The sequence below is a fragment of the Catharus ustulatus genome, chromosome 1, assembly GCF_009819885.2.
Source record: "Catharus ustulatus isolate bCatUst1 chromosome 1, bCatUst1.pri.v2, whole genome shotgun sequence".
Classification (NCBI taxonomy): domain Eukaryota; kingdom Metazoa; phylum Chordata; class Aves; order Passeriformes; family Turdidae; genus Catharus; species Catharus ustulatus.
In genome coordinates, this window is record NC_046221.1 from 26,289,130 (window position 1) to 26,361,218 (window position 72,089).

General features: G+C 40.1%; 1 protein-coding gene across 1 annotated transcript; it reads left to right on the top strand.

The window, feature by feature from the left end:
- The first annotated feature begins 20,212 nt into the window (after positions 1 to 20,212).
- SDHAF3 (succinate dehydrogenase complex assembly factor 3) lies at positions 20,213 to 48,532 on the top strand. Its single transcript, XM_033076637.1, has 2 exons — positions 20,213 to 20,389; positions 48,155 to 48,532. The coding sequence occupies exons 1-2, from the start codon at positions 20,228 to 20,230 to the stop codon at positions 48,356 to 48,358; spliced, it is 366 nt and encodes a 121-aa protein (XP_032932528.1). The 5' UTR covers positions 20,213 to 20,227; the 3' UTR covers positions 48,359 to 48,532.
- The last annotated feature ends 23,557 nt before the right edge of the window (positions 48,533 to 72,089 follow it).

A 72,089-nucleotide genomic window follows, 5' to 3' on the forward strand; every position in this document is an offset into this window, starting at 1 on the left:
TTCCCAGAGAAGCTGTGGCTGCCCCATCCATGGAAGTGTTCAAGGCCAGGCTGGAGGCAGCTTTGAGCAACCTGGTCTAGTGAAAGGTGTCCCTGCCCATGGCAGGGGGATTGGAAATAAATAATCTTTAAGGTACTTCCAACCCAAACCATTCTACTATTCTATGATTTTGGGATTCTAAATGTTCTTCTCAGCGGCTGAAACTTCAGGCAATCTCCTTTGTCTTGTTTGAAGGTTGTGCCCATGAACTTTGGGCATAATCTGGTCGGTAACTTTCATTAACCTGGTCTTTGCAGCTTGCCTTATTTTAGCCACATAAAATCCAGGTTTCAAGTCTAGGCCAGTACCTTCAGCTTCCATTGCTGACATGAAGAAGGGTTAGATGTGTCTCAAGGCAGGATCACACTCTCCACATTATGGGACAGCTGTGTGGATGGAACCCTGCACTTCTACCAAGAATATGGTCACACTCAAGTGTTTAGGATACAGGTGGATGCTAATGTAAGCTAATATAACCTGTCAGGAGCACTTTTCACTTAACCATAATACAGTCTGAATATTTAGCACTGTAAGGGTATATAATCCAGGACAACCACTAAGAACCAGCAAATAAAGGTGGCTTTGTTCTGTGTGCACATAGTCCATGAGTTTAATGTTTGACTCTTCAAACTCTTAGTTAAACTCATCCTCTGGCATGAGTGTCTCTCCAGGCACTGTGGACAGGTATTCAATCACAGTGGCAAGTGTGCACATCTCCAGATTCTGTGAAGAATCTGAAATCGGAGTACTCCAAACAGAAATTATACAACTCCTCTTAATGAAGATAAGTAAACCTCAGACACCATGGTCTAAGAAAATGTCATGGCAAATTCATTATCATCAGCAAATCACGTCAGAAGGGCTTTGGTGCCAGGCTGTTCCCACCGGTGCCAGGGGAGATTAACCAGGGCCTTCTCCTGAAGCCAAGCCAGGTCAGCACCCAGCTTCTGCAAATTCTCAGCTTATCATCATGGGCTCTAGTTTAGTCACTGGACAAGGCATGGGTAAGAGCCATCAGATGAAATTTTGTGTCTGTGCTGCAGCAAATGAAGCTGGCTGCTTGCCCTTGCAGCATGTTATTTCACCCTTTACTACATCCTCCACAGCACCTGGCTTGAAATAGGACTTTGAGAGGTGTTTAGAAATAATTTTGGTTATGAGAGAGCTTAGCAAAGTCTGTGTCACAAACTTAGTAAGGCAAATGCAAGCTATTCCTTAAACTTGGGAAGCATGTGTTTAACTCGGTCAGTTCACATCCCTGATGGGCTGGCTTTATCCAGCATCTCAGAACCCATCCTGTTGCTCACTCACTTCCCCCACCAGAAAAAACAGGAAGAGCAAAAAGAGCAAGAGAAGTCCCAAGGTGATATAAAGGCAGTTTCATTGGTGAAGAAAAAAAGGAAAAAACAGCAAGCAAAGCAAAGGCAACCACCCACCACATCCCATGGGCAGACCAGCGCCCAGACAGTTGTTGAACTTGACCAACTTGGAAACCGCCTCTGCATCCCTCCTTCTTCTTCTGCCTCAGGTTTAGCATGATGTTACAGGCTAAGGAGGTGAACAGCTGCAAAACAATGATCCTTCCTCAAAGTATGTGTGAATTTCTAGGCATTTGTAACCATTAAAAGTGGAAAAACAGATAGAGAGATAGATTTGTCCTACCTGTGATGCCTAGAGAATCTTTATTTTTAGGATGGTATTTGAGTTTTGTTTTTCTTTTTCTTTCAAGAGAAAAATGACTGCTTACTTACACAAACAATGCAATGAGCCTTTCTATTCCCTTTCAGAAGAAACCTGGAGTTGCAATTAGTTAAAAACCACTTTCTGCAACACAAAGCACTGTTCTGCTCACTGAGATATTTATAGAGGAAATTAACACAACTTCTTCACAAATCTGCTAGATTAAAAAGTGATGTGGCTGGCAAACATGATTTCCCTTTTTAGCTTCTTAAGCATTTCTGTCATAACAAACATTGTCCCCCAGTTGTGGCACCCTTTCCTCTCACAAAATTTTGAGTGGTGCTGGAACATGCTCTGATATGATTCCCTTTCATTTCTGACACCGTTATGTCATTTTATGGATTTGCACTGACAGCATTTCATTTTGACATCATTGTAGCATATAAACTGACTTTCCACACTGAGCACACCAAGAGGCTTTTGTGATGATGCTGTACTAAGAACAGTTAGAATAAATAGGTGATTAACATGATTACAAATAACCTCACTAAAGATTAATTATTATGCATGAACATGAACAGGTTTTCTTGCCTAAATTTTCAGCTGTTGCAAAATTTCATATTTTCTATCTTTTACAAATGGTCAGGAGATTCAAGTTCTAGTTAAAGCCACCCTGCAACTGGAGGATGCAGAGCCTGGTGGGGTCACAGACTGCTGTTATGGGTAGAAAAAGTGGGCACAGCACTCACCGGGAGCCAGTTCATCATCTTTGGTTCCTTGGAAGTCAGATGCCTGAGCTGGGCAGCAAGATGCTCAGGTGTCTCAATTCCAACCACAGACAGGAGGAGGAACCCAAGGGTGTCTGATCTGTCAGTGTTAGACCAGCCTCTTAAGGTGTGATGGGATTCTGTTGGCACCATGATGGCACCAGCTGTAGAGGGAGGCTGGAGAAGTTAAAGGTGTCTCTGCCCATGGCAGGACAGTTGGAACTAAGCAATCTTTAAGGTCCCTTCCAACCAAAACCATCCTATGTTTCTGTCATTCTGTGAATTAGCATCACTGCTTTAATTAAAAAAAAAAAAAAACTTAGGACAGTCTAGTTCTATCCAAAGATATATATAAAAAAAGGGAAACTGGAGAAAAATTCCATGACAGAAAACAAAACAAAACAAAACAAAACAACAAAAAAAGGAAGTACCCCTAACCTCCAACACATCTCTTCTTATGTCTCTCAGTGGTGCGTCTTAGATATTCATGGCTGCACAAGCCAGGGTGTGCAAAGGAGTCCCAAATCTAATCCAGATTCCTTTCTGTGATTAGAGGGACTCCATGGTGGCAGAGGTGCTCTTGAAGTGGCATCCATTGTAGGCTGGCAGTGCAGCCACCCCAGGATCAGGCATCTCCCTGGGTGCTGTGGCTGGCGCCCCTGGTTCCCTGAGTTGAGAAACACCTCTCATCCAGGTAGGAGAAACACCTCTCATCCAGGTAGCAGAAACACCTCTCATCCAGGTAGCTGGGCTTGCAAGATGCAGACTGAGATGTAGATTGAAATGCAGATTGAGCTCTGGGTGGGAACCCCAGACAAAAGGACTGCCAACCTTTGGGATAACAAAGGCCACTAAGATGGGTGACAGCCCCCTGTGAGGTGAGTGAACACTGAGAGACACTTCAGCAGCCAGGAACTGCTGACCTTTTGGATAACAAAGGAGATGAAGACAGGTGAAGACTCGTTTGTTGAGGGTCCTCCTCAGACATGCCAGCTCTGGCAGTTTCTGTGTTACTGTGCTGTGAATAAATGGAACTAGACATCTGAGACTCTGCTATGGGAAAACTAGATAAGGAAACCTGGTCTGGCTGTGTGAGTGGGGTGTGGAGTGAGTCAAAGGGGGCTCCTGTTGGCACACTGGAGCTGCCTTCTCTGAAGGACCTTCAGTCCCAGCAGTCCCACTCTCTGGGCTTGGGAGTGTAACTGGCAGAGGTCTCAGAATGAATGGTCAGACTGGGAGTTTCCTTAACACCTGAACCCTGCACCTGAGTGTTCCCAGACTTGGATTTGCTCTAAGCAAGAAAAGATATGCAAACTCATGCACAATTACACTGGAAGTTATAGAATATTTAAATACTAGCAGAACCAAATACAGCAAAACTTAGATTTATCAAAATGTACCATATTCAGAAAGTCTTCAGTCATCTCCCTTCTGGAAGTGTGTTCTAACATAGGCTCTAATTACATCATCAATGACTATTTTTTAAAAAATAAATTGGAACATTTGTGTTGGCAAGAGTATCCAAGGCATGCTTACAAAGTGAGATAGGTCATATTTTTACTGTCATTTTAAAATTAGTGATCTTCTTAACTTGTGCATTTGGTTCAAGTAGAATCAGTCATTTCTTCATGGTCTTTTGCGGAGTGGGAATTTTCTAGTTTCTGTAGTATGTAAATGCCTTAACAACCTTGGTAATATTTGTCCTAAGGTGAAATGAGAAAATGAATAGCATAAAAAGAATGAATACATAAAAAGAATGTTTTAGATGGAAAAGTGAGACAGAGGACATTTGCTGGAGTCCAGATTAAAGCCAGCAATTTGGGCTCCCACATCCATCTCGCCACTGTCTCCACCTCTGTGAGGATATCCTCGGGCAGATAGAAAAACAGAGATCTATTTTACTCTCCTTTATGTTTTATCCTTTACATTTTTATTCTCCTTTACACTTTCACACTGCAATGACATAGTCAGTTGCATGGGAAAAAATGTGTACTTGAAAGAAGAAAAATTTATGGTGTTTTTAGTCAGCTAAATCCTCAGATAAATGTTCCAGCAAGGCCTGGCTGCATGGGATAGGGAACAGGACTGAGAGGAATCAGACAAGGAAGTAGTGAGCTGGGAATACAACTATTTAAGACAGTGCTGCATATTTTTTATTTGATATTTATGGATCAGCTGATGTAGATCAAAAAAATTACCAGGGGGCAGTTCTAAATGATTTTATTCGAATGAGAAATCCCAGGTAAATGTGAAAGTCTGGAGGCACAGCACTGGGAGCTCAGCAGTCTGACACTGCTCTCAGTAGAGTAGTACAAAGTTTCCTTCATGCTTTGGAAAGTGAGTAGCCATAGCATGTATGACATGAATGTGGAGTAGTGTGTAGGAAATGGGTATGCCACCTGTAGCCTGACCCATGAATTATTAAGCTGATGTTTTGTCACAAGTTTTCAGTTTTTTTTTTGCAAGAGGCTACTTTGGAATATTAATAAAGGCTAATTCTGTACCATGGGTAGCTGTAATTGCAGGTGAATTTATCTGTAAGACAGCAGGTGAGGCTGCTGTGATCCTTAAATATGTTTGGTCACTGCACAGCCCAGAGGGACACTGCTATGGTACCTGTGGACTCCTATCTGTTCATCCAAGTGCAAGAGTTTGGTGGTCTAGACAGTCCAAGGGGTCCTCATTTACAAGAACTCTGTATGTACATCATACATCTCATATCCAAACTTGGAAACAGCCACAGTTCCCATCCATAAATGTGGGTGACCCACAGAATCATAGAATAAACTGGGTTGTAAAAGACATTTGAGATCATCAAGTCCAACCCATGACCAACACCACCTCATCAGCTAAACCATGGCACTAAGTGCATGTTCAGTCTTTTTATAAACATGTCCAGGCATGGTGACTCCACCACCTCCCTCAGCACGATTCCTGTGCCCAATCACTCTTTTCAGTGAAGACTTTTTTCCTGATGTCTAACCTAAACTTTCCCCTGTGCAGCTTAAGACTGTGTCTTCTCCTTCTGTCACTAGTTGTCTGGGAGAAGAGACCGACCTCCACCTGACTACAGCCACCTTTCAGAAAGTTGTAAAGAGTGATAAGGTCACCCCTGAGCCTCCTTTTTTCCAGCTCCCTCAGCTGTTCTTCACAGGATTTGGGTTCCAAGCCCCTCACCAGCCTCGTTGCCTCCTCTGGACGTGCTCCAGCATCTCAATGTCCTTCCTAAACTGAGGGGCCCAGAACTGGACACAGCACACAAGATGTGGCCTCACCAGTGCTGAGTGCAGGGGAAGAATGACCTCCCTGCTCCTGCTGGCCACACTATTACTGATACAGGCCAGAATGCCATTGGCCTTCTTAGCCATCAGGGCACATTGCTGGCTCATGTTCAGTCAGCTACTGACCAGCACCCCCAGGTCCCTTTCTGCCTGGGCACTGTCCATCCACACTGTCCACCATTGGAAGTATTAAAGGTCAAGTTGGATGGGGCTTTGAGCAAGATGTCCCTGCCTATGGCAGGATGTGATGATCTTTAAAGGACCCTGTCAACCCAAACCAGCCACCTACTTGTGCAGAAGTGTCCCAGTCCAGGAAGAATTTTAGGTGTTTCCATGAGCAAGCAAGAAGATGAGCCTCTCTAAGGGAGGAACAGAGTTTGTCTTGTGCCATCTTAGGTTATTCTTGAGCCAGTGAAGCCTGAGCAGAGACTTGTGAAATGAAGTTTGTCTTTCAAATCCAAGCCTATGCCTTTCAGCTGCTGCCTCGCCCCAAGACAGATGTGCTGCGCCAGCCTGCAGAAAACCAGATTCATGGCTTCATCCATAGCTCATTGCCAACAAGCAAAAGATTTCCGTTGACTTCACTCAGTTTCACACTGGCCCCTGGGACTCAAAACACACTGCAAAACACCAGCTCTCTGCTGAATCTGTCAAGGGTCTCCTGTGTTGTTAGAGCCAGCTGGTTGCTGCCAGCAGGGAATTTGGCCCTCCATGCCATTTCCAACATGGATGTTGCAAGACGACATGTTAAATGATTTCTCTTGAGTTTTTACTGATAAAAAATATGTCAGACTTTTTGGAAAACCCTACCTTTTGTACTACTGCCAAGTGTTTCCTTCTCTATTGCTACCAAGTTTTGACTTCAAATGGAAATTTCTAATTTCATCACAAATTATATCATGAAAATTTGGAACCTGTGAACATGGTCCAGAATAAAATAGATGAAAAATAACAGACAACAGCCTCTTTTCATTACACTCTGAAGGTCTAAAAAGTTCTGAAGTATAAATTCTCAATCCTGTCTGAGTATTGAAGAACAGATGACCTCACAGCAGAATGAACTGGTTGCCTAAAGAAGCTGGCTAATCCATGAGACTTTATTTCTATCTTCTTCTGTTGGCATCTTTTGTAATAGTTTATTAACAATGATTTGTGTCCTATTGAGTAAGCTGTGTTTGTATAACACCATTGGCACTACATTAGCTGAAGCCAAGGGTATTCTGGCTAGTTAGTCACAGCTATCAAATACTTGGAACTTAATTTTCACTCTTTTCTGGCTAAGCATTTTGAACAAATATTTTGCTGCAGGGTAGAGAAAATCCTAAATACTCAACAGTATTGTTTGCAGGACCAGACAGGCATTTGCAGCCAGATGAATATGTTTGATGTGCATTTGTGGTGGAAACACAATGACATCTACTGGCCGATGAAGACGGCTGTCAGTGTCTGCTGGTGCAAAACAGCCCAGAGCTGACTCTGCAAGGAAAGGGGATGACATGCTTCTGAAAGGCAGGATGACAAATCAGAACAACACCCACAGATATCTCAAGAAATACAATAGACATTGAAAAACAGAAAATATAAGGGATTTTATTATTTACCACTTGTTTATTGCTAGTTGAAAAACAAACAAACAAACAACACAAGTCCTCTGATGGTGCAAAGTTTCTCTGTTGTCCTCAGTAGTGACTGTCAGCATTTAAAAAGTTAAAGCAAATTACACTGGGTGTAGCCAGCTAAAATTCACAAACAAGATCCAGAATGCACAAATGCCTACTCTCTTCTAAAAAAAAGGGATACATGTAAGCAGGACTTTCTGATATCCAAAAATGATACAGGCATGGCACTGATATCAGTGCATTTTTTTCTCTTAACATGATGCAATCTCTGTGAGTCTCGTGCAGAGACTATACCTAATCAACCCCAAAAGCAGTAGGGTATTTCTATTGTAAATAATGTTATTACAAATAAATAAAGGAGGCAATCAAAACTTGTCTGTTTCTGAAACTGTGAATCCTAACAATAGCAATGAGAATAAATTTCCTACCAGCTCACACTTCTTATGTTCAAAATGTGTATGATTTTGAAATCCCTTGTCTTCCATCAACTCTGCTCCTATAATTTTTAGTTGTGTTGCCTCAACAGGATGATGTAGTTCAGCAGAACCAGCACCTCTGAAAATCATGATGCTTGCTTTCTAAAGTGGATAGGCTGTGCAATTTACTCAGTGAGTGGCACTAGATTGGAAATATCATACAGCATCCAGAAGAGGAAGTGTGTGGAAAAGAAGGCTTTGGCTTCCATTCATGGAAACAAATGGATCCAGAACCAAGGAATACAGCATAGACTAGATGCTGTCCATGGTTGTACAGGCTTGTAAGTGCTGACAAGAAAAGTGGGGCTGCCCAAAATTAGCGAATATTGTGCATGGAAGTAAGAGCAGCAAATATGAGCAATGCATTAAATGCAGTCACCATAATCCATGGAGATTTTAGTACCATTTCACATTGGATTTAGCAGGAGTCAAGAATGTGCTTGAACTGGAGCAGCATCTTGTATAACGTAAGTGAGCGCTCCAAAGCTCTGTACAATTTTGCATGTCACTCCTCACTTAGATTTCATCCCTTACAGAGGAGATGAGGGAATGTGAGCAAAGGGATTTGACCCTAATGTCACAACCCTACTGCTCAACAATGGGCCTTTCACAGTGCTGTTGCAAGGAAGAAAAGAAAAGGGGAGAAGGGAGATGGCATAGCACAAACAAGCAAAAAATGATAAGGCATTACTTGTTCAGTCTGTGATTATTAAGATCTAAAAATGGTCCTCTTCATCACAATAAAAGAGAAATCTGTGATAAAAGTGGTCTAACCATCAAAATATTGTAGGAAATTCTTACCAGGCCACATACAGCAAATGATTCCTTCTGTACATGGCATAGCAATGGGACAACAGTGGGCTGGATTTCCCTCCTCAAATAATTTCAGAGTGCCAGAATTGGCATTTGATTCCTGACTGGCAGCATTCAGGATGCAGGACAAAACAGGAATGTGTGTATCTGTGAAGCTGCTTGTTTCCATATGTCATCCTGGATTTCGGTTCTGAAAGGCTACATTCTATTGAGACAAAAAAAAAAAGTAAAGAACAAGGAAATGTCTTCCCTATTTTTCTGTTATGTGTAACTTTTATAAACAGAGCTCTTATGTGATGTGAATTGCCATGTTAAACATAGTGACACCTAACAGTGAGTAAAAAATAAATCAGATGCAGATTTCAGGTGCACCACGAGTCCATGGGTGTATTCCATAATAATTCTGGGTAATAATCACTCTGTGGAGTCCCCCTAGTTATTGTCTTCCCTAGTTTGATTTTTATTTTCATTTCCAATGAACGTACTTACATAGAAATATTTAAAAAGATTAGCTTAGATAACAAAGGGTGAGCTTTGGGGCTTTTTTTTTCTTCCTTCCAAACCCCAATAATCTGCTGATTGTCTTGACAAGCCAAAAAGATGTCCACTAGAAACCTTCACTCCCCCTCCAAAAAGCATTGCACTGCCTGGGTTGTTTAAAGAGGTACTGTGATGTCAAACTGGGACCTAAAGATAGCAACTTTAAAAACAATTCTTTTAACAAATCAAAGACTTGTGGAGAATTTTCTGTTTATAATTTCCAGTGATACAGGAGGTTTTCTTGAATCCTTATTACAAATAAACATCTTCCACTCATCCAATCATCCCAGACAATGCAACCTTATACTCGTGCATGGGAGTTAGGGAGTAAAAATTATGAGAAATTAGTTACTTAAACTTGAAATGAATAAATTAATTTTGTTTAATTTGGAAGAGTGAGAAAATACAGAAGGGTAGTTAAACATTTGAAAAATATTTATTAAATCTCAGAAAGTAAAGGTGGGAGGGTTAAGCACCCTGGTTAAAAACACAGAGTTGGAAGAACATTTGTCCTCAGATATGCCAGATCACTGCTATTTCCAGTTAAACAAAGTTAGGAGGAACCTTTTACATGATTTTCTGCATTCCTGTCTTCAATACAGAGATCTGTTTGCATATGTGGATGCATAAATATGTACCTACTCTGTATACATGTGTAGAGATGAACCAGAGAACTTTGCATGCACAGAACTGCAGTCTCCATCTGGATACACTTCAGGAATGAACTGCATTATTCATTTTGTCTGCTCACTTTGAGACATTCTGGAAGATCCTGCTTTTTGGGAGTACAGAGCCTATGCCATCCTTAGGACACTTAATCCAGACTCTAGACATGAAGAACACTGTCTCCAGCCTTAGAGCCTCATCTGTCAAGCCTAAAGACAAAACTCCTCTAGGACATGCAAAACTGGACACAGGAACACCCCGGGTGAGGGGTGAAGCAAAGAGAGGCAGGTGAGGACGCTGATGTTGAAGCTAATCGCATTTTGCCTTGATCCCTTAGTGGTCCTGGGTAAATCTCTTCATTTTCTTCAATAAGGAGACACCCGGTGAGGAAGTGATGGTTACTAGACAGTGAATAAACCAACCGTGGAATGGCTAAACAATATTACCATGCTAATAATTCTTAGCAGTGTTTAGTCCTCATCTCTTTTAAAATACATTTTTTCATCCTGTAGCAACACTCAACTGCCTTTCTCTGGTCCTGCAGTACGGCATAATGCTGAGATGGATAGAATAAAAACCTTCCATTTTGCTAAATGACCAAATACAAAGTCTTGTCTTTGACCACTTCCCATCCTTCTCCACCCTGAAAAGACCAGAAAATGGAACAGTATGTACTGTCCTTAAGCTTGTGAGCATCTCCTGGTAGTCGGTGTTCATATGACTTTTGAATGTTTCAGCATATCTTTAGTTCTCTTTGATTCTTCTGAGGTTATATGGGTGGTTGCTGGCAGAATTACACAAATACAGTCTTCACAGCTCAGCAATCCTTGGATCCAGATTTGGAGCTCAATGTGGGTGGCATAGGAGTAAATGCCAATAAGAAGGCTAGGACAGTGTTGTTACTTTCTAAACTAAATGACTCAGTACAGAGCCTTTGCAAGCAGCAATTAAAAAACCAGAAGAATGTTTTGTAACTACTAAAGAGTAAGAGGGAAACCTCATTTTTTTGTAATGATGTTTTATTTTCACTCTTTAATGAATGTTTTAATCTTGCCTTAAGATATATTTCTGTTACTGAATGTCAACTAGAGACAATCAGTATCTTTCAAGTCTTTTGCTGCTAGGGCATTTCCCCCTTTGCTGTGGGAACACCTTTCAGTTCATTTTAGGGTTAAGGCTTCAGATCTCAATAGCTGCACGTTCCTGTTGTTGAAAGAGCCTCTACAGGACATAGAGAAAGCATTTACTAAAATCCTCACAGAATTTAGATTGATTTGTATGGGTATATGTCTGATGATGATGACAATGATGTATTGTCCAAAAAGTTTTAAATAAAAACTGATGACAATGATGTATTGTCCAAAAAGTTTTAAATAAAAACTGACACATGGATACAATGTGGAATAATACAAAGTTGTCCTGACCTCGGAGACAATACTGGCTATTGGTTGAAGTGCTGAATTGAGACACAGGAAAGCCTTGAGTTGTTGTACCATCTCTGACACTGTCTTTCTGAAGGCTAGGTCGGCATGATGACTCAGTTTCTCAAGTCTCCTGTATATTGAATGGCGATGTGGTACTGTCAGACAATCTCAGTGTACCTGGAGGCACATTTTAATAGGCAAGTGTGAAGAGCAATCAGTGAGTGTCAAGTACACACAGAGAGGACACAGTCTATATTGTGGGAAACACTGGGAAGAGTGACCACAGAGGAGAAAAAAAAGGCACCATATTAAAAGCCTTAAAAATCTGATTACAAAGAAAGCCAGGAAAAATGGTTTGGTATGTTATTTCAGAATGCTACAGTAACAAAGCGGTTTAGAGTGCACTTGTATGTGTGTGTGTGTGTATTTGTGTCCATGGACACATGTATGTGAGTTTGGAGTGGCATGTGGGTGTAAGTATATGTATATACATTTCTATAAAAACAGGTATATGCACATATAGCAGATACTACTTGTGTGGCATATCTGTGGCATATCTATTTCTTTGCTTGTACAGCAGCACACGCATCAAACAGACAATACTTGAGAAGGAACTGAAAGTATTTACTGACAGCAAGAGAAATTATTCATGGTCTAGTATCAGAAAAGTAATTTTTTATTTTGTTTTACTTTTTCTAAACCATCAGTAGTGCTAAATATTTCTCAACTGGCTGTTTACCCAATTTCAATAGTCAGTTTTTAGTTGGTGGAGAATTAAGCTTAGGATCAGTCTGCAATATACACATACTTAATGGGTTTCATCCCCTCAGATTTCTCTGACTTGTTTACAAAAAAATAAAAATCAAGAATCAAAAATTGCTAAGCAGTTCCACAGGGAGGGAGGAATTACTCCAAATTTATACTGTGAAATGTTCCAGTTATTGTCACGACTAAGTTTTCAAGACAATCATCATATCCCAGTGGATTTCAAGGCATATAAAATGCAGCTCTCCTGGGAAGGTTGTAAAGTAGGGGTATTATCTGAAGACCTGTTAGACCAACTGACTTCAGACCTGCATGGATAATGATGCCTCTGGCTCTGGTGAGGTGTAACAATTTTCAAAACATGTTGGAGATGCCTGTGGATTTCAGAGCACTTTGAAATCCAGGTCTTAAATGAGAAGTTTTGCTCCCAGGGCATAACTTTGAAAGCAGAGTGCAGGAAGACAGTAAATGAGTCCCAGCAAAGCCCTCTGGAAGCTGTGAAGAGTACAGTTTTGATATATGAAGCTGAATAACCAAAGGGGTACAAGTCTTGTCCTTTTGAAGATTTCCTGAAGCACTGATGCCCTCAAGCACATCTTTTGATATCACAAACTGATATTTGAAATAGACACTGTGCCCTAGATGTGGATGGGATTCCCCAATTTTTTAAGATGACACAGCAATCATTTGAATTTTAGAGCTCACACAAGAATTATCTGTCCTACAGAAGGTTGTTTTTCACCATAAACTCAAGGAGTATATAGCTGCACTATTAAACAGTTTGCTTTCAAGGTTCATTGTCAGGGATTTCTAAACGTACGTAATCTTTTTACCCTAATAATGAATATAAAAAAATTATAACCTATATATGGGGGAAAACAAAATTGGAGAATAAACAATTCTAGGACACTTTGTAATTGCCATATGCCATCAGTGAAAAGTCTCCAACTTTTTTCCTTTCAAGACATTGTGACCATGCTACTGCCTACTGGTGAAATTTTTCCCCCTACATAATGCCTGTGCTTTCTGTAGCACCCGCAGCTGCTACTGCTCCATAGCATATAAGAACAAGTTATCTTTCAACATCTCAGTTTAAAAGCAGATCTCAAAGAAGTAAAAAACCAAATGCTACTTCCACAAAGAAACAAGCAGTTTGTGATCACTAATTTACTTGTTTTTCAGTCTAAAAATTATTCCTGTGGCACCTTGCAAATAACTTTTGTTTTGGTTTAGGAGAAGTGAAAAGCCATAATCCACAAAGCAACAGCAATAAACTCATTATTAAAAACCATATCTCATAGAGGTGATAATTTCAATACTAAGAAATGCTCCATGTCTTTTGATCACCACTGATCCTGCCTTCAGGTGGTACGGGGAGGGGGTGGAGGGAGGAACTGATTAACAGTGATAGCGATGTTGGATAAAAAGGGTTTAAGGAACCTTGAGTATTTATTTAAAAGCTTTTTTTCATGTGGTATCCTGTAGTTCTACCCTGAATCCCAACCATTAACACAAGATGTTGTATCAAGAAACCACATAGGAAAATCCTGACTATCAAGAAAGGTAATTACAAATATTACCAGATCCAGTGAATAATAAACCTTGGATGAATAGCCATCCAGATACACCCCCAGTCTGCAGTGTGGTGCTGAGTTTCAGGGCAGGGAACACAACAAAAGAACACAAACAGTTTCAGAGCTACACAGTTTCATGTTGGATTTGTTTTCCTGATTGATTACAACATCAGAAACTGAATAGAGACAAGAGATGCCTATCCAAGGCTGCACATCAAAGGTGATGCCAAGTGTTTTAACGTGAGGCCAGTTAAGTATTCCAGAACTTGGCCTGCATGTTAAATTGTCCTGGACAGACTGGATGCATCCAGAGGGTTTTTAAAGCACTAGAGACCTGAGATGGAGCATGTGCTTTGCTGATAGCAGATTGTTTATACCAAAATAATGAATTATGTTGGATTGTGCATGCTTCATTTTAAACAACAGACAATGATCTGGATCTGTGAAACAAAAACAACGTTATGGCAAAGCCTTGAACCTGAAAACCTTTTACCTGACATGGTAAAAGGAGAAATCCAAACACTCTTAAAGTCTGTCAAAATTTATGTTTGGCTTTAAATTTTGTGGGTTTGCCCTGCTTTCTGCTCTGAAGTGTGCAGCACTGCCTGGACACTTGCAACTGCACCTCCCGTGGTCAGTGCAGTCAATGGCTGCATTTCTCTCTCAGTGGGGATGTATGGGCTCCCAGACCACTAAAAGCCACAGGGCTCATGTTTTATTTGTGACATGTAGTCTGCTATCTATATATCTTAAAAAAGCAAGAAGGGATTTTCAATTGATCTGTGATTACTTGGTGGAGGGAGGGAGGAAGAGAAAGCACAGTCTTCTTCCCAGTCCCCCTTGGCTCAGTACTAATGCCAAAACTGAAGCAGCCACACAGAGAGCAGAGGAAACTTAAAAAACTTAATTAGGGAAGAAAGCAAACAAAATAATACTATGGTGTGTTTACTTAGAACTGCAATGCTGCCAGAGAAACCTCATAGCTTGCATTTGTAAGATATGCTTTTCATATAAAACACATTTAATGAAAACAGGAGACGGGACAACAAGCTTTCTTCTAACTTCATTTAAACATGTTTATGCTGCACTTTAAATTCCTCTTGGGTTAATGTGATGCTGGGCTAAAAAAGTTTGGAAGTGATGTAGCCTAGCTAGCTTTATTCCCCGAGTTTAGGCTTCAGGGTCTGACAAGCATACAATCTGGAGCTCCAGGACCCACGGACACCACTGTTAAGGGGCTCGTTTATTCTGTGCTTTTGCAGTCACACATATGTGATCTTTTCTGCAGCTTTTCAAAATATTAATTTAAAAAATTTGATCATCTACTCACTTGTTCTGTTTCCCTCCCCTGTTAAAAGCATCAACATAAACATTTATCTGCTCTTTTTGTTATTCTGGAAGGAATTTGAATGGATTTGTGGAAGCATTTTTGCACGGCCTTAAGTTTTATGATGACTTACTAAGTAGAACAGGCAAAGCCTTACCTATGAATGGTGCACACTACATACTGTATTTGAAATTACAAAATCTGTGCTTTCAAACTGTAGTTATTTCAACATCAACATTCTGCTCTTAATTCACTTACTTTGTGAATTAAAAGCAGAATATTGCATCTCTTACAGAATTTGAATGCAGTTAAACAGAACAGCACATGTGGCAGATTAACCAAGTGAACTTGTACTGTATTTACCAAAAAGATTGTCCACAAAAGAAAAAGACACACAGCAATTCCAAATAACTGACAATTTCATATTCTCTTCGAATTTTTGAAAATAGAAGAAATGTTTTGTAATATAGGCAACCTTTTGGGTGCTTTCTTTGAATGTTGAAAACAATAATAGCTTAAGGATGAAAAAAACAATAATAGCTTAAGGATGAAAAAGATTTCCAGTTCACAGTCAGACTTGGCACCATCTATAAAAGAAGGTGCAGGATTTTCCCCCTAAAACCATCTTGCCTGCCATTACATTGAATTTTGATGGTCTTTAATCATTCTACCCAAAATTTTAATTTTGGATCAGTTCACTGAGTTGAACTCTTTTAGAAAATTTCCACTGAATACTAGATGCTTCTGAAATGAGATTAAAGAAAACCCTCACAAGGTTAATCACAATCTTCTCTTTTTCTTTCACAACATTTCCCTGAGACATGTTGCTGCATGTGTGCTTTGAAATCCAGTGCTGGACTAGGGAGAGGAGATGAAGGTGGGGAGATGGTGAGCAGGAGAGTCCATGTGCAAGCTGGCACTCCTCTGGGCTGATGCTGCCTACACTTGGCTTGCTGCAAAGCTCTGCTCGCACATATTCAAGCAGAAACTTGATAGAGTTTGGTAGCTAAATTCTTTGAATATTTTAACACACTTGGCATCTTTCATGTCTGCAAGAGGCAAGCAGAGCTTCCTCAGGAACTGTCAAAAATTTGTTTTGGATGATACAGACATCATGTGCTTCAGATGAAAGTACAAGAAATCCTACAATGAATGAGCAGCTCAAGCATAAGCTGAACCAAAGTAGAACTTCCTTTTAAAGTCCAAAAGCTACCAGCGTGCCAAGCATGTAATTGACTATAGTCCAAAAACAGCTGACTGCCTCTCCCTTCCAAAATAGTCATGTGCTATTTTTATTTCATCAGAAATACGTTCTATTTGTTTTCATCCTACTATCAGATGCATGTGTGAGTACCTGAAGCCATCCTGATGAGTTGCACCAAATTACATTTATTATGGCATCGTTTTTCCTTACTGAAATGGAGTTTTTGGAAGAAAATCATCTGTCCTGCTCTCACTGTCATGCTCGGCTGACCAGCCTGGAGCATCCCAAGCACAGGTTGTGTGAAGAACACTGGGCCAGACATGCACAGGCAGTTGTCTCTGCAGCCGACAGCAAACACAACTGGTATCTTTATCAGCTGTACTTCCCCAAGTCCTGGGGAAAGATCTGGTCCGTTTTTAACTGCATCCAACTTTTGGGTGGGTTTTGAAGCAGACAGTCCTGTGTTAGCACTGATCTTGCTTCTGTTGAATCAAGGACAAAACTCTACTCCACTTGGACAGAGGTAAAAGCATCCTCAGAATCTCTAAGTACCCATGGTTTTTTAAGTAATTTATTAAAGTATTAATTTTCTGTTTCTGTTTCCTACAGAGCAGGGATAATTCCATGTGTTTTTTTTGTTTATGAGGCACATTGGAAGATGCCACAGAAATGTTTAGTAGACAACTTGTGCTGTCAAAATCGATCTTTGGCTTGGTTTTTGAATGTGCCTTGGTCTGGAATAGCATGCAAAAATAACTGCCTTGAATCTAATGAAATAATTAGAGAGTTTATTAAAAACATCATAATTCTGAAGTGAGAGATGCAATTTTATTGTGATCTGCACAATGCAAAAAAAAAATCCCCAAGAAATTAAACTATACTTTAACATTTACCCACAGTTTAGAGAAGAAAATTCAGATTACTCTGTGGGGTATATTTTAAATATGACAATATGATTTAGTTTTATCAAGACTACCAACAGTTCTGGAAAGAAATATCACATCATTGCATTCTATATTTAATCATTTATTTTGATTCACAAAAAGAACTTCTCTCAGGATGCTCTTGATAATTTAAAAAATTACAGTAATTATATCAGTTCAATAAATACTTCAGCTTCATGTTCTTTAGTCAACCTATTACTGATAAAAGGAAAAAATAAACATGGAAGCGTTCCTACAGTCTTTCTACAGAATTTCTTTGGAATTAGGACTGTAGCAAACAACATGGCCACTCTGGAAAATGCACAGGGTCAAAAGTTCAGAAGGATGGCTAAGAAACCACTTTACATCCATGCTTTACCACAGATTTATTGTATATCCTTGGGGAAAGGCTAAGATGCTACTCACACAGTTACAAGCCATGCAAACAGAGATTTAATATATTGGCTCAGCCACCCCACCTGCCCTTGTGCTGACCTATTGCAGAGCTGACACTGCCTCCCCAGATCCAAAGGCACTGTGATGGAATATGGCACAAAGACACACTGGTATCTTTGTGGGATCCACACCAATTCTAGCACAACAAACGCTGAGCTAATGCTCTAAAGACCAGTCAGATACAGAATAATCCATTATGGGTTGTCTAAATCACATGTACCACAGTACATCCTTCTATGGACACTTGAAAGGAAGTAGTGATTAATTGCCTCCACCTGCCCAAAAATGAGTGAGACAAACCACTCTCCCGAGGTACCTCTTTCTTTGGTGCAACCTAAGAAGTGCTCACAGGCTGTGGAGCACCAGGAGCAGCAGGACAGATGCCTCAGTGCCCTGCACAGAAGCAGTGCTGCCTGGAAGCCGAGGCAGGCACCAACAAGAGGCAAGCAAAGGAGTCACACTCGTGTGTTAACTAAAATTGTGTCTGGATTCAAAGTGTGGCACAGATATTTTGAGTACTGATGACTTAGAAGTCATTATATGGAAATAATACCTCAAATATCATATCATTTCTTAATGATACGTGACGGTGAGTCCTCTTCTGCCCATACACAAAGAATATGGCACCCAATTGCCTCTGCTGCCTGATAGTGCAGAGACCTTTGAGGACTTAGGCATATGAAAATTGTTAATAGACAAAGACTGAAAATGTAGACTGATATATCAGCAGTTTGATGAGCTTACAACTCTATCTTCTGCTCCATGGAGAATTCACCGGTAAATCCTCACTCCTCTAGCAGTACCTAGAGAAGGTGCAAGGACGAGGTTCAAGAGCTGCAGCTTAAGCAGTCTGGAGGTGCAGAGATATTGCAGGAACAGGATGGGCAAAAATGGCTTTTGATCTCCGTGGACAGAAAGACAAGATGTAAGAAATGCTGAAGGTCACAGATCTGCCTGAGTTGGTATTTGAGCCTGGTGAGTGTCTGAGTGGCAAAGCGAGTGCCCAGCAGAGGGCTTAAGCAGGCCATAGAAGGAAGAGGACTCCTAAAAATCACACAGGGTGGATGCAGCAAGGAGAAAGCTCTCAATGTGCAACACGAGTACCATGGTCAAGATACATTAAAATATTTAAATAAACTCTCTAAATGAATGTACCCTGAGATGATTCAGAGGAATTGCATCACTGTAAGTAAATGATCCAGCAAATCAGTTTTCCAACCTCAACCCTTTTAAAGTGCGAACATATTGAAGGACACATGGTAGACAAAATGCATTAAATCCAGAAACCCCACCTCAAAGAAATGTCTGCAGAAAATGCAGTTTGAAAATATAGCAAGACCAATCAATTTGAGAATCAGGTCACCTCTGCCAGGGCCCGAATGCTCTCTCCAGCAGCATCACCAGAATGAAAAGGACAGGAGACTGTCCTTGAGAATAATGAACCCACAAGCATTTACTTTTATTTCAGTAACTCTGTGTTACTGGGAACTTCAGTTTTCCATCAATGAAGTGCTTAGGACAATAAATGAAAATAAAGAAATAGCAGTCAGTAAAATAGCCTGTACTTTGCTCTTTACTCTGTTGTTCTCATATAATGACTTGGGCTTTTGATGAGGCACTACATTTCAATGTAATTTCCTAGTATTTTAGTAAAGCTTAATGCTCTCCAGTCATATGGAAATGTTTCCTTTCCGTTTTGGATAATGAGTAGTTTGGCTGGCTGGAAGGAGTTTAACACTAACCCATGAGGTAGGACTTTCGCCACTGCTGCCACTGCCTGACTCTGCTTTTTCCGTAATACCTATGAGTGTTGACATCTGAAGGATTTTCCACATGGGCAAGCTGGATGTGATGTTAAGCTGCTGAAAAAGCATTATGGAGAGCTAGGGAGTTGGACTTTGAGCTGTAAGTGGGAGAATGCAGAAGCTTGTTAGTGACAAGGCAGCAACCGACAGAAGGAGAGGACACAGTCTCGAGCTGCGCCCGGGGAGATACGGGTTGGATATTAGCAAAAAGTTTTTCAGGGGAAAAGTGATAAAACACTGGAACGGTCTGCCCAGGGAGGTGGTGGAGTCACCATCCCTGGATGTGTTTAAGAGAAGACTGGATGTGGCACTTGGTGCCATGGTCTAGTTGAGGTGTTAGGGCATGGGTTGGACTTGATGATCTTGAAGGTCTCTTCCAACCCAGTCATTCTGTGATTCTGTGGTTCTGTGACAACGTGGTGGCACAACGTCCGAGGCAGCCCCACGGAGACCGTAAGGTTTCTTGCTATGATTCCTCTCGTTTCACAGTGAAAATGCAAGTAAATCAAAGTAAAGCGTATGAAGCTTGAGTTTAGTGGCCTAATTAATTTGTGCCATGTTCTACACTGCTATAAAGATCGTTCTATCTGTCTAAATATCTATATGGTGATCTTTGCCACCCGCACTTGTCTTTGTGAAACAACATCCTCCACGCATTTTTACAAGTACTATGAGTAATCGCATTGCCCGCTGCCGCTCCACACGCCACCGGCCAGGCGCAGGCTCCAAGCGCGCGGGCAGGGCCGGTCCGCATGGAGCTCCGAGAGCCGCTCGGCCCGGCCCCTCGGCCCAACCCTCAGCCCGGCCCCTCAGCCCCTCAGCCCAGCCCCTCAGCCCGGCCCCTCGGCCCGGCCCCCAGGCCGCCGCCATGGCGGGCGGAGCGCGCCGCCTGTACCGCCGCATCCTGCAGCTGCACCGCGCGCTGCCGCCCGCCCTGCGCGACCTGGGCGACCGCTACGTCAAGGAGGAGTTCCGGAGGCACAGGGCGGCCGGGCCCGCCGAGGCCCAGCGCTTCCTGCGGGAATGGGAGGCAAGTGCCGTCCCCGCGGGGCAGGGACGCGGCCGGGAGCGGCGGGGCGCAGGGCAGGCCCCGGCAAGGTCAGGGGCGCCGGGCGGTCGCGGCTGTGCCGAGCTTGGACTCGGTGATCTCAGAGGTCTTTTCCAGCCCAGCTGATTCTCTCTCCGCGGGCGTGCTCCTTGCAGAGCCGCAGAATGCCTTGTAACTCCATGTCTCTATGTTGTCTTTTATGGTTCTCATTGCCTTGTCTCAAGTGTGTGTGATCATACTTGTGCACACGCTCGTATATGTAACAGAGTGACATCAGTTACATAATTAGCTACGTATAAATATATAAATAAAAATATACGCACAATTATCTGTGTGATCTATAATAATGCATTATATAAGTCTGTATAAATATTTATAACTACATACATAGCTAATTGTATAATTATAATTAGCTAAGTACATAGGTGCAAATACCTTCCCTGAGAACTTGCATTTCATTCCTGACTAACATTTTTCTAGTGTTTCCTAAGGAAACAAGTCTTAAGTGAACATTAACATCGCTTCCCCCGAACTTTGTGCCTGGTTTCACCAAGGAGAGAAAAGCAGATCACTCCCAAGTGATGAGGTTGTAAAAAGTTTCACAAGCAGCAGAGAAGGGAGAGCCTTAACGTGCTTTCCTACATGCCTGGACCCCAGTAGATGTCAGCATATTATTAGGTCCCCAAGAAGTCCACGTGCAGCAAATGTATGGACACTTCACAGAGGAAAGCTTCAGTTAAAGTATGAACACAGCTGCAAGAGACAGACATATAGAGAAGCTTCCCATTAATTTTCATGCTCCTTGAATTACTGGCTTCATAGTAGTTTTGAATCACAAAACTGTTTTCCTTTCTGCGGAAGGAAATTCTGTTGTGCTTTGCAGTGGAAGGTGGTTAGCAAAAGTAGCATCCATTGCCTCCCAGTTTACCAGTGGAAGGGTAGTGGGAGAGAGCTGCCCCAGCCCTTCTACCTGCAGTAGCTGAAATTTGTGGGTTAAAGTAACTTGGGCTGGGACAAGAATAAGCAGGGAGAAGACTGCCTGGTGTTCTCTACAGAGGAAAGGAATAAGTGTATTTTAATTGCCTCTTACCAACTGATAGATCCTCAAATCAGAGAAATTTGTATCTACCTCTCAAATGCCTGATGCTATTGTAATTCTCAATTGCCGTTTACTTGATACTGCTGAAATGTTTCCGCATCACTGCTTTCAATTTTAACATGAGCTAAAGAGACAAGTTACAGGTTACTATTTTCAGTGCAAAAATCTTCCTTAAAATAGTTTTAGAAAAGGAAGGAAATGTTTACATTGAAATGTTTGCATTGAAATATCTTTAGACATTATTAACGTGAAGTAAACAAATAGTGAAAATATTTCTCAATTTTGAAATGTTTTAAAAGTAGATTATAGAGAAAATGGTGACAAAAATTAGACTACAAGTAACAGAAGTTGAATTTTGAAACCTGACATTTAGTGCTATTAGCTATGATATGTTCAAGGAAAGGAAACTAATTTAATAACTGTTTTGAGTGTGTGAGTATAAAGATCTTTGCAAATATGTCTATCTTCTAGCAAGATGCTGGGAGATATTAGCACATAGATAACGTGTCTCTTCTCATCTTTAATTTTTGTTTTGTTCTGGGGTATTTTTCTCACCCAAATAATAATCTATTTCAAGTGTGGAATTTAAATCAGACTTTCACAGTTTTGCCCTGAGACTTGCTTTGCATCTTATATTATGCTGTGGTTCCCATCCTCATGAAGACTTTAAGTAGGTAATTGAGGAAAATGGACTGCGGACAAACTGGGATTAGGTAACTCTGTGCTCTAATTACATGCTAATTAATTCATGTTGGAGTCAGTCCTCTGTCTCAGTTTTGGCTAAGATAGAGTTAGTTTTCTTTGTAGTAACTTGTTCAGTGCTGTGTTTTGGGTTTAGTAGAATAATGTTGGTAGTGCACTGGTTTAGCTGTTCCTAAGTGTACTTACTCCAAATCAAGTATTTTTCAGATGCCCGTGCTCTGCCAGTGAGGAGATGCACAAGAAGCTGAGAGGGAGAATGGCCAGGACAGCTGACCCAAACTGGCCAAGTGGATATTCCATGCCATACATATGTTCAATATATAAACTGGGGGAAGTTGGCCATGAGGGGTTGGTCACTGCTCAGGCGTGGACAGTGCATCAGTCAGCAGGTGGTGAGCAGTTGTATTGAGCACCACTTGTATATCTTGTGTTTTCTTTGCACCCTTCCTGGGCAGCAGGACACTCTTATGACCAGAAATAGGCTGGAAGCTCCAGGACAGTTCTTGCAGGACACACCAGCATAGCTGTGAACCACATAGCTGTGGTTCTAGCCTAGGAGTCACACAGTTAGCCACGAGTGAGACTGAGATAATGCTGCCGCTTCGTGTACGTGAACTTGTGTACATGTAACTGTACTTGCCTCTAATTTTATTAAACAAAACAAAAAACAATCAAACCAAACAAAAACATCCACCTAAACAAATCACTACGACATTAATACAAACTGGTTGTTTAAATTTCCTGTTAAGTTTCTTTTTTTTTTTGAAAAATGTGTACATACTGCTCTGATAACAGTATTTTGGTGTGTTGCATTTCCAGCGTTTTTCTTCCCAATTTGCTTGTTCATTAGGAAAAGCATATACCTTGATGTATGCACTTTAGAGTTTTCAATATTCAGCTTGCATCTGGAAATGTTCTTTCTTCATGCCTTCAGTTGCATGCAGGGCAGGACATCTGGTAGAGAGTGGCATGATATCTCGTGCTGCAGAAAATTAGTATTCTTAATTTTATGTTAAAGTAATATATCTTGATGTATATTCATCAGAGGGTAAGGATTATGAGTATTATGATTGCAGTGATGTTTCTTGACTTTGAATGAGGAGTTCAATATGAAGTGTAATCTTAATAAGTCATCTGAAATGCTTTTTGAATAAAAATTTCCAAGGATGTCTTATTTTAACATGATACTACTTGACTGTTACTAAAACTCTTCAGGCTCTCTTTGAGTAGTCAGACCTTCATAGCCTGTGGTGTGCTTTCTTGTCCTCCAATTTGACTCATATTAGCTAAACGTTTAGAAAACAGGCCTGACATTTCAATCACATTGTGGTTGCCTCAAATGATGGCCCTGCCCCCCTTGCTATTTAAATTATGTTGATTCAAGGGAACAGGGCGTATTAATTGAGGTTGTAGCCAGGTGGGAGTCAGCCTCTTGTCCTAGGCAGCTAGTGACAGGGTGAGAGAACATAGCCTCAGGTTGTGCCATGGGGAGGTTCAGGTTGGACATCAGAAGGAATTTCTTCACACAAGTGGTTGTTAAGAACAGACTGCCCAGGGGAGTGGTGCAGTCACTATCCTGGAAGTGTTCAGGAGCTGACTAGACGTGGCACTTAGTGCTGTGTTTTAGTGACAAGTTGTGTTTGATCAAAGGTTGGACTCCATGACCTTAGAGGTCTTTTCCAGTGTGAATGATTCTGTGACTGTGTCTTGCAAATTGAACAAATTCCTTTATTTCTTGCGAAACATGGTGGAAAACCTGTACGGAGATTTCTAAGGTCAGCTTTAAAAATAAAGGGGAGAAAAAAGAGGTAAAAAGCTCTGAAATGCTATTGCTGTAGTATGTGAGTGGTTCATGTTTTCCTGTAAAGGAGATGAGAAAGGATCTCATCTTGTTTAGAATGCACAGGAATTGAGGGATTTAATGTTAGGGCCAACCATGTAAATAGCTAATAAAGTTTTGTAGGAAGCCTAAGCTGACCTGTTTGCATTTATAAAATAGGGAAACTATAAATTGAGTATTATTGGAAGAGTTTTTAAGTGGGTACGACCAATACTAGACTGCAAGTTCATATGTGTTTATATCCAAGTAGAAGAATATAAATACTGTGGTTTTCCTGTCATTGGTATTAGATTGCTAGTTTGTGTCTGGAAATATGCTGGAAAATATTAAAGGGGGATACAAAGAAAGTAAGCTTTGTTGTTCAGGAATTGTGCTTGTTCAGGTAGATTCAAATTAAGCGTATAAATTATTAATATATGTTCCTATCTATTTTCTAAATATTTAATATTTTAATTGAAATAATTGGTACTCATTTACAGGAGACTGCTGATATAATTAGATTGATACTGATTATTACCTTGGAATGCTATTGAATTAATGTTGACAGGTATGATAAGTTAATTAGTTCAGCAGTCTTCTGAATCATAGTAACTGATGGGAATGCTTACATAAGATAAGTAATATTGAGATAGTATTGATTACTTCAGATTGCAGTAGGTACAATATTCAGCTAAATAATTTCAGTAACAATTTGTTCCACATTTAAGCATTAATTTTGAAAATTGCCATTTTGTACTTGTCTTAAAAAGCCTGACCCTGTAGATGAGAAGGCCTGGACTGTCTTTAAGGCAGGCAGAATCATTCTGCAGAATTACACAGCATTTTCTCAATCTAATAGATTGAATGAATTGCCTTTGAAATTCTTTGGCCACTCTTGACCCTGAAAACCTTTTTACAAGCTTTCAAATGAACTGTCACATAGCCTCTCAGGAATGCGTAAATTTTTGTATCGGTGTATTTGATGCAATACAAATAATTGTCATTCATCAATTTTTTTCAGTTGCCTGCATCACTTGCAGTATTTTCTTTGCTAGGATGATTGTGGAATGCCGTCATATCTCAGAGAATATACTTCTTCTGATATGTCTTTCTCTACTCACGAGTGGATACACTTACAGCACTTTTTACTTCTTAATATTCTGGGCCAGTATGATCTTCCCTTCCCTTCTTGGTTTATTTTTAAACTACTTGTACTCAAAAATATGTTGAAATGTTGAATGGAGAATTTGAAGAGCAAATAGTCAAAGAGGGTGGAAGAGGAAATTGTGGCCAGTACTGGAGTCAGACTGAAATGGGAATGGGATGTGTGGCTTGCCCTTTATGCTGTCTTTCAGCAAATAATGTAGGTAGTATAAAACAGCTGCTGGCATTCTGAATTCTACTCTCAGTTTCAGTGAAGTACATTATATAAGAGGTGTTTTCTTTGCCTGACAAAGAAATACATTTTTTTGGAAGTAAAATATGTCTTTAGGTTTTTTGCCATTTTATTACTTTTATTAAAGTTGTGAAATAGGATTTTAGAGTAGTATTTCATTTTAATGTTACTGGATACATTGGTATTTGCTTTTAGTGATTTTATGGCTATCTGAATGAAAACCTTCTTATTAAGAGTAATTCCTACTGAGTCCTATGTTTTTATCCCCCACTTAGGGTGTTCACTAGTTATTAATTTGTAAGAGCTAAATTGGAGTCAATTTCCTCTATTTTATTTTATATTTCTCAAAAGGTAGGAAGGAATTTTGCACTTTCCTGAGTTGTGGCTGATAAAATGAAGAGCATGTGGGATTTGGGCGTGAATGGCCGCAGGAAATCAGGCTGCTGCTCTGACCTGGCATTTCTGGTAGCTTGCTTGCTTGTAGGATTTGAAGTCTACCTCTGATGAAATTTTGCCTGGGTGTACCCATGATTTGGTGAGTGTCCCGAATTTGTATTTATGTGCAATTGCAAAACAAACAGAATTTGTTGTGAATCCCTGTTGTGAAGTTTCCTGCAAAGAACATCTTTTTCATAATATGGCATCGCTTCCAACCTTTCAGTGCTCTTTCAGATTTGAGTTTAGAAGCAGAAGCTGGTGTCTGCTTCTCTTCCATGGAGAATCCAGGCAGTCTGTGAGTATTCTGAAGTGGTGAGACTTGGGGTAGCCTGGTGGATACCAACTGCCTTGTGCATGATGCACACCCATTGCAGGAAGGGGAATTTGTTACTTCTCACATGGAAAGTGGCACTGTTCTCCTTCAGATTTACCTGGCCACTTCTGAGGCCAGTGATTTCTAGCTGGGTTGTTAGTGAGTATTTCTTTTTCTTGTGTACATACTGGTTTTAGATCTTTACTGTATTTTCTAAATTCAAAATTTTATAAATTGTGACATCAGTATTCTCAATGCTTCTGTCATGTTGCCATGCCAATTATCTGTATGCTATCATATTAATGATAGCATGTAACTAGTCAGATAGCTGTTTTGTTAGCTGCTTATCTGCTAGTTGAAGTTTTTATTTACAACTGTTTTGGCACAGTAGGAAATCATCCAAGTCATAGGGGTGACTTCCAGCAGTAATGTCAGTCGTATGTGCCAGTCACCTCAGGTACATTGCAAGTATAAATACACGATATGCAGATAGGTTTATAAATTTCAGATGGTTTCGTAGCATGCCTTGCATGTTTAAAAAGTGGCATGAATTGAATCCCTGAACTGAAATTTCTTGGAAGAGTATAGCAACTTTATTAGTTGTAACTTACAGAATAAGAAATTTAAAGTGGTGTAGAAACGGGATGCATCTCTGAGTGTTAACAGTTTATTCCTTACATTGAATAGCACTGGCAGGGCATATTTCTCATGGTTAATGCTCTCGGAATTGAAGTTACTGTAGAAGTTTTGTGAATCTCTGCTCCATGAGCAGAGACCTGTACTTTCCTAGTGAGTACAGGTTACTGACAGCCAGTGTGAGAACAGATCTCTCTAAATAAGAAAACAGCCAGACGCAGTAGAAGCAGAGCCAGTAATGGAGCATTTACAGAATTGTCAGTTTAAAAGGTAATTCAGGTTTCCATCTAGTGGTGGTACAAAATTCTGTCCAAGCCATATGAGACAGCATGTGCATAACCATACTCCTAACATACCATTGTACTTGTGTATGTGTGTGAAACTTAGGGAATCAAAAGTCTTTATTGCATACAAATTATGTATGTAATAGCACATAATTCTCAGGACCTCCAGATTTTTTTCAATTAGAGCTGCAATGACCAGCAGTCTGTTATTTCATGCATTCAGATATCCAAATACTCTTTCAATGTAAGTTTACCTTATTTCTGTGAATTAGGCTGATTTCTCTTTTTCAGTATTCCTTGACAGTCATTTCAAAAGTTCTTATCTTGACACAGGTTACTGAAAGTTAATGGGTGTCTTAAAAGGTTTTCTTGAAATTGTATGTGTGCAAGTATGAGTGTTGTTAAATTTCTTGCTTTCTCTTATATGTAAACAGAGAAAAAAGGAAACAGGAACGGATTGGTTTTGATTTTTTTGCCCCAGTGTTATAGTCTTATTTTTAGTATTGAAAGTATTTTGCAGTATTATTTGCAGAATTTAGAAAACCTTGCCAGGTTAAGTTTTCAGATGAAGATTATTGGTGATTGAAAGACAGACCAAGCAGTGTGATGCTGCAAGGACGTTTTTTGACAAAAGGTACAGATATTTCTGTTGTTCTAGCTCCTGCATAACAATTTCCAGTTGTTTAGTGTATGTGCAATTTAGTACATAGCAGGCCATAATGTATATTTTTTCTTTTGTACAATTGCTTTTCACAGCAGGCCGTTCTGTTCTTTGGGAGGAGGACACAGTTTCTGCAATTCCTTCTTTTCTTATCTTTCTCAGTTCTGCAGTTCTTTTTCACAACTTTTTCTCACAGCTCTTACTGTACAATCTTCAACAATTCAAGCAAATTGTTCATGTAGTTTAACTCATTCTGCTTTGGAACACGAGATATTGAGGACTGAACTTTGTTGCATTTTGAGACAGTGTAGTGGGTCAAACAGAGTATGAATTGCAGTTGTGAAGTTATAAGGATTTCTGCTTGTTTGTTTTTTATTGACACCTTCCTTCTACAATTTGTTTGGTACTTGTGTGAATATTGTCAGCATGTAGTGTTTTGTAAGCATTGTAGGTTTTGCTGCCTTGTCAGTGCATTTCCACTATCAACACTGTAAACACTGCCAACTTTCTACAAGTGCTGTCAAGTACCATATTTTGTAATTACTGCAATAATATTATGAGTGCTGTAATTGCATGTACTGTATAGATGTGCCTTTCTGTCCTGTGTAGACAGAAAATTGATATTTTTCTGCAAGTTAAAATGGCATCTGGAACACATCAGAATAATTGTCTAGAAACTGTTTATTTTTTGGTTTTCTTATTCCAGCCTAATGTGAGATTGCACAAATAGAGTTATGCATATTGGAGGATTTTAAAGCCTCAGATTCTTTATATGTAAAGCTATACTTAAGACATAATGATGTGTACCCATTGTAGAATGAAAGGGTTTTTTTACACAGTTTGCCAATATTAAAGTAATTTAATTGAATATTGTTTTTTGCAAGAAGCTGAACCTCAGATTTTGACCTTGTAATCTTGTATTTAGTGGCATCTTTATCACCTTTGTTTAACTGTCTTTTGTAATGTCAAGAGCTTTGGCTGTTTTGAGGCTGAAGCTGACTGTACTTACAGCCATACGTCCTCTTAGTAATATCCTGCTTTTTGTTTAACTCACTCCTGGGAATCCATTGAGCAGCAAATTTCTGCTGAAATATATTTTGTTTCTGTGTCTCAAAGCTACTAATTTCAAACTGTATTTTTGAAGGATTTAATTCAGAGAATATATTTAACCATAGTACCTTATAAAATGTTTGAACTTCTAGCTTTTAAAGGTAATTTCCAGAAGCAATGAGGTTTTTCTAATATACAAGTTAGAAGTCCTATTAGAAGCAGAGTTACTGAGTGTTGGATTTTTAGGCTTATTGATGTGTGGGGGTGTGGAGTCCTGTTAATGTGCTGTTTTTTACTGTTTCAGGGGTGTTAGTGAGAGACAGAGCAGTCTAAGATGAAAGAGAGCATGATGCACTTTTTACCTCACTGCAGTAACTAGGTAAATCTGTAAAATACTTTCTTAATTGACCATATTTCACTCATATTTCAAGACTGGCTAACAACACACACAATCTAGACGGATCTTCCCTTTTTCTGTGGGAATTACTGTATGGTGTAAACTTGATAAACTAGTTTTATGCAACTTTTTAGAATTTTTTTTTCTCGCTGAACTATTCTATTCCATAATTTAGAGGAAATTAAGATTAGGTCACTGCAACATTTTTTTTTTTTGTCTTCCTCAGAAGAATCAGAAGAAATGTAGTGGAAGGGTTTAAGTCCCCATCACTGTTGCTTCTTTGACGATGTCATGGCTGAAGGTGTTGGGTGGTGTTGGAAGTACTTGATATTTGCATGGAATAAGCCAGAGCAACTGGTTTATTTCTTTGTGGGCCATCAAATACCATTTACTTATAATCAGTTTCTTGCTGCTTATGGTTAAATAGTGAAAGCATGTGGTCTTTGAAATAGAATTTGGATTATAATAGGCAGTCTGTATTGAGGTAAGAATTCATATTATATTAGCAATCCTTGAAACTTCATCACCTTCTGACTGAAGTCTGTAGTGCCCTTATGTGTATTTTCATGGCTGATTTTTGACCTGATGAAGGGAAAGTATTGTTCGTAAGTTTGCAGTTTTTAAGGTGTACAGATGATGGCAGCAAATACTTAGCTAGAGAAGCCTTGTTCCTATACTAGAAAAAAGAGGCTACTGAATTTTCTAATATAAACTGATTCAACTATTGTTCAATTTTTTATTGAAATATATATTGAGGATTGTTAACTTACTGCTGCAGCTTCTGAGAAAGCTTTTCAATTAGAAAACTTTACTGGGATTTCCACTTGGTTTAGTCATAATACTGTCATAATGTGCTTTCTGGTTTGAATTTGCATTGGTAAACAATACTCTTGGGCACAGGCTGTGACTCTTGTGGGTGGTGCTGGGAAGGGCCAGGAGTTGGACTGATCCTTGTGGGTCCCTTCCAACTTGGCATATTCTGTGATTATAAAATTCAGATCAGCCATGGTAGTCTCCAGGAGAGTATGCCCAGAACAGATGGAGCCTCAGTTATGTAGATACAAAACTTTAAAAAAGTTTTTTGTTTTTTAGTTTTTTTTTCGTACTGGATCTATTGAGTTTTAAAGCAATTGTATTTTCGGAAGTGTATAGTAATAACCCAAATGCAAATGTTTTTTTCACCAAATGAAAAGTTTTATTATTAGTAATGCACATTTTTAGATGCTGTTACAAAGTATGTTGGTATTGCATAGCACTGTTTAGAGTAGAAAGTTTTCTTTAAAAATGAAAATATAGTATAAAATATTATTTATTCTTGCTTTTATTTCTGGATGCCAGTGATCCATTTAAATCCATTTAAACAGGATCTCTTTCTGTTTTTTCTGCTCCTTTTAAAATGAATATGGGATGTGTCAATCATCCACCATGATATTTTAAGTCAAAAAGTTGCAGTTTGCCACAGTTCCAGTAAGAAAACCTTGTGGAAGGTGTAGGTCAACTTTTGGCTGTGGTACAAGCAGGCTGCTCTAAAATTAAGGATGTTTTGGTTCATGTTCATTTACTTGTTCTGTCTATGTACTTTATTTGTAGTAGTTGAAACTTGCTTTTATGCTTAGAATTAATTTTAAGGTGCTCAGCAAATCATGATTTTCGGTTGTTTTCTGGGCCTTTTAAATTCAGTTTGTTTTTCACAGTGAAGTACCCTGGTGAGCTATTTACCATCCATTACAGTGAGTAATTTTAAAAATTTATTTAAGACATCCATGATGTGAAGGGTTTTAATTAAATAGCAAACATGTCTTTTGTCCTTCAGCTGCTGATTGAGAAGTGAAAAGAAGTCTCATTGGTAGCACTAGCAATGTTGTTCTGGTTCATGGACAATTCAGTACCATCATTGTAACTGAAAGGACTTAAACTGTTGAGAAAAACATCATCATCCTGTCAGTCAAGAAGGAAGTGAGAGTTACTTTGTGAATAATATGAGCTCTGATTTGTATTTAAAAAAAATTATTTGTTTTACTGGAGAATTTAATTTTTGTGGAGTGTTTGTCTGCCAGCAGATGCCACTCCTCAGCAGCAGACTAGTTTCCCAGACTTAACCAAATAGAAGAAAACAGTTGTGGTAGACTCTTGTTTTTAGCAACACTGATGGCAGTTTGCCTAGGATTGTCTTTGTTTTCCTCAATAAGAACAACCTATGCTATAAACAATTAAATATTTATATTTTACAATGGAACTGTTTAAAGGTTTGTTTCCTACTGGTGCATTAAACCCCAGGGCTACAAAAATGGTACTGTGTGGGGTGAGATGCCTTTGTTCATCAGTGTATTTTAGTTGCATAGAGGATGATCCAGAAATCCTCTAGGACTCAGGGAGCTTCATTACAAAAGGTGTAAAGGTGTCTGTGTTGGAATTGCTGAGAAGATGTAATGAGAAAGACTTGGAAGCTGAAGTCTCAATGGCTTGCAAGGCCAAGTCCTTTAAAAATCTTTAAGCATATAGAAGTTGATGCTGATCCAGTTTTAAGTGTAAGAAGGAACTAAGAAGCTGTGCAGTGAAAATAGACAAGGAAATCCTGGTAAGATTATTCTGTTTGTAATTTCTAAATATTGAAAAGAGATTGTCCTGTGGTTATGTGTCCTGTAACATGAATAATGACATACTACTATCTGTAAACTTCAACAGCCATCTTTTTAATAGCTGGTGTTTTGGATATGGACAAGGCCTGTCTTGACCTCTGTAGGCATCTGCAGTAGAAGACTATTTTGATAATTGGTAAATATGGTTGGACCACCAGACCCTGGATTGAGATGATGGATGTCACCTTTCCAGTCTTGACTCCATCTGTCTGTCTGCCAGTAGTATAATATTACTGATACACAGTCTGATATAACTAACAAACTTTTGATTTTTCAGAACCCACCTGTGTGTGTTCTTTCATTCTAAAGGGTTTAGTTTTATATTCCTGGTGAGAGAAGATGTGGCATATATATATATATATATATATGTAAATGTATATATACACATATTTCACCTCCTCAACTTTAAAAATAATGCAGTCTATTTTCTTGTGGCTAATAGGAAACCTGTGAAGATCCGGGGATGCCATTGGAGCCCTGGAGAATTCACTGTATAAAAAGCCATCAGTGCCAGTTTTATAGCATTCCCGCATGTTTCCTGGGAAAGTTCTCCTTTAACTTCTAGTTTGTGTTCTGTAGTTTGTGTTCCATCAGCTCTTCCTTGGAAATTGTATATTCTGTATTTTTTTTTATTCCCATCACTTTCAGGAAAAGGTGTTTCTGACTTAGTTTGACGTTACAACAAACTTTCTTCTCCTAAGGAACTTTTTTCTGGAGCATCGATTAGTGTCAGTTATCCAATGTTAACAAATGTAACTGTTTCACAGCCTTAATTTTCTAGATGTTAACTATTTCCAACCTTTTTTTTTCTATATTCTTGTATCTATAGCTGTGCAGTATACATGCGTGGTGTATTTCAGGGGTTTGGCATCATCTACTTCATTGAATGTTTAATGTCTTTGCCTTGAAGCAAAGCATATTGAAATCACAGGGTGATTTCAGTTGGTTCTTCTGAAATTGCAGGTGTGCTGGACAGTAGCTGTGGGTGAAGTTGCTTTCATCTCTTTTTTGAAGTATGAAGGTTAAACCATTCACGTATCAGAGTGTTTGGTTAAGAGAAAAGAGTTGGAATTTTGCAGTTGGAGAACTTAAACATTTCCTGTTTGCATGCAAGCAAACCTTTGTATTAATTCTACTTGACAACATTCCAAATATTGTACTCTGCAATGCAGAGCTGTTGGAGCCTTCACAGTGATGGGGTTTTGGAAGAAGTTTTCCCAATGCAAGAACTACACACCACAAAGGACATACTAAGGCAAAAGCAAGCAGTATATGAAATAAACCTTTGGCTTAGGGATAGGAATACACCTCTTGCAGAGTGTGCTGGGAACTGTTTGGCCTCAGTGTTGTTGAGCTAAAGGTGATCTGTACTGCTGAACTGATGTGCTTGGGGTGCTTTGCACCTGGCAGTGGAACAGCCCATTTCCTTGCTATTAAATTCTCATGCTCCAAAGCAGGGTGACCACATCCAAACTGACTGCTGGGAGCAGTCCCTGATCTGTGCCAGCTCACTGGCTGAACTTGGAGTTGTTTTGCATAAAGATGGTTATCCATGATCAAAACCTGTGCCAGGGACTGTGGGACCAAGCTCCCAGGGTGGGAGTTCTGGTGCCTTCTCAAAGCATTCCCTGGCATTGCTGTAAGTTGTTACTGCAGACAGAGCTCTGACTCCTCTGCTGCCAAGTGCAAGTGCTGCTTTTGTTCTGAATTCTCTGTCACACATTAGCAGATTCTCAACAACTGTTGGATTTATCTACCTTCCTCCTAATCAACAGTTGTCGTATCTGAAATCCATGTGAAGGTTAAACTAAGAAACAAGATCTGAGCTCTTTAGTGCTGTTCTGCTGCTGGTCTGGTGAAACAAGAGGAGACTCTCTAGGCCATAATGAAATTGCATGTCAAAGCTGGGCGTTGTGTCTGCACAGTAGCTTTTGTGAATGTTCAGCTATGGGCAGGTGAAAAGTATATTCCTGGAAGGAAAAGAAAGTGAAAAAAACCACCTTTACTGTCTTTCTATACAGGAGGGGTTGCCAGACTTGTCTTGTTATTCTGCATCTCCTAGATCTGTACAATATTATTTGAATGTTAACATTTAAAAAAAAATTCATTTCTGATTCAATTTGAAGAGACTGTTCACTGCTGTTGCGGAGGCCTATGGAGAACACAGTCCAGCTGCTGTTGATAGTTGTGCTTTGTGTTGATAAGACAAGCAAGCATATACTTTTTCATCATTCACTTTTACTGGCCTGCTTCTGAAATGTCATGGGCCAGGTTTATATTCTCATGGGCCACAGAGATGAGACTGAGTTTGGGAAGATTGTTCTGTGTGTTGTCTCTGAGAGGGTGTTGTGTGGGTGAAGGAAAAGCTGCGTGAAGAAACCTTGTTAACTTGTTTGGGTGATGGTGGGTATAGAGGAACTCCCAAGTTCCCTGGAAAAACTAGAGCTACTGTCATCTTGCACAAAACCTCAAGGGCAAGCAGGATGAAAATAAACCTTTGGGTAGTGCCAATTTGTATATTAGAGCATTTCTAATTATGCTTTGTTGTCACTAAGCCTAATTTGGTGAACTGTTAAGGTGTGCTGCTTGTAAATTTTGATCAGATTTGAGTGCTGTTACATAGTATATATTGTGTTTATAGTGGAAAGGAAGTTTTGCTCTTCTTTTAGCTTGCATATTGTGCAAGTAAAGCTTCACTGACTTTAGTATAATGAGGAAAATTATAAATACAGTCTGTTTCTTTTCTGAAAAATGACTGCTAATAAAATTTTGTGTTGGTTATGAAAGAATAGGATAGTAGCTTATGTGTGTGTTAGTAAAAGCTTGTATACTAAAAAGGTGTGAATAAATCAGGTGATTATTGAATAATGTCAGTATTTTATTATTGATCTTTTAAGTATGTGAACTTACCTGTCTTACTGAACTTTGTAGCTGATTTAGTTATTTTGAAACAATTCCCTTGGGGGAAGAAGAAAACTGTTTGATACAGTGTATCTCCAGTACTGAAACATTTGAAAAAAATTATGAAATCTGATAGTCCTCAAAACATAATGTCAGATCTTAACAATAACCTGTGATTTGTATTTTAAGTATTTCTAACTTGGGGGTAGGCATTAAAATATAACTTGGACTAATCTTGGGTTTTTAGTGAATGGAGTGGTAAAGCAGAAGTAACCTGGAAGAGAAAGCAGAAGTAACCTGGAAGAACTTGACTGGAAGGGCCATTTTAGATGAGGCTGCTTGTGGCCTTATCCGGTCCTTTACACAAGCCCTTCTGGGTTTTGCTCATAGAGGATGTGCAGAAAAGATTTAACTTAATGTATAATTTTCAGATGTTAGCTGAGAAGGTTCCCAAAGTTTCTTATTTTCAAGCAAAACTAACTACAGTTGTAAAAGTCAATTGTAACCTAAGTGGTGTGGACAACTGAATGGTGCTGAAGTGCAAGTGCTGACCCAGAACTCTGAAGGTGATCACTGACACACATTGATATCCTTTGTGGCACATTTAATCACTTGGTTTCAACCCAAGAGTAATATAACCTGAACTATTTTAAATCATACTGAGTTGGTTTTTGCCTAAGAATTAGGGAAGTTTATATAGAAATGTAACTACATAGGTGTGATGTTAGCAGTGTTTATGCTTCAACAGTATGTTTAGTATGCTTTAGTTCAGTTTATCTGTTTTTGTAAGAGACACAAGTCAGCCATATAAATTGCATATGTTGTTGAAATGAGGATTAATGTGCTAGACAGTGTGGAATGTAACTGTGATGGAACAACTTTCCTGGTAATTAGCAAGAGCTTGGAAACCTTTATTATAATGATGTGAATACTGTCTACATAATTATTAATTTTTATTGTATTGTTTTTGATGGATTGCTTGTGTACTTGCACAAATACACGCTTCTAATGCATCGTAACAAGTATAAGAATAAATTAAGTGTATGAGTTTGTGCGTATTTTTCTTTTGAAAGTCAATGCCATGGTATCTAAAAGACTTTGTTTGAGTTTTTCATGGCATTAGATTGATATGTAACAGTTTCACTGAAATTTATTTATTTATTTAATAAATTATTAAATAATTTATTTAATTAGCAGAAAGCATGGAGCAGTGTGCAGTGGATTTAATTGCAGTGTGAATGAGTACTTTGAATTTGTTTTATTTGACTTTGTCTTTTTTTGCTTCATCTTCAGATGTTCAGTTCTGTTGTGTGAGATGAAATTCTCATGAACATACCCCATTTGTTGATTAAAGCTTTTGGTACAGTGATGCACCTATCACTGAGTACTTACCAAGTTACCTGCCAAAGGTTTCCTTTTTCTGAGTAATGGAACTTTGTTGTTTTCATTTGTGATTAGGTAGCTTGTTAGGAGCATTGTTGAGGGAAGTTAGATTCTGAAAAACATTTCAAATAGGTATGATTTTGACAGCAGCTGTAGCGGAACTTTTCCAGGGAAATTCTGTACCTACCTAATGAAATAAAGCATTGCCAAGCTGGGTTGTGTAAAGGAAGATGTTTTGCAAAGCTGTTGCTTGTAACTTCACTGCTGTTGTGGATCTAGCAAAGAGTTCAGTGAAGATGAGGAAATCTGCTTTATTTTTCTTGTAAGTGTAGTAGAATACAAATGATCCCATCACTTTTCCCCAATGCTGTATAGTCTTGTTTCAGTGTTTTTGTCTATTGAGACATTAAAAATTCAGGTTAAAATGTTATGCTTTGACACAGAGATGTTACATTTTGTTCCAGTTTTCTAGGGCAGCAGTCCCTAGTCAAGGTTAGTCCTTCACTATAGCAGCAGGTGGACTTCAGGCTGACTACTGTAGTGCACTTGCCTGTGGGTCAGCAGTCCATGGGAAGCTTTCAATATCTAGCCCATAGGGACCTTTCACAAGCAGCCCATAAGTGGGCTTTGGAAGAAGTATTTATTTCAGTGTACCCATGTCTTCTGTGATAGAAATGATGCATATGCTGGGATGGCAGAGGAACCTTTGCAATCTGATGCCTTCCTGTGCATGGCCAGTGCTCGGAGCACTGACCTGCAGCACTGTGTGCTGTGCTCACCTGCTGCATCTCATGATAGAAGTGAGGGGGAGGGCTTTCCCATGCATCACTAAACAGATGTAGTGGGACTGGTCTAGACTTCCCTCTCCACTGGTGCCTTCACAAATTACTTTTTTTCAAAAGTACATGAAACATTCTTCAGGACAGCAAATCACGCTAATATTCATCCTCCCCCTTTAAGAGTAAAATAAACCACTGCTCACAAAGACCCCATGAATTGCCATTCAGTGGGATTCATGAGGTTCTGCTGTGCTTTTGGGCAGATGCACACAAGACTTACTTTTCCATATTTGTATTGGCTAGCAAGCAAAATCCATTAATAATATAAACAACTCAAAACTAATTCAAGCTTTTATTGCTCAAATAGGATTACATTGTTGTAAATAAGTCCAGAGTAATTTTAAAGCCATACAAATACAAGCTGAGATAATTCCTTAGTGTAGAAATCTTGAAACACAAATGAAACCTCTTGAATAGCTTTAGTATTCTCTGACTGGTGGGAACCATATTTATTGCATCATCAGTGGATGGCAGGCAGAGATTTTTCTAAACTTACTATATAGTCAATTTAAAACTCTTTCTGATCACACATAGTAGAAAAAGAAGTTGGTTCTTAATTCTGTATAAGCAAACAGTGCAGTGGTTTGACATTGATGCTAATGATGGGAGTATCCTTGTATTAGTGTGAAGAGAGCAGCTGAGCAGATTTGGGTGCACCATACCAAAATGATTAAATGGTACCACTTAGAGCAGAGATGGTTTATCATGGCACTTCCGGACATACAAATAGAACTAGTATGTGACATGTCCCATTTGTGCTGTCTTGGCCACAGGCAGGCTGCTTCTGCTCCAAATGTTAATGATTTTTTTACCTCTAAGTGAAGACCATGGCACTTGGCTCTGGAAGCACCTGTGAGGGTACCAGAGCACAGAGCTCACCTGACCAAACTTAATGTGGTACAACCCCATTTCTGAAAGGTTGCCCATGTATTTTCATGGCTCTGGTATTTTCTTCACATGCTTTTTAAAGTATTGAGGTAAATTAACTTGTATTCCAGTTTGCTTGGGGCCAGACAGCCTGTTTTTGCACAGAGAAAAAGAAGAGGTACTAGGTGGGTGAGAATTTTTAGGAATATGTAGGCATTCTGAATTTTTTTGGTGAAATACTAGAGCTTTGCTAACTGAGTGAGCATGAAGTACATACAACTCTAAGCTGTTTGACATACTTGATTTCCATCCCTTTATTTTTCTCGTATCCTGTGTTCCCTGTCATTTGCTAATTGGAAGTAAGCCTACTTTAATAGCTGGAAAAACCTCTGGCAACAGCAGGAAAAAAGAAAGAAAAAAAAAATAGAGCAAGATTTAGGTGAATTGCTTTTAAAATATTTGTTGTGTAGAGATGACAGGAGAATGTGTTGAGGCTCGAGTGTGATATGTAGTTAATCTCCCCAAGAGCAGTACAGAATATATGGATTTTTTTCGGAAGTACTTTCAGATTAACTGTCTCTACAGTACTTTATTGAATTTCAAAACTTGTTTAGCAGATGACTGAATTTTCCTTTTCCATTTTCTGCTTAATCTCTCCAGTCTTCTGTGACAGCGTGGTCGTCACTTGCTGTATTGTGACAGACACTATAAAAATCCTCTTAAATGTCAGAGCTGTTGGATAAACGAATAGCGACTTGCAGATGATTACAGAAGTTTTTTGGTTTCTCAGATTGGAGAGTTCTCAAGTAGTCAATAAAGATTCATGCTCCCTTTTAGCAGCTCTTGACCATACTGATGACACATTTGTTTTCTTCAGTTAACTTCTGTGGCTAGTTCTGAAGTAGCTCAGAAATTATATAAAAATCTGCAAGTTAAGAACGCTTGGTAAGATACATAGATTTGTAGGCTTTAGAGTTTTTTTACCTTAAGAAACTGCTGAAAGAATAAACCCAGGTTTAGAATGAGAACTTACAGTTTCTCTGAGCATCTTTGCAGTTACACCACTGGACTCTCTGGCTACATATGTTAAGGAGCTTTATGTTGTAATTTTGAGAGCGATAAAAATAGAGGTGAAGGAAGTGCCTTGATTTATTCTCTTGCTTGGAGGATATGGAAGAATTTTTAAACAATGTATGTTACTAAATTAATTTGACAGAGGTAGGTGTATGTGTATACAAAGCATTTGTCTGGTCTAAAACTTGAATGCCACTTAACATATTTTGCTGCAGCAACAAGAGCTGTAAAAATTTGCACTGAGTCTAGCACAGAGAGTAATAAGTTAACTTTTTTGCCTTTTATTAAGTATTGTGAAGTAGATGTTAATTGCAGTGACAAGCCTTTTTTCCGCAGAGTGAATTTACAAATATAACCCAGTGTGTTGTTTGTTGTCATAAGGAAAATGTTAGTTACGTCATTTGCATTTCTTTTCATAGAGATGTCCTGTTACTGCTATTTAGAAAGGACTGAATTGCAACCAAATGATTGTATCCAAATACACTGATATAGTTTTACAGACTAGGACCTTCAGAAGTTCCAGACTAAATGTCATACTTAGATAAGTAACACATTTATAAAAATTCACCTGTGTTTCCCACTGGCAATATTTTTTTCCATTTTTTAAATCATGAGTCTGCGTGTGTGTAGGCTTTCTGTTATTGATAGCCAGTCTCCTAAGTAGTGCTCTGTGAAGAGCACACCTCAAAACGTTTGTGTCTTGTTGAAGAAGCAGGTAGGTAAACTTCCATGACTCCTTGTTTGTCTCTTTTAAATGCCTCCACAAGCACTGAGGTACGGTTTGTCTCAGTCCCGTGTTTCTGGAGGGACCATGGTAATACTGGCCAAAGAAAGCAACCTCTGATTCAGTGTTTTCTGATGCCAAATTTGCTTTGCTAAATTAGTGTCCCATGTGTTGTACTGGAACAGGTAACATTGACTATGTTCTTTCAAAACTGGGGAAGTTTCTTTCTCTTGTCCCGAGGAGTGAATCTGGCTTCTGCACTAATGACCTTCTTGTATGTTTATTAAATATTGCCCTTGACTTTTTACTTAATTTATTCAAGCACATATTTCTTCTAAAGGTCCATTACAGTAAAAAATTCGGTGCACCCTCAGCAGAAAGGTTATTTGTGGTGTCATGGAAATCAATACAAGATGCCTAATAGTGGATTAACTTTTCATTTAGACTTCAGGTTTTCTTCGTTACTGTATTAATTTAAGGTTTTGTTTATAATGAACATGTAGAAATGCGTGCAATGGAAAAATAAGAATACCAAATCTTTTTTGGATATGTATGTACACTTTAAATGCATCATTAGGTAGCAATTGAGTAGAAGAACATGCATGACAGTCTTTGAAATGTTATCATCTGGGATATATAATCTTTTGCATGTTCTTAGTATCTAGTGGTCTAGCAACTAATGTGGTTGTCTTGGAAACAGGCTTTATTTTCCTTTGTGAATATCTAGATATGAAATCATCATCTTCCTTGAAAATCTAGAAGTAATACTTCTGAAATAAATAACTGAAGATTTAAGATGCTTGTCCACTATGTAAAGAATTGATACAGAAGTCTGTAAGTGATGTTTGCACTGTGAGCTGTAATTATAGTTGTGTGCTGTTGTTGCTAAAACAGTCTTTAGTGGTGTTTTTTTTTTTTTTTTAGGTAAAATGCTTGTATTTAGTGTTGATATTTGTCTGGGAATTATCTGCCATTAAACACTTTGCCAAGATTTCCTAGCTTAATGTTTAAATAGAAATATTACAGTTTAACTGATGCATTAGAAGTGAAATTCCTAAAACCAAGCTGATGGTATGACTTCCAGTCTTTTCCCTTGCCTTGCTTTAAATTAACTGCATGCGATAAATCCTTGGGTATTGTGTGAGATTATAGCATAAAATTTGCCAGATAAAAAATTGCTTTTTTATTAGCCAGAGAGCTGCCATGCATGACGTAAAATGTCACAGTAAAATAGGAACTGATCAAGAAATAACCATCTTTCAAATTGTTGGGGTTTTTTTAGGATTAGTATGAATATATGAAATCATGTTCTTGAAATTTAATTTTTCTGGTCTGTAGCTTATTTGTCCTTACTTGTCAGCAGTCTGATAGTTTGGTATTAGCAACACTGTATTTTCATCCTGATTTTTATAGATGGAGGTCCAGACTGAATAATTGTCCATGTTTTGTTGTAATATATTTCTCTTTGAAGTATTTTTGTCTCCAATACCAATTTAAAAGGCTTTCAAATACAGACATGTACCTCAGAGAAGAATATTTTTTAAAGTCTCTCATAAGATAACTGGTTTTTTTTCAGTGAAATTCACACTTTGAATGATACAACCTGTCCAGGGATGGAGAACCATGGCAAGGTCTTGTTTAGCCGTTGGAACCCAGTTGCGTGACCATTTCTTTCATTCTACCTTCCATCTCTTCCTCCTGCTTTATTTCTTGTGCTGCACCCACATTTCAGATTGATCTCTCTTTCCAGAACTTAATTGGCCATTTAATTTTTGCTTAAATGTTCAAATATGTATGTTCCCATTTTTTTAACTTCCTTATTCTCTAGAATAAGATCAGGCTTTCAGTGTAAGGCCTGAGATGAAGCTTATTGACCTAAGTGGAGAGAATGTTAAAGACTTAAAAGACTATGGTTGTTACCAGATGATGCAAAAAGCTTTTAGTGACCTGTATTTTGGCCCCAATGTACAACAGTAGTGTAAGTATTCTGCACCCAGAAAGAATTAAATAATCACAGCTTGTTTTTCCACAAATGACAGTCGTCACTCTGATGTACTCTAATGGTGCAGTGTTCTATTTTGGATGCCGTAGCATTTATGTATATTTACCTTGATGGCCAGACCATGAACTTCCCACTTTCACCTCAAATTATGATCTCATAAATCTTACATTAAAAAAGGACATTAAAATAGCATGTTATTTAAGCTGCAAACAAAGCTGAGTTAGTCCTTGAGCTTTTTTCACATTCCTCTAAATAAATGTCATTTCTTCCAGTTTAACAATATTAGTTAACTGTGTTCAGAAAAAGCAGTCCATTTTATACCTTCCTGATCAAATAATAATTCTTCATGCTGATTACTAAGTATTACATAATTATATTCCGTGGCTCCATTTTAGCTGAACAGTTTTTCATTCTTTGCTCCCAACCTGCAAACAAGCAAGCAACTGAAACAACCCAAACCAAACCTCTTATGGTAGCAATTCTATATAGTTACAGTATGTTCATCATTGTGTTAATGGGATCAGTTCCCTGAAATTGGTGGATAGTCACATACTAGCATCCTTCTTGAATATCCTGGGTAAACCTGATATTGATAAAGCTCTCATGGCTTTTCTTTTCAGATGAACTTTTAGTAAACTTTGATGTTTTCTTGTTCGTATTCTTTATGAGACAGAGATGTTGCCCTGGAGAAATCTGTTTTACCTCTGTGCATTGTAATTGGAAATGGTGACATGGTCTTTCATCCGCAGAAATGAAATTATGCATAATTCAAAGTTAGTTCTAAAGATAAAGAGGAAGTACAGGTTTTTTTTCTCTCATGTCTTTCACTTAGAATGTTGCCAAGACTGATATCATCAGCATTAGGAAAAGATAAAACAAAGTCCAGGGGAGATATTGTAGAGTCATTCAAGGAGAAGTGGTATTTTTGTTGCCTTTTGTAGTTAAAAAAGCGCAAAACAAAATAACTAATGAACATTTTCCTTTTACCATAAGCAAGGAAGTTGATTAGGTAGTCATCTATAGCCAGAGACACAGACGTGGTAGATTTCTCAGTGATGGGACCCACATCTCTGGAGGACAGTACATCCAGTCATCACATCATGTTTAAGACAGAAGTTTCTCTCCAATGCCCAGCACAAAGACACGTCTCTAGCTTCACTTAGGCATGTGATATTTAGGTGTAGGCCACAACTTGGCTTGAAATAATCTCTGCAAATCTTTCCATCTAGTAATGGGCTGAAATACTGAATAGCTTTTCCAAGTTGCACTTCACACAACTTGTTCTAGAGCTTCTCATGAATTACAATAGCTTGTTGCTATTTCTTTCTTGTACATGCTTGGTATGTTGTTACAAATGCTGTAACATGGTGGATGCTGATGTGATTCAAATTCCGCAAGAGAAAGTTGCTTTCTCACCTTCTGCCAAGACTTGCAGTAGGAGCTGGACATCTTTATTCTCCAGAGGTTCTGTGCTGTACTAGGTACCTCAGAGTAAAAGTCTTGATTCTTCATTTTGTTGCCCTTTTCCCAGCAATTACTTTTTAAATTATTCGCATAAAGAAACTCTTCTAATGCTGCCATGTGTCATTACTTGGTATCATTCAAATACCATTTGAGAGGTATTTTCAAAAGCAGAGGGAATGCTTACTCAGAACTCTTTGTAGTATATTGATTTTTCTTTTTTTTTTACCTGTTAATGGTGTGACCTTTACAAAACCAAAAGTGATTTGAAATTTAAATTTTGAAATTGATAATACATTGCTCCTGTTAGAGGATGTGGGACTTCACATAGGTGGTTTTTTACATCAGTTAATTAATTTAGCAGCAATTGTATTTTATGCAATTTAAAAATGTTTAGGGCTGTTTTTAATGGTCTTATCTGATGAAATATAGATTGTTATGGGTTAATGTGTATGTGAGTGCATGAAAATGTCCTCTGTAGTGGTGTATTAAGCTGAGCTTAAATGTGGTAGAATTTTTTGGGGTTTATTACTGCCTTTCTAACTACACTTATGGCTACAGGTGAAATGTATGAAGATACTCTGGAATTTCCTGAAGTGTAGCAGCCATTTAAAAGTCACTTCTGTAATCTGGTACCTTTTTCTGATTCTCAGTTTAACATCAAAACAGTTTTGCATTAAAAATATAGTAAATAATTCACAGAATTCTATCTCAATGAATATGAAATGATTAATTCAACATAACTCTGCGCAATAACAAGGACAAGGCACTCCTTGCTGTGCTGTTCATTCACAGCTGTTTCTTCATGCTGCCACCCTTAGCACCATGTGCTTGATTTTGCTCTGAGTACCAGCAGAAACACTTGAAATGTTGCAATTTGAAATGAGCTTCCAGGGAGCAATGACAGTGGCCAGTCAGGCCATGCTAATTTTTTTTATGTCACCCTGAAAAAAAAATTTAAAATAAACTTTAAAATAAACTTTTTTTTAAATTAAAAAAAAAATTAAAATAAACAGCATTTTTCTAGTGCCTGACTGTGCTCTGTTTAACACATCTGTGAGTAGTGTTTTCTGATCTGACCACTGTAATTTTTTTTTTCAGTGCTGTCATTAATTTGGCTGCAAGTAGAGATAGTCTTTTAGGAATGGATGAATACTTTTGTTTCGTACTTCAAGGAGATAAAAATTTTAGACCTTTTTAAAAGAGAAAATCCAATTACAAAGTGAATTGTACAGGTAGTTACTGTGAACAGACATATCTTACTGAGATTTTTTGAGCAATTGTCTAAAATGCAGCATTGTACATGTTTAGGAGGATGCCAGAGAACGTAAAAATTATGATTGGTGTTCTTTTCTGTGGAAATGAGCAAATGGGCTCTAAACCCATTTAATTTTATGACTAAATCATAAATGTCTATCAGCACTTTGTGTTAGCATCTGAGATAAATGTGTGTCAGTGTGGTAGGACCTGGTCGGAGTCTATATATCTGGCAGTCAGGGAGTGGGGCTTTTGATTGTGTGATTTTTGCTTTTGTTTTTCTATTTAATCCTTTCTGAACTTGGAAAACAAGAAGGCTTATGCTCTTTCTGTAATGTGTGGTATTTTAAACTTCAAATGTCACCCATCCCCTTGTCCTTTTAATGAATTTCTGCATTCTGTGAATGCCTATGAGTCAAAGAGCAGAGGAGAGCTCTGTATTTGCTTCACTTAGTGAATTTAAACAGAAAACCCCTAAGGTTATTGATTATAGCAAACACCATTTTTTTTATAAAACATGTAGAGGTTCAATCATTTACTCATGTAGGATTTTAAGAGAGCCTGATGCTTGGATTCAGCATCACCTGTGAGGAGTGCATCACACCTTTCAGGTACGGCAGTACGGAGGGTTTCGGGGTGTCTCTGTGGTTGCACACAGTGATGGCAATGCAGTGACATGGCCAGTCTGCACCTTGAACTGTTACCTTGGCCTCCCTTAATGTGGAAGGTGTCTGTGATATGGATGGACAGCAGGCTGGGATTTAATGCAGAATAAATCAGGCATCTTTTGATGGTAAATGGTCAGGAGGGGTGGTTGTAACTTGAGCTTGATTCTGATCCTCTTGTGTTTCTGGTGGCAGTCGTATACAAAGGGGAAAGACTTTTGCCATTCAACTGGTGGTTTGGGTTTTGCTTATTATTTCATGTAAAATCCCATAAAGTTTACAACTGGTGCAGGCAGAGGATCATCGCAGTAAGAGCTACTTCCGAAGAAAAAACCAACCAACCTAAAAAACCGCCTGGGAGGAGAGCTCCTGTGTCCCTCTGCCATCCTTGTGAATACTGAGCCTGACTCTGTGAGGGTGCAGGATTACTTGTGTTCCATTTTGTGTCATGTCTCTGTTTTTGTGAACACAGTGTGATCCATAATTGAAATTAGATGCCCTTGCAAAATCTGCTAAGGATATGTGTCATGATTGACGAAAAATGAGTTTTCTTATATTTGGAAGATGCAGTTAAATATAGCATAAAATGAAAGGCAGAAATGAAGTAATTTTCCTTATTTGAGGAAGCTAAGCAAGAGTTTGTTTCAGTTCTGCTGCTAAGGAAGATGACACTGGAAAACAGTTAAATTCTGTATTTATTAAGTTCTAATGAAAACTAGACCATACAGGAACATACTGCTCCTTAATACCTGAGAGAGACTGTGTTCATTGTGTTTTATAGTGAAAGTTATATTGGTGAAAGAACAAATGATAGCTTCTCACCTGTTTCTTTTTCATTATACTTTTAAACCTGTTACAAAACTTTGGAGTTTAGCATAAGTTCATGTGCTGTTAGGAAAATGGAACATATTATATATATAAGCTGAATCTTAAATTACTATGTACCATCAAATCATGTAGTACCTTTCCATAAATCACTGATCACATAGTAATAGTATTAATTTCTGAGGGAACAGTAGTGTATTAAACAGTTAACTATCCCAGGCTTTGTTTGTTCCTCATCTGGTACCACAGGCAGAAAAAATGAGATACGCCATATAGTTCATCTTATTTTCAGCACTTCTGTGGAGGCTGAAGCATATTTTCTTGGATGCATCACTGACTTTTGGTAAAATGACATGAGAAAACTCCGTTTTCTGTCAGGAGCCAGCCATGTTTCCACTGTACAGTTTTGAATTTCTGTTCACATTGCGGATCAATGTGAAACTGCAACCACTGAGACTTTCTGGCATGTACAAAACATTTGTTCTTCTAGAAGATGAGTGGGGGAGAGGAGCCAGCAGTACTGTGTAGGTGGGAGCCCACTGGAGTGCTGTGAAGCAGAACACCTGGTGTAAGGAGTAGGGGATGTACAGCCCAAGACCACGTCATGTGCAGGGCACCTGTGAGAGTGGGAGTTCCAACTTTGTTGGGGAGCACCACTTCCAAGGTCTGGGTTCTATTATGCTGATGTGCTGTGAGATGAGATGCTGTGATGTTAGATTAAAAAAAAAAAAAATGCAGACTATTTTCCAGTAATTAATTTGATATTTTTGGAAAACGGACAACAGTTTGTAAAATTGTAACTGATTTTTAAATGGACTTGAGTTGTTTCTAGGTACCAGAGCAGCTCATGTCTGCAGCAATAGCTGCAGGCTGCTCCCAGGTGGTTGACATTAGCAATGGGGAGGACTTTTCTCCCACTGTAGAACCTGCACTGGTAGGACACTGCACAGAGGGGTTCTTGGGGGTTTGTATGTTCAGTCAGATCTCGTGATAAGATGTGAAGAGTTTTGCATTGCTTTCTTTCAGTGTTGTTTCTGAATTACATGCTGTGAATGTTGTTGTTTGGGATAATGAAAGTGGTGTGGGGGTTGTTTTGTTTGTGTGGGTTTTTTGGTTGTTGATTTGGGTTTTTTTTTTAAATGTGGATTTGTTAGTTTTTGGGTTTGTTTTTGTTTTTGTTTTTTTTTCTAATCCAGAGTCAGGACTGACTGGATTGTTCTGTGCAAAAATGCAAAGATAGAATAAAATGAAATGAGGTAGGATGGTTGATGTGTACCTGTCAGCGTGTTACTGATCTGCTGGATAGCTTCCGAGATCACATTTGTCCACTTGCCTTGATAAGAAATTCTGTAAATTGCAAAGGTGAAGAATTAACCCAGTACAGTTGTTTTGTCTTACCATTACCATCTGATTGTTCAATCATTGGGAAAAAACCTATTTAGTTTCTTTTAAACTCTACACCAGCTCTACCATGAAGTAATACCACTGAGATGTAGGTTTACCATGGGAATTAACCATGGTGTCACTGTTTCTGAATGCCTGTTTAATTTAAAAGCAGAAGAAGTGATGTTGGGAAGAACCTTGAAGAATCAGTTTGAGTGAGAATCTATATGAATAAAAATTTACTTTTGTTTGCCTCAGTTTTTTTTAGCTCTCTGTTTTTTTTTTTTAATAGCCATGAATTAAGCTTTGCAGCAGGGCTAGTAAGATCCTGCTGACTTCAGTGAAGCTTGACATGGTTCATTAACAATGTAATGTATTTATTTTAGTAAATGGTGTCATTTTGAAATATATCACGGGCTCATGAATATCTTTCTTTCTTCTTGCCCACTTTTCTGGAATTATTAGACATACAGCTGAAATAGTGGCTCTAGTTACTTTGCTAATTGGATTAACAATTCAGTATGCAATGGTGAGGTTTCTTTTAGCTGAAAATTTGGAATATTACTTTTATGGATGTATCAGTTTACAAAGTGCATCCTATTGATATCCTGCTATATAGGAAATATTATTAATGCATATATTAGATCTATAATTAAATTTTGTTTTGTTTTCAGTGGTAGTACATAATAGGGCATTAATCTTAACATATCTGCATTTTAAATTAGCTACATAAAATTGACTGTAGGTACTAGAAATGCTTTAATTACTTTCCTTTCTTATAGAAAGTGAAAATTCTTTTAGTGATTTGTTGTTGATTAATAGACTGTAGGAGATTGTGTAAGAGTGTGTTATTGTAATAAAATATTATTTTAAATGTTGACCTGAATATTGCCTTTGTCAGATTTGTGACCTTTATATTTCTTTCTCATTAGAACTATGCAGCACTGATCCAGCAACAAATTAATGAGGACAAACAAAACTTGAGAGAAAAGGCTGTATATGGAATTCAGCTCACAGAAGAAAAACTTAATGACTTCCGTGATGAACAGATTGGGCAGCTGAAGGAACTGATGGATGAGACTACCAAACCTAATAAAAAAATCACCATTTCTAAAGACTCAAAATACAAAACCTAAAAGAATAAAAAATTATTTTAATGCATATGGAAGCATTTTGAAACTACTTTTTCCAGCTGTATTTGAATGTGATTTCTGTGAGATAATGGACACTGCTGATGCTATAACTTATCTGAAATTGATGTATTTGGCTTTCTGTGCAAGAATAAATGGAAAGCTGGAATAATCACAACACTTTTATGTTAATTGCATTATTTTTTTCTCCTTTTTTTTCCCCCCCTGCTAATGGATGTTGAAGACTAAAAGAATTTGGGAAAGTAAATTGACATTTTTAAAATATGGAGTTGTTAGTTTTGGGGTTTCTTGCTTTGTAATCTTGGCACCTGTAGGGCAAAACAACTTCCTATTTGTCTATCATCCTCTTCCTTAATGGAAAATATGCTATTAGCATTTGTTTTCTGGTGAGGATTCAGTAGACAAAGCAATGGTATTAGGGTGGTTTTGTTTTGATGGGAAGAAGTGAGCAATGTTTCAAAAACCACACTGCTGGTGAAATTGGAAGTTGGTTTTCTTCTTGGGCTTAATTGTAAAATGGATTTTAAAATAAAAGATGTAGCTCATTATTAAATTAACTTTGAATCACTCTTATGCAGAAAATTCTGCATTTTTAAAATTCAGATTGTTGTTAGGATCTAAATTTTTTAAAAACCTTTCATGAGGGAGTTGTGCTGTAGTTGGAATTCAAAGGTTTTTTAAAAACTTGGGATCCCATATTATGCAATGTTTTGTACAGACCAGAATTTGTAAATGACTTGATCACAGAAATTATCCTGTTGATAATACTGTATGACGATCATTAGCAATTTATTTTTAATAGGTTAAATCTTCAGTAAGGCAATGTGTGCTTGTTGTAACATATACTGTTGGAACTAAAAATAAGTGGGGGTTATCTGTTAAGAAAAACACATCTCTTTCTGTGCAAAAGACAGCTTTGATTTCATCTTCCAAACCTAGTTTTATATTATTAGTTTTGTTCTATTTCTGAACCTTTCTCTGTCTGTTACCCACAGCATGTTCAAGACAACAAAATTTCTTTGCTCTTGGGAAATAACAGCTTTGACAAGGAAGCACATTTCCATCTGTCTCAATTTGTGACAACATGCTGTTTGCTAAAGCTGTGCTCCTGGATCCTAATGGAGTGGGTAACAACTTGGAGAGCAGCCTCTTTCTTTCTCCTTTACCTCTCTTCCCAATTCTTTGATGGGATTGTAGGCTGCAGGTTGCTCATTTCTATTAAAAGCTCGCTTGCCGGATTGTGGTGTGAGGGATGCATAGTTACTTTACTGCATCTTCTGTGGCACCCACCTCCTTTGCCTTTGTTGTGTGTGCAGTAGGAACGTGCTGTAGCCTCAAGCACCCAATGCAAACAGGATGGAAGGGCAGAGATGACATCCAGGCTGCAGGGCTGTTCACAGGTGCTGATTCTTGGTGCTTCAGGGGCATGGTTGGAGAGAATGGCAGCTCCCTCCTACCCTGCTTCAATACCTAGGATGCCCAGCATCAAAGTGGGAAGCAAATGGCATGTGCATACAGGAAGCTTGAAAACTGTCTCTGATACTGCCGTTCACACATTCCTAGTCTTGCTCTTTTTACAACTTGAAGTCTGTAAAAATCTAATCCAGCTCTGGAGTTTACGGCATAAGGATTTGTTCTGTTGCACTTCCATCAGATGTACAGTAATCAGTAATTCCATCACTAAATCTATTTGGTTTTCATACCAAAAGTAATTTTTGGATGTTGATAACAAACAAGGCCTTTTGTTTCCAGGCCTTGATTGGTAGTAGACCTGTGCCTGCTTTTCAGTCAATATCCAAGTTGCTTCAAATTTATTTCAAACACTGAAATTTAAAGCATCCTTACTTTTATCAACACATTTAATGAATCTTGTTAGTTCAATGAAACTGGTTAAAATACTTGTTTTGCATCTGTCTACTCATGTACGCACCTAGGTTTTTAGAGGCTAAATTAATTAATAATGAAAAATTGCTATGAGTAACTTAAGCTTGTGATGAGACCTAAAGGGAGTTGGAGGTGAGGGTAAACGTCTTCACATCCACAATCCCTTTTCTAGTACAGTAATTTCATGACCATAAGGTGCACCGGCCTATAAGGTGCACCTCCAGAAGTTGGCAAATTTCGCAACTTTGTAGGTATAAGACGCACCGGACTATAAGGCGCACTTTTTTTTTTGCCGTGAAGATCCGTGCTGCGTGCAACAAAGTAACGAATTAGTAACGGAATCCCGCAGTCGTGGAGTTTACTGGCAGGTACTCAATTTGCAAACATTTTTCAGAGATTGGCGTAGCCTTTAAACGCAGCCCTAAGTGCCCTCCCTGTGCGCTGGGCCTGGCACTCCTGCCTGCCCCTGGCACCAGCTGGCGAGGCGGGGCTCGGAGTTGCTGTGGCTCGCGGCTTCTGCGGCAGCCCGCTCCCTCCCTCCCTGCGCCTCCCCGGCGCTCCGGCAGCCCCATGCCGCGCCGGGAGCCCTGGGCTCCCCCAGCACTCCAGGAGCCACGTGCCGCTCTGGGAGGCCCGCACCCCCCCGGGCTTTTTCCCCATGGCGCCTCTGCCCCAATGCCGGCGGCTTTCCCCCAGCCACTCGGGCTGCGCCGCCACCGCTTTCCCGCGGCCGCAGGGCGCTGTGCTGCCGCCACTTTCCCACGGCTGCAGGGGCTGTGCTACCGCCTCCGCCGCTTTCCTGCGGCTGCAGGGGGCTGTGCTGCCGCCACTTTCCCACGGCTGCAGGGGCTGTGCTGCCGCCTCCGCCGCTTTCCCGCGGCCGCCTGGGCCGCACTGCCGCTGCCACGGCACTTTCCCCCAGCCACCCGGGCCGTGCTGCTGCTGCCCCAATGCCACCGCCAGGCAGGCTCTGCTTGGCTCAGGGCTGTTGCGGGCTTGTACTTCTCGTTTCCCCCAGGCCTGGGCTGGCACCACCTGGCTTCTCGTTCCCCCCGCCCCTGTGCCCGGGCTGGTGCTGCCCGGCTTCTTGTTCCCCCTGCACCCAGGCCGGGGGCGGTGCCGCCCAGCTTCTTGTTCCGCCCGCACCCGGGCTGGGGTCGGTGGCAACTCCCTCCTTCCCCTTGCGGCTCCTGTCGGCTGTGGCCGTTCACTCCCGCCCCCCCTCGCGACTCGGCGCTCCTGCGGCACCGCTCCCCATTGCGTCTGACACTTCCGGTTTGGCAAATTTCGCAACTTTGTCCATCAGATAAGGCGCACCGGACTAAAAGGCGCACTTCCGGGTTCGGGGGAAAATTTTAGTCAAAAGGGTGCGCCTTATAGTAATGAAATTACTGTAAATCCAACAGTTTTTTTTTCATTCCTAACAGTAGTTCATATTTGGTACAGTATTTATATTCTTGTTTAAAACTTTCACATACAGGAATGAAGCATCTTTCAAGACTGCTGGCTTTAAGACAGGCAGTGCTAATAGTAAGGTGTGCTCTGGTCTGAGCAGGGCTTACGCGAGTAGTGGGACCCTACAGAAGTTTTGTGATGCCAACACTGCCTTGCATTAATAAAATTATTTGATTTACAAGTGTGGCTAATGACAGTTAAGTTGAGGAAAACAATGGGCTCATCTTGGCCACAGAAAGATGGAGTGACACAGAAGCTTTTTCATTAATTTTGGGGGTTTTGTTAAGGTACAGAACACTTTTGTGGGTAACTTTATGCTTGGTTTGAAGGATGATGAACAGAAAGAAAGCACACATCAAAAATAATTCAAAATTTCAGGCAGTGTGCTATTTCAAATGGCAAGAATTGCCTAGAAAAAAGATTCTACTCACCTTATAATGAAAAATAGCTCTGATCACTTTAGAAAAAAGTACAAAGTTTTTAGTTGTGTTCTCTGTGTTGGATGGATTGCTATTACAGAACACATCACTGAAAAGCTTCTAGTACCCTTAAAAGACTCTGTCCATCTAGCTTAACCATTAAGAAATATTAATTATATTTTGTTGATCTCTTCAAGAGCTAAAAAAGAGTGATAAAATTCACTGGTTGATTTGACTGAGTTTTATCTGTGGTAATACTTCCTGTGATTGCCTTGCAGCTGCTAGGAGTTGGGGAGGGAGCTGAAGTTTTAAGAAGCTGCAAAAGGCACAAGCTGAAGTCTTAGCAACAAGTAAAGAATTTTCAGAAATCTCATTTAAAACTACCAGTTTTGGTATGCAAAGTTATACGTCTTAAACAGAACAAATAAAATGTCCTTCTTTCAGTGTTTTATTATGCCTATGATGTGGGTTTATGGTTTTTTTTAACTGGCTACCTGGCAAGAACTATTAGGACATATTTATTCCTTAAAAGTAAATCAATGTAACATCTTGAAGGTAGGATTTATGAAGAAGTTTTATTCCTTAGCTATTTGGACTTGAATATTTTTGAATTATTAGTGGACATTCTATTTCTTCTTGAATGCATATTTGTGAGACACTGACAATGCATGGATGAGTCAGTAGCCAAATTTTCATTGGCTCTAGGTAAAAATATTGGACAATGAATGAAGGAAACATGCCTTTACCTGCCTGTCACAATCTATTTTATATTTTTACTTTCTATAGCTAAACTAATAGTAGAGGGAAGGCTGAATCTTCTGGCAGACTGATATAGCCAAGAGGGACCATGGAGGACCTCTGTACATTTGATGCAGTGTGAGAGCTGAATCACTGTGAAAAACAGTTCACATTCGAGGCAGGATAAGTCTCTATGTGCTATCCTGCTTAACTGCTAATTTTCAGACCTCTTGGAAAGAGTTTCAAGGTAAATCCTTCCTGTTGGACAGTGTAGATGCAGGAGAGTGTAGCTGTAGCAACACAGGTGTTGCTGGGCTTGTTTGATAAACAGGACTGCATGACCCGCCTTCTACTGCACTGTGTCCTGGTGCTGGACCAGGCTTGGTGTGCCCACCTTACAGTGGGCAATGGTTGTACCAGTTTGAAAACAAACCAGTGGGAGATTCCAAGGCAGAACTACAGTTTAATTGGAAAATTAAAATAAAGGCAATAGTACAGAAACACTGGCTTAAACTGACAGTCAGAATATGACCTGACCACCCTGTCTGTCAGGGTGGTGGTAACTCTGATTAAGTGGTGGCTACAGTCCTGTTGGAGTGATAGTTTTGGTTTTGTCAAACAGTGATCCTGTAGAACAATCTGGTCTTTCTCTCTTGAGGTCCAGTAGTGGGTATTGAGCTTTTGTTCTCTGGGTATCCAGTGATAGTGCTCCCATAGTGTTCCAAGGCTCAGATTATATCCAGGTAGGAATGTCTGGTTCTTCCTCCTGGGTGGGGCATCTCACAATGGGATGATGTAATTTTCTGAGTCATGCTGGGAGATATTGATGGCTCATTAGCAGACATAACCCCCCAGATTTATCAGAGAGTTTATTAGAGTTATCAGGGATGAGTAATGGAAAAGATAAAGAACACTGCCTCACCTATTTTAACAGCTTATGAAGATGACAATAGAATACATACTTTTGGTTACATGTTACATTGTAAGCTAAGACGGTGTACTGAGGACTCTTCCCCATTGAGGCATATCAGAAAGTTGGCTGCAAAGACTGATACAAATTAAATTGTGTTAGAAGTAATAACATTTGCACTTTAAAATGATCTGTTCTTGTTCATGGAGCTTAAGCATCTGCTGCAAAACCACTGGCTTTGGTAGGAACATTTTCAGCAGTTTCAGTGGCCACAGCTCTGCTCTAGGACAAGCCTTGACAATGCTGAGTCCTTCCAGCTTTTCCGGGGCTTTCTACCAGGTAGGGTACATGTAGATCACAGAATCAGATTTTATTTAGATGCAACCTTTACGTATGTATTTACAAAGTGTTCATTGAAGTTGAGAGCTCTAAGTCAGTGCATAAATTCAGTGCATAAGAACTGAATGGTTTTGCTACTTGTAGCAATGCGTTATGAGGAAATACCAGGTGTTTCAACAAGCTCATTTATGTGATATATGATCCTGCACAACTGATACGTGTGTCTGGGGAGTTCAGTATTTAATCTGCTCTGTAACCATTTCAAAGCTAGTAATTGAAGCATAAACAAGGAAGAATCCTTTGTTTAATAAAATGACCTGTATTGAATATTTGTCAGCTTCTTCTAAGTGCTGAGGATCATCAGTGCATATTAGCCCTGTAAAGTTCTTGATAAGTAGTTTGTTGAAGCACCACCACTTGCAACACAACTTACTGATGAGCCTTCTGGTTTATGCCAGTAACATTCCTTGAGGTTTGAACTGAAATTTGTGTTAAGCAAATGAACTTATTTACCAAATTTCCCCCCAAAGGTTCCTGTTTCTGGTTTTGACTGGAAAAAACACAAGTACAGAATCTGTAACACTGATATGTGTTTATCCTGTGAGATTAACAGAAAAACAAATAAAACATGCAGAGGAATCTAAGATGGAAATTCCCTGTTGGGGTTATATCAAAGGCAGGATTTCACTTAGCTTTACTGTGGGGGAATGTACAGAATCTGTAGCACAGAAAGTCTGCCAGAGCAGACTATTTGAATACATATTAAAAATATCTTGCTGTTATCAGTGAAGTTACCTTTGATTATAATACAGTAAATTAAAAGAAATTTTCAAAGCTAAAAAAAACCTCTGGTAAAATTACAGTAATTTCACGAATACAAGCCGCACCAATTTGACCAAAATTTTGGTGGAAACCCGGAAGTGCGGCTAATATTCCGGGGCGGCTAATCTATTAACAAAATTCTAAAAGCTGCCAACACGGAAGTGAGAGCCCACGGCAGCCCCAAGCCAAGCTGGAGCCCGGCCGGCCCCGGCAGAGGTGGGAAAGCCTGGCAGAGGCGGGGCCAGCAGTGTGGGGGGCGGGCGGCAGAGCCTGAGCCAGCAGGACGGGGCAGGGAGGGCGGCAGAGCCTGAGCCAGCATGGCGGGGGAACCTGGGAGAACTGGGGCTAGCAGTGCAGGGGAGCATGGCAGAAGCAGGAAGGCCGGCGGGTGGGGCTGCCTGGCAGCGGGGGAAGCCCAGCAGAATCGGGGCCAGCAGCGTGGGGGAGCCCGGCGGTGCGGGGGCCTGCAGTGCCGGCCAGGGCGAGGAAACGCGGCGGTGGTGCAGACGGGAGGGGGCGGCCGGCGAGCCTGGTGGCGGCGGCGGCAGCCCTGCCGGCGGGGCGAGCGAAAGCGCCACTCGGCGAGCGAAAGCGGCGCTCGCGAAAGCGCCGCTCGCGAAAGCGCCGCGGGGCGGGGCGGGCGCGGCGCTCGCGAGGCGCGGCGCAGGGCGAGCGAAAGCGGCAGCGGGGCGGGCGGCGAGCCCGGCGGCGGCAGCCCTGCCAGCCGGGTGAGCGAACGCGGCAGCGGGGCGGTGCTGACGGGAGAGGGGGGCCAGCGAGCCCGGCGGCGGCGGCAGCACCACCCGGCCAGCCCCGCCGAGCCGTGGCGCTGAGCTGGGCCACCCGGCCCCGTCGGCAACCATGAGCGGGCCGAGCCTTCCTGGCCCCGCCCCGAGCCAGTAAAGCCCGTTATGCCGCGATCCTGTTACTAATTGGCCAATTTGTGAAAGCTGCGCACGGATTCTCGCGACGAACGAAAGTGCGGCTAATATTCGGGGTGCGGCTTATCTATTGACAAAGACAGCAACATTGTCGAGGCACCGGGGGTGCGGCTTATAATCCGTGCGGCTTGTATTCGTGAAACTACTGTAATCAAATACTCATTTAAAACTGATTTGAGAACTCCATTCTATTCAATTTATAATGTGAGCACATACCACTGGGTAGTGGGAAAATGGACCTGTCCTAAGTATCAGCTTAAGATGGTATTGTACAGTGCTCCCAGAACATACCCTCAGGTACAGTAAAAAGGAAAACTCATTTGTGGGTTTTCTTTACAAATGATGAAACGGAACTACTCTGCTTTGTTTTTTTTCTTCTGAGTTAAATTACACCATTCCTGTCCAGTTCAGCTATTCCAAATTAACATTGTCAATTGAAAGATCAGGTTGGAAAAGAAATTAGGCACATTTTAATGTGCAATGAGGTTTATTCAGATGCATCTGTATTTCATCCTGCTTTTGTCTGTCTAGTCACAGAAACACAGAATAACCCCACTTGGAAGTAACACACAAGGACCATCAAAGTCCAACTCCTAACCCTATACCAACTCCTGGCCCCATACAGGACATCCCCAAAAATCGCACCATGTGCCCAAAAGTGTTGTCCAAATGCTTCTTGAACTCTGTCAGGCTTGGTGCTGCGACCACTTCCCTGGAGAGCCTGATCCAGTGTCCAACCACCCCCTGGGTGAAGAACCTTTTCCTAATATCCAGCCTAAATCTCCCCTGGCACAGTTTTATGCCAATCCCTTTGGTTCTGTCGCTGATCACCGGAGAGACTGGCCAGCAGAGACCAGTTATGCTGTTGGTTGCTTTAGCTCAGACTCAGAGGGAGAGAATCAGCACCTTCTCCACAAACAACTCAGATGCCTAATGATGTGTGACAGACATGGCTGTGGTGTGGACAGGAGCGTGGCACAGCTGCACATCTGCAGCCCCTGCCTGCTGCTCTGCTGGCAACCCCTGCCCTGGAGACTGGCAGCCAGGAAAGAAAGGATTTAGGAAAAACTTCTTTACTAAAACCTAAGTCTTCCAAGCATCTCTTGTTACTTTAAGGTACATCCCTGCTGAGCGCTGATCCATAAAACAGAACTCCAAAGCCACAGACAAGGTCTTGGTGCCAGACCCTGACTCAGACTGTGGGGTTCAGTCTTCCTCAGGCTCAAGATTCCCCAGTTTGTCCCAGAAAACTCAGCTTGTTCCCTGCAGGAGAGAGCAGTAATGGGTGTCTCTCAGCTCCCCTGTGCTGAGGAGTGCAGCGCTGCCTGCATGCCTCATGCACTCTGCATAGCTGTGGCAGGTTCATGGCAATAACCTGGGACAATTACTTCGATTTTGGTGCAAATACAGCAATGCAGCCCCATATTTTCTAGGGATTTAGTACAGTGTTGCCTTCCTGATCCCACAGTGGTGAAAGAGGAAGACTGACACTGAGTAGTGTTAACATTTTCCCTTTCCCATTGCTTCCTTTGCCACAGGCAGTTCATGTTACAGCAGTGTGCTTTACTGCATACAAGTCCTACAGAGGTAAGTCCAGTACTTCCTACCTGCCCTTCTCAAGCCCCTGCCTCACACCCCAGGTCTCAGGAAAGCTTTTGGGTCTAATTTGGCCCATACTATTCACCCCAGTAGCCTCCTTTCAAAACTGCAATGAACAAGTAAGTTAGAAAAATTTTAACCTCATGCCACTTTCCCAGGCCTCAGGTGTGACTATAGGATTGGAATTGTAAAACTGAGGAAGGGAAACATTTTTCATTGTTGCTATGGAGACTAGAGTTTATGCAGGAACGACTTGTTCTGTTTTCTTTCTCCTTGATCTTAGGCCAAAAAGGAAAAAAAGAGAAAAGGAACATGAAAATATCACAGACAAAACCTCTAGGACATGCGATTACAATCTGAATGACCTCTCAGCAGTATCACAAAGAAAAACAAAGGTGACAGGAACAAAGAGAAAAAAGTCTTTGTGTGTCAAGACAGTCTACAACATTTTAACAACAAGACCTACTCACATTTTATCTGTAATATGCATTTTTCAACAACAGGGATGTGGAATTTGGGACTTTACCTCCTCCTGAATGGCTGTGGATGTGGTCTTCCCTTGCTAGTCCATCGCCTGAAGGAAAATCTGCTGTAGTGACTGGATGGCAGTGTACTAAGGAGCAGACATGCACCTGTTCCTTGTGAGCACATAATCAGTAAGAGTATGATGACAGTGCATGAAGTCTGGACCAGGCTCTATTGCAGATCAAAGCATGGAGTGTGTCTGATCACATTGCTCCAGTAAATGAATGATTTCCAATATTTGAAAGCAGCTCTGAAGTTTCAAAAAATGACACATGCTAAGCATAGCAGATTGCCCATAAAAAATCCCCAACATACCCATACAAAAAAACTGGGACTCTACTGGACTACAGGTATTTTGATGTCGTGGGTTTTAAGCCCTGGAGTGGAGACAAAAGGCATCCCCAACACTGATCAGACAGGTTCCAGAGCACTGTGGAGAAATACCCCTTTTGGTTTATGAGATTGAAATCGTGTGCTGAAGGAGCAAAGAAGGTGGCCATATGGCCCCATCCCTGACCACTCAGATCCATCAGCAGCCTCCTCTGGTTGTCATGACTTGGGACATAACTGAATCCATGTGCTTTTCCGCAGTGATGCAGGTGTCAGTCCTGAAACAGCAGCCCAACAAGTGGAAATTCTGCAGGACAAGTAAATTAGGTGGAATTAGCTTCTCCATTTTCTCTTCTTTTTCACTGTTCAGCTCTGCAGAGCTAGAGCTGGCTCCCAGAGCAAGAAGTGTTTGTCCTCGCTGTTCCTAAACATCTATATTGCCTCTAATTAAGAGCAGCCAGGTGGAGGATGTACAGATGTCTGTGCTGACTGACAGCTATCAAAAGACTGGATAATGGCTTTCAGTGTAAAAAAAGAACCCAGAAATGAGCTGGCAGGGTACATGTTGCAGGAATTTACTAGTTTGATCCCTAATGTTGAACGGTTGTACAAATTGTGCAGGATATCTATCCAAAAGCTCGCCAAAATCTATATAGTAAGACAAAACAAGCAGTTAATATTGGCCTGAATGCCAAGGGGGTGATGCCTTGAGAGGCTACCTAGAAAAGAGGCTAGACAGTGTTAAAGGAATAAAGTAGGTATTTATTAAAAGGCCTTTGAGGGATACACCTGGGGCAGTACAAGAACCTGGCCAAGCCTACACTCAAGATGGACCCAAGATGGACGGTGTGTCGTGAGTTTTCACACTTTTACAAGTTTTGATCCATTTACATATTGGGTCCATTTACATATTGTATTGTCCAATTACAGCTCCAGGTTATGCAGTCTCATCCTCCCAGATTGCTCTCCTCAATTCGTTGTTGTTTACACTTTTTGGGCCTGAAGCTGCAATGGTGTCTTTGGTTCTCAGGCTGGAAAAGGATTGTTTTGTCTAACTAAACTGTGAGAAGAACTTGCTAACACTTTATATGAAGTTCAGAATTATATACTAATGCAGAACAGAAACTGGATAATATGAAAGCTGAAACTTAAGGCATTGGGGTTACTTGGAACTAGAGGCAACCCTGTAAAAGTTATATCAATGTTATTGACATCCTAAAATGTGTGTAGTTATTTTGAAACCAATTTTTAGCAAGTTTACAGGCCAAAATATGATTCCACTCATCTCAAAAGCTGGATAAATTTAGAAGTTTGTGTAAGTCAGCCTCAAAGGGAGAGTAAATGAACTCCTGAGTAAACATCTAGAGAACTGGAAAGGGGATCTGGGGGATTGTTTTAACCCAAGGATGTCTTCAAATGTTTTGTGCATGTTAAGAAACTGATGGTAGCTTGAAGACAGTTCTTGCCAGGTTGGACTCTATGATCTTGGAGATCTTTTCCAGCCTTAACAACTCTGTTCTTTCTTTTGCTCAGTTTAAGTCATTTCTTTATTACCATAAAAACTACTTGATGAGTTAAAAATTGGGGCTGTTTCTTTTCAAGTTTGGGAGTAAATACAAAAATTAATGACAAGGGTTCTTAACACCAGTATAAAAAGTTCCTGTAACTACAGTAATTTCGCAATTATAAGCCGCACCATTTTGATTAAAATTTTGCTCCTAACCCGGAAGTGCGGCTTACACTCTGGAGTGACCAATATATGAATAAATTTTGGAAATTTCCCAACTCAGAAGTCCGAGCCCGCAGCAGCCCCAAGCCAAGCCAGAGCCTGCCCGGCCTCAGGAAGTGCAGCAGCGCTGCCTGGCTCCGGGAAGCGCGGTGGCGGCAGTAGCCAGGGATGCTGCTCCCCTGCTTCCCGGTGGCAGCGGCGAGTGGGGCCGGGACCACTCCCTGGCAGCTGCCCCGAGCAGGGCCAAGCCAGTAAACCCCACGTTCCTGCGATTCTGTTACTATTTGGCAACTTTGTGAAAGTTGCACGCGGATCCTCATTGTGAACGAAAGTGTGGCTTATAATCAGGTGCAGCTTGTAATCGTGAAATTACTATAACTAAATCTTAAGAAATTTGAAAATGCCTGGGCTATACTCCACAAAACAATGAACTGTTTGCTTTTCAGCTGAAAAATATGGAAAGCCTGACTTGGAAAAAAACTTCTTAGCTCTTCCCCTTTGCAGGTAAGAAAATCTGCTTGAGGTTTGCAAACCTGGTTAAGATTATTGAAATTGATGCTATTTTACTGAAACATCAGAAGCTTCAGGAAGCTCGGGATCCACTGCCCTGGCCTCTGCAATAGAGATCTCCTCTGTGCAAATGAGCAGGGGCTTCTGTCGTCACTCCAAAGGATCTGTGTGGATTTTCTGAATTAATTTTAACGTACCACAGAAGGGATTAGGTGGGAACCTTTGTGCTGTCTGTCATGGACTGCAAGTGAGCCTTTCTAGAAATTACTCAGATGCTTTGGTGTGGACAGGCTGCTTAGATGTGGTTTCTAGCCTCAGGTCAATGCATAGCACCTGGAACACCAACATTTTAAACAGCATGACCTTAAAATGCCACATCTTTAAATAAAAAATGGACTTTTAAATAAACGTTGTCAGTAAGCCCCAAAATAGACTGCTTGTGTATTTTTGTTTTAGAAATGAATCTCACTTCCTGTGCCAAGTACCAAGTATGCAGCAACATCTGCTGCATGAAAAGCACATCTGCTCATCAGGGGGAGAGGGGGCAGCTACAGAGGTCACCTTTGGAGGGCATGGTGAGGGGATAAGCAGATGTAAGAGGTTGTGGAGGGTGTGAAGAAGCTCTTGGTACAGCTGCTCTCTGAGCCTCTGCTGCAAGTACCACTTCCCTGCCCTGTGCCATCCCCAGTCAGACTCATTCAGCATGGAGAAGGCTTCCCAAGCCCCAGGAATGTGACTGGTTGCTAGACTCAGTCTCTGCCATAAATATGAAGGTTTTCTCTGCTCTTTCTGACATTCTGTCCAGATTGCATGCTGTGAAAATTCAGAGCTGTCATGGAGATTTGACATGCAGGTGAACACCTTGTCGGAGCAAGATTTTTGGTGTATTTTCTTTCCAACAGATGGGACAGGCAGCTCCTCCTAGACTTTGGGCCACAGGCTTTCCTAGGTCTTTGGTGTGCACCATGCTTCCATGATGCTTGGGAGCAGGGTATGGAACAATTTATAGTACTTGGCATATTTCTATGAAATATTTATAGAGGTACTATATTCCTGTGAATGGTGGCTCATGCAATTCAGATGATAAAAATGCCCATTCTAATCCACAGAAAATAAATCCATCGGAATTGTAGAAGTAAGATCTGCAACTGGCAGCATCACTGACTAACTGGAATCCAGAACAAGGACAAGCCACATTCCTCCAGTAAGCCCCAGATACAGGGGAGAAGATGGCAAGGTTCACCCGTGTCCATGGAACCAGGCTCCTGCTGCTTGTATTAGAGGAGGAGATTTGCCAGCATCTTGGCCTGAGAACCGCCTGAGTTTCCAGTCAGAGCAGCACAGGTCGTGGCTGAGGAGCAGCATTGCTCATTGCTCACCCTCACACAGCTGGTGTAGAAAAAACCCAAAGCTGCAGAAAAATTCAGTCTCAGGTGAAGAATTTCTATCTGTTGCAAGATAGAAATTGCAAGGATCCATAATGTCTGTCTAGAGGCAAGAACAGTATTTCATTTGATTAAGGGGAACCTTCCCTTTCCCTGAGCACATACATAAATGCTGGTGCAGAGTAAAACCTACCACAAATGAGTTTTCATCAAAAGCAGAAGTAAGTTATGAAATTGTGTTCAATATGGTAATGATTTTCTTTTTCCATTGCAGGACAGACTCCAAGGGATGCAAGACAGAAAAGCTTGAAATTAAAGTCTTCATTTTCCATGGAGATTTTATTCTAGTTCTTCCTTTGTCCTCCCTTATTTTCCTTCTTGAAAGTAACTCGTTTCACCAGAGTCTCTGGCCCTGGCAGCCCCATCCCACAAGAAAAGGAGGTGGTGGCAGTCTCCTCCTTACTGCTCAGCCCTTCTCCCAGGACACAGCTCTGGGGCACAGCTGATTTTGGGAGAGATGCTGGAGTAAGAGAAACAGGAGCCAAGAGTGGCAAACATTGGTTTCATTTGTTTTATATTTTCTGGTTTTTTCCCAGAGTTTTTTTTTTTATTTCAGGGTAGAAGTGGAGTAGAGGATTAGATAAAGAAGTACTGAATGTAGAGGGCTTGGATCAGTAGTGATGAAGGAGAAAAGGGCTGGAAAAATAAAACACATACTTTGTCACAGGACTTCCACATTCCCTTTGAGGACAGCAGGCTGCTAGATCCACCAGGGATCCTGATACTCCAGGCCACTGGGTTATCAGGGAGCAAAGATGTCTTTTTGCAGGAAAGCTGCTTTCTGTGTTGCTGTTGTCCTGCTTTGGAGTGTAAGTTCAGCCTTGGTGAAACCAAACACTCAGTGGCTGATCTGGTTTTCTGCATGTCAAACTTGCAGACTGGGAAACATCACCATTTCTGCCTCTCCATGCTCATCTGAGTTTTCTCAGCTGTTAGCAGGATGAACTCCTAAGTGATATTTCCGGTAAGAAGGCTATTTAGAAACAGACATGCAATAATTTCAGAAGCATCCTAATTTAATGTAGCCTTATATGAATTTGGTTTCAAATCCTTTGGATAGCTAATTCCTCATTGCACATGATGATTCATCATTAAAATAATAATCGCTTTACTGGCTGCGTAGCGTTTAATCTTTCAGCAAATAAAGAAGTGATTGAAACTTGCTCTTATCACACCAGAACAAGTTTGTTCAGAAGAAGAAAATAATTATGTTATTTTTGTACAAATTGGTATAATGAGCTGTCTCTGTGCTATTATCTCTGAGCATTAACTGGCTCTATTATGCAGATAATACTCAGAATAATTATTACTTATCTGCGTGTATATACACTGAATAATAAAATAATTAGACCTTTTAAAACAGAGGATAGAAAAGATTCCATTTTACTGTAATTCTGACTTTCTGATTATAAGGTTGGAATAAAAAATGTGATATTCCATCAGTGTGTCAAGCCACTAAATGCTGGATTTGTAGAAATCAGTGCAGGCTTTTGCATAAGGTATGTATTTTGTCAGTCTAGACTGAGCAGGGATTTACATAAGGATGTGAAGGATCTGGGCTGTTGAAATTCAGACATGGATGAAGCCTGCTGAGCACAGCAAGCTCTTTGTAAGAGCAGTGCTCCTGCTGAATGCAGCTGTGCTTTGGTGCAGGGGCTTGCAGAGCCTGTCCCATGGGAACCTGCACATCTGGAGTGCAGGAGGAGCTGGGCTCCTGCAGCTGTGGAGCTTGTCTCTGCTCTGGGTGGAGGCTGCTCCTTTCTCTCCCAGCTGGCCAAATTCTCATGGGGTGGAGTGAGCACAGTCTGTCTGGCAGCTCAGGCTGTGTCTCGTGCAGACCTGACCCAGCCATTGCATCTCAGAAAAGTTGTCTGGGCTCTTGGGCTGTATGAGCACACTGGATTCTCCTGAATTAGTGCACTTCTATGGAGGGTTACCTAGGCAGCTGTCAGGTGCCCAGACTGCCAGAGTCTCCCATTTGTCTGATGGGGCAGCTTCTGCTTCACATGTGTGCTGGGAAGACAAAAGTGATTATAGTGATGGTGTCTTACTGTACAAAAAGGTAAAATGCTCCATCCCTGGTATTTTTTTTGGCATATCTGAAAGACACATGTCCTTCAGAAATGGAATCATTGGATCATAGAATAGTCTAGGTTGGAAAAGACCTTAAAGACCATATCTGTAAGTACCACATCTATACATCCTTTAAATACCCACAGGGATGGTGACTCTACCTGGTCAGGCTGTTCCCAGCGCTTAACAATTTCCATGAAGAAATTTTTCATGATATCTCATCTAAACCTCCCTTGACAGAACCTGATGCCATTTCCTTTCATCCTGTTGCTTGTTACTTGAGAGAACAGATTGACCTCCACCTCACTACAACCTACTTGTAGAGAGTGACAAGGTGTCCCCCAGGACATCCCTGCTCTCCCCAGGAAAGGGATGGGGAGCTTGGATGCAACCCCAGATGGCTGCCAGCAGGGAGCAGGATCTTCAGAGTGGTGTAAGGAAGACCTCTTCTGTCCCAAATGGCTCTTTGGAGCCAGGAGACAATCAAACATACACTTAGGGATTAGCTTTTAATGTGATTGCAAAAGCAGACAGATCCCAGGGATAATCAAAACCTTCTTATTGTACTGGTCCAAATGAAATGGAATCAATGGGAGATGGCTACTGCAGAGAACAGTATTAAATTGTTATGGTGGGGAGACGAGTGGTATTTGAGCTTCACATTTTTGGATGCTGCTCATTATTTTCAAAAATTGCATTTCTGCATATCATGCACCCAATTCTGTTGCCTTCTCACAGTTTGTGAGCAGGCTGGCCTGCCAGGCTGGCTGTGTGCTCATTCTTGGACTGGGATTGAATTTGCTTTAGTTGCCATCTCAAAAGCATGACCTTCTGACTTGCACATATGCTACACAGTGGTCCTGAGGAATGGCAGTGGGTGTTATCCATTTCTTGATGGCTAGCTATTTAAGGGGAATTTGCTTGGCTGCTTGTTTTTTCAGGACACCTCAGGAATAACTGAACTGTGTCAGATAATGAAGAGAAACCAATTCATCTCCTACTCTCTTGCAAATCCCAGACACTGGGTTAATCACAAAAATGATTAGGAATTCGAAGCAGACTGGTGGAACATTTTAATTCTGTTTGTTGAGAGCTGTAAACATAATTGATTTACATTTCTCTGCAATAAGTTAATTTGAGAGAGTGCTCCCATTGTGAATAATATCAGATTCAAGGCTGTATGGCTTACAAATCTCAGTGGCTCCACTGGAGAAAATACAGATCACTCCTTGCTGCAAAGGATGAAAAGGATAAAGACTAATGACTGGTAAATGTTGGCTTCCTGTAAATAGAAAATTACCAAATCTGATAAATGCAATACATTAGCACTGTTACACAAGAAGCAACATGCTCTCCATTATCCCTGATAAGGTAATGGATCAGTCCTGAAATTTAAAAAAAGAAGTTAAAAAGAATTTTTGGATGCAAAGTCTCCACTATCTGGAGTAGTTTTGGATTTTAAAAAAATTGATTCCTGGAAATATTACAATTAACTGAAGGTATGATGCATGAAATATATTTTCATCACAAAATGTAGATTGGCTGAAGATGAAGATCCCTACAGAAGGACATCCCTTGAGATAGAATCTTTTGCTTTAATTGTGGTGAGTCAGAGAGAGGGAGGGAGGGAGTGGGCTGAACATGGAAATGCAGCAGACCCAGATTCAAACTCCTGCTGATGCTGCAAATGTTAATTTTTACTGGCTTGCCTAAAAACTATCTCTCTCTCTCTCTTTTTTTTTTTTTTTAATTTTCTTTTTCCACAAAAATCTTTGTCATTTCTGGAACCAGATCTTATGTGATTTTTTTTGTCTGAGTGAAAGAGAATTCTTATATCCTGCAGAGCTCTGTGATCCTCCCAAGTAGGCAGGAGAAACATAGATACTGTGAAAAATTCCTTGCATACTGTTGTTATTTCCTGTTTCTACAGCAAAGTGAAACAATTCAGAAACTAGAAAGGCTCAGTATTTGGTTTAATCAAAAAGTCACTAAAAATTCCATAACTAGTAAATAAAAAAACCCAAACCCCACAAAAAATCGGGACAAAAGCAGTACAATGAAGGCAATTGTGTGAAAAGAGTGAGAGAGAAGGCCTTAGTCACAGTGAAATGAAGTTTAGTTAAATAATGCTTTAAAGCATTCCAGTAAATATTAGTAGCTGCCAATATGGAAGAAGTTTCCTTCTGACACAGCCTAATCACAGTGACAGGCAAAATAATTCTCCTTCTAATGTGACTAATGCAGGTCAAGGTTTGCTATGTGTTTTTGCAAGCATGGCTTGCATTAATCACACGGATATTGCAAATGCCTCTGCCCTTGCCAAGACTCATTTTCATAGCTCCTTGCTGTTGGCACAGCTTCCCCAGAAGCTGGGCTGGAGCACTGAGCCTTGCTCACCTGTCCAGGTGAACTCTTTTGGTGCAGGATGCTTGGGGTCCCAAGCCTGTCTCGTTAGGGAAGAAACTTTGTCATCACCTCTTGGTAAAACATATGAGGAGAGCTCTTTTTAGCATCAAAATTTGAAAATATTTGTAGTGTTTGATACCAGCTTCTTGTGGGAAGTGCTGCAAAAACAGGTCACCTGCATATACATTTTATATATCCCTAGTAATCCCAGCCCTGTCAGAGTTCAAATTTACATCCAAATCCCTTTGCTAGCAACTGAACTAAAAAATGAATTTTTTATGAGGTTATTATGGAGGCGTTATTAACTATCACTGTAAACCTGAGTCTTTCTGTCTCTGAAAAGTAAGAAAATAGTAATTTTCAAATGGATCTAAAAATTCTGCTGTGTCACTAGAAAAGACAGGCTGGATATTTTCTGACCCATCCAGTCAATTTTAGGGATGCCTCTGTAGATGCTACTGTGCTGTTAGGATGCAAAGGACAGAAGGTGCTGGAATAGGTGCTGGAAGAGTGGGCAGGTGTCTTACCTCCTCCTCTGCCCAAAGCTCCAGTGAGAAGGATGCTAAGATCTCCAAATGTCAGTCTTTTCAGACATGGAAAACATTATTTACTTCTTAACTCAGGCTGAGACACCCAGAAACACCCAACTGTGGGCTGTCATGAGAAGTGAATGAATATTAAAAGTTTACTGGGAAATGCAGCTAACATTAATGAAGTGCTAACATTTTGTTAAGTTACAAAAAAAAAGAAACAGAAGAGGACCTTGTGCTTTGAAATTGTGCCCAGAGTGTCTGAATGTCAATTACAGAGTTAGGCAGGGTGCAGGTGTTAGTGGCAAGGACTTGTCCAACATTGCTGTCCTGAGACAGACACAATTTCCTCTGATTTGTTTTGAAACCTGAGTTTCTCAGAGAGATGAGAATGACTGCCTCAAATTATTACAGATTTACAGGATCCAGTCTGGCTCAAATTAGCTAGAGGAGGTTCTCCATAGGTGCAGGCATGAGTGGGTTATATTTCATCCTACTTTTCTTGCTGTGAGTTTAATGGCACATGATCTTTATGAAACATTTCCCAATCTTTAAAAGCATGATGTTTTCCCTATTTCAATCTATTTTTTCAAATCTGCTTTACTCAGGAAACATATGACAATGGCACATATGTTCTAACTAGGTCCCTGGTAACCTCTGTTAAAGATGAGGAGCACAGATCTGACCTAATTTCCATTGTGAAACCTTGTTATGCTCTTGAAAAACACGATCCTGATTTTGTAATGATTGGCTCACTTAGAAACAGGTTTACAGCCCTTTGTTTTGTTTTACAGCCCCAAGCTCCCCTTATTTTTCCATATATGAACAAGTTTTTGTTGCACCTGATGGCTCTTAGAGCACATTGCAGAGGGAGCTGCTGGCTCAGCTCTTCTAAAGCCATGCCAGCCAGAAGCTGCCGTTTTGCATCCTTGCCTGCACTGAAATGCTGCAGAAGTGTCCTGGTTCATGGATGGGCTCGCTAACCTCACACTGCATCCCTGGGAATAGGCAGATTCATCTTGCTGTGGAGATGGGTCCAGCATAACTCATTCATCAGTGCTTTCTGATGGAACAATACTTCATTGACAGAAGAGAAAAACATTTTTTAAATGGTTCTTCACAGGATGAGCTGTTGCTCCAGGCTATTCATCATAGTGATTCATTGCAATTTAATTTTTCTTGGGAAGTGTTCTCACTGCTGCTCTAGGCCACTGTGTGCCTGTATCTGTCAGCTTGCTTGGACTGACTTGCTCCATGGGGAACATGGTGTCTGTAGGACACTGAGATGTATAAAAATGTGGAATTATTGATTATTTTCCTCCTCAAATTTCACATGAATTGCTCAGACAGATGAGTGTACATGTTCCGTTTTGTTAATCAGTTTCTTACAAATATTCCAGTTTTTCATGGCTAAAACCACTGTGTTGACTCATGCTTGGTTCAAGAGCAGCTCTGAAGAATGCCTGCTGTCTATGAATTTCAACCTATGCCTCAGAAGTTCTGGAAATCTATTATTTAAGTATGTGTCACAATTGTGGTTACGATAGTTCTTTAATATCAATAGCATATATCCTCTCTAAACCAGCTGTAAATCCCACAAAGAATTTGGAAAAAAACCCTGAAATACCTGTCCTGTCATCCTCTTTATTCTTTCATCATTAAATTGCTCTGTGTAAACTCAGCCTTGAAGATTAGCTTGCACAGAGAAGAGCTGAGGGACTTCAGCTGTGTCCCAGGGCTGAAGATGTGCTGGAGAAGGTGCTGGGAGTACCAGTGTGAGCACCCAGAGCTTGGAGAGAGCCTTGGACAGACAGAAGGAGCCCCATCCCCAAGCTCACCACATCACTGCTTCTGTGGCTCAGCCAGCTCATGGTGGAGGTCCCACAAATCACAGAACTCCATGGATTGATACAGCTTGGGTCTATGTGGGAATGCCCAAGCACTTTCCCTGCAAGGTGAGAATTTGACACTGTCTTTATTGTCGTGGCTAGTGACCCTAGAGGTCCTGAGAGGGGTGTGCAACTCAGGTTCCAGGCACTGGTCTCTCTCCTGGTGGTCTGGTGGAAAGCAGGAGCAGAGTGGTTCACAGCTGATGTTATCAGAGCCCTTGAGACACTGCTGGTGTGCTTCTCTTCTTCTCTTTGACCTGGCACACCAAGGCTGCAGGCTTGCCACACTGTTTTATAGCTCTGGATATAGCTGGGTGAAAGGGGGAAGTCCACTGAGCATTCAGGATGATGCAGAGGCAGTGAGGTGAGAGCTGCTGTGGTGTACCTGGGTCTGGAGAAAAGTGTATGGTTAATCTAAAACCAGTAGCATGAAATAAAGCTGAAAGATAAATGTGCAGAGATAAATGGAACTTGCTCACAGCAAAGTCTGATATTGAGGAACCTCATCTGCCACTGATAAATGACTTTACTAAAGAGTTTTACAGAACAGGTATTTCAGGAAATGTGTAACTGGTGTAAGAATGAAAAACTTAGTCCAGTTAGAAAATTACTTTTAGCAGTTGCAGGCATGTAATGATCCTGGGAAAACTGGTGTGCAAAGCCAGGCATCCAACACCAGAACACAGAGCCTTGAGAGCTGCCTTGCTGTGGTCTAGAGAGATGCATCACTTAGCTACAGTCTTAAATATCAACTACTTTAGCAATATCTAGACAACCTAACTTAATTTTTGCTAATATTTTTCATTCCTCTTTTTGTTTTTTTGAGGGGTTTGTTTGTTTTTGCTTTTGTCTTTGTTTTGGTTTTGTTTTTGCTTTTGTTTTGGTTTTGTTTTTGTTTGTTGTGGTCTTTGTTTTAGTTTTGTTTTTGTTTGTTGTGGTCTTTGTTTTGTTTTTGGTTTTGGGTTTAGGTTTGGATTTGGTTTGGTTTGGTATTTTTTTGTTTTTCAGTAACGCAAGAGTCCAAAAATAGCAAATTCCTTGCAATGTGGCCATTCATGCCCTCCTCCCAACAGTGCATTTAGATAGTTCTCACTGAATTTGTCTACTTCCTTAAAGTCAGTAATCAAAGTCAAGTCAGTTTATAAGGGGATCATCTCTGGGCAGTTTTATTTTGAGGAACCTGAGGTTATCCTCTAAAAATGGTATCTATCTATAATTTTTTTTTAAAAGATGATTGCATTTTTCACTAACCACAAGATATAGTAAGTAACCTGCAAGCAGGATGCAAGCTATGCTCTATATTTAATAAAGTCTGAAGGAATAAATAATAGACCTTTTACAAGAGGTTACTCTTGAGTAAAGAAGTGATATTAAAAGAATTTCTTTATCCATTTTCTAAACAAATATTATCTGTTGTTAACAAATGCAGTTACCAAAAATGGAACACATCCTTTTAATCTAATGCATTTTGAAACTTCACAAGAGTGTTTTGTTTTGTACTGTCACAGAGTAGAAACAACTTAAAGACAACATGACAAAAGGCTTTAATAAAGAAATCTTTGAAATATTGTGGTATTAGTTACAAAATATTTTGTTGATGTTTTTGCACCCAGCTTCTTCCACTCAAGTTTTCCATGGGAAATGGGGGTTTATGCCATTATGAGAAACAGCTTTATCTTAGTATTAAATAGAGAGCAAACTTTTAAGTGATGCCAGCTAAGATTTGCAGACATGGACAGGGCACTGCTGTATATCAGGATTAATTGCACATATTTAAACTGATATCATAAGCTTCCATCCAATAAGATATCCATCAATAATGGATATTAATCACTTGCTAGTGCCATTTTCTAACTCCAGGATCTCATTCAGAGAAAAATTCCCCTAATTAAGTGCGATTAAAATACCTGCTTCATGTAAAACATGCATTTACATCTGAACAGGAATGGTTTGCAACCCATCCTTGGCTCATTCCTTGAGTGTGACTGTGGTACTAATGTGTAGATTTGGTTCTTGCTGGAAGCAGTTGTCCCAGCTCTGATATCCCAACTTACATTTATTCTAATAGCAGGTAATTCATTGGTAAGCATTGCTCAGTTTCTGAAACAATCTTTTTGTTACTTCTTCTCATATGGAATGATTAATAGAATTAATATAATGCATAAATGGGGATAAAGATGATGAGGAAAAGTACGTCAAGTCAGAGTACGTCCATTTGTGGTTAAACAGAGCAAAACCATCATATCCTGAATCTCAGTCATCTGAATGAGCCTACTTTCACCTCCTTCTCCCCCATGCTGACTTCAGATTTTTGTAGTATCAGTGCCAAAAATTTGGACCTTTTCCATACACTCTTTCCTGAGATGTCAGGAAATTCAGTGAGCAAATTCAGTGAAAGTAAAATTAGACACAACTACTTAAGTGAGTGGGAAAAAAAAGCATATTTGTAGAATTTTTAAGAATAAGAAATAAAAAGCAATCCCTTCAATCCAATGCGTTTATTATTGGTTGAATATCAGCATAATGGAGTAACCTGGGAAGCCCATTCATACATGTCTTGGGAAGTGTGACAATAAAATGTATTTTACTCCAAAGGAGGCAAAGATGCACTTGGAGAGCCTTTCTGTCTGCTATGAATTGGCATCTTGCCTCTCTTTCAGCAGCCTTGCCAAGCATCTGCTTCACCAACGTGCACAGAGCAATTGGTTCTGAACCCGCAATTTTCCAGATCATTAGACACTGACCAAACTCCAACTTGAATTTTTCAGAAGATTTATTTGAAAAGGTTTTTCAAAGCAGCAAATTCAACTGCATTTAAAGTAAATAAAAGGAACACTTATATTGAAAGGCTTGATTTACTATCTGTGGGACTTGCATAGCAAACTTAGTGGTCTGAACAAATTCTGAAGTAGATCTTCATACACTTCATTTTCTCCTCAGTCTGGGACAGTGAAACCTTTATTCTGGTGAGGCACAAGATTCTCCATGAAAACGGGACTGTCTTCAGTAAGAAAGCACTTCTGGATTGGGATTTGCAGAAGGAGAAGTTTCTATAATTATTATCTTGCAAGGTAATAGAATAGCAGAGAGAAAAAGTAAAGCAGTAACATCAGTGACATGACAGCAAGTGGTGGGTTCAACCTTTGTATCAATGAGTTCAGTGTGAGAAACA

What these genes read in the sequence shown, in the direction of transcription:
- SDHAF3 (XM_033076637.1), top strand. Translation starts at nt 20,228, where the DNA reads ATGGCGGGCGGAGCGCGCCGCCTGTACCGCCGCATCCTGCAGCTGCAC. An exon ending in GCTTCCTGCGGGAATGGGAG is followed by an intron (nt 20,390 to 48,154) that starts GCAAGTGCCGTC and finishes CTTTCTCATTAG; the next exon opens with AACTATGCAGCACTGATCCA.